Here is a 72089-nt window from a genome sequence, read left to right as displayed (position 1 = left end):
AAACGCAACTAGTCAAGTTAAATGCAATTGGAAAATGAATTGGCTATTTGAACATTTATTAGAAATAGCTTAAGATATGAAAATTGATCATTGGTACGTTCAATGGAGTTAATGAAAAGAGCATAAGGTGTCTATGCATTTGCAGGACCTTATTAGCAAGTTTCCTTTTGTGCATTCAAAAGTGACGAGCCTAGGACAACTGTTGCCTCATTACAAGGTTGAAATTATTGAGATACACCTTTTTACTAGGCATGGAAAGATTAAAGGCATGTCCCATTTTTAGATAAATTTTCATTGTAAGGATTCATGAGGAAAAGTTAACACCCATAAGATGTTATTCGAAAAGGAATAGAAGGGCACGAAAATGATCTATGGACTTGCAAGTGGCATGATTATTTGATGTAAGTCCTAGTAGGATGTAGGAAAGTTAGTGTCCAGATTATCAGGCATTTTTACCTTACCAAGGAAAGATAGGGTTATTGTGAACCATGTGATGCGTAGAAGCAGTAAATCGCATGCTTACACGTATTGGTGTAGTTGTAACTATTGTTCTCCATTAGATCTAGTTTATTACCTTTAGGAGAGGTTCATCCTTGTCGCAAGACAAGTATATTGAGTTGTCTAAGTCACCTAAACCACAAGAGATTCATATGGGCATGGTTCAGTCGATATGACAAATATCCCAAATGCTAACTAGTGTTTAGCGCGATAAGGATTCGACCTAGTTTTACACTTGTTGCCAAGTTAAAACCCGCAAACCCAAAGATCCTACACACATTCACGAGATGTCGAATCAATTGGATGCTCATGCATAAAATGATCTAAGGATTTATCCTAAGGATCATTCGTTCAAATGATGAAACTCCGACTGGGTTGGAAATTCCTAGGACCGTGGACCAATATAATTAGGAATGGGCTGGGTAAGAAGACACCCTAAACCCTGCTACTTGGCTGGAGGTAATTCCGTGACCAGAAAACGCCATCCAATGGGTGAAATGATCCCATGGAATAGATGCAACACATGTGCAAAAGTTGCAACATCGCATAGACTTGAGATTTGTCCACAAGAGAGTTTTGTCATGATGTTGGCAAGTTATTGCGCTAAGATAACTTACAAAAGGGATGAGTAATCATCCTGTTACTTCACCTTTCTTGAGGAATAATTGCCAAGAAAAAGGAGAGTTAGGTATTTGGCTGAAAGCAAATGACCAATCAATAAATTGAGGCGACATGGTTGCCAGGATTTGCTATTACCTAAGGTATTGATTAAGTTGGGTTAATAGGGTATGGCCCTAACCCAAGGATAAAAGGGTGAAGAAACAAACCCTTGGGGATCTTGCCAAAGTCGCAATTTGATCCCAGGTCGAATGCTCGATGCATTCGGAGAGAATGATTCACTTTTTTTTAACAGTTGGCCAAATAAAACGACCACTGGAATTGATTGTGCTTGTAATAGTGTAGAAAGCACTGTTTGCATTGTTTGCTCAATGAACTAAAGGATGAAAATATATCTAAAGCTTCAGGTTGAAGCCTGAAGGGAGAGGCAGCTTCAGTTACCCCCGACTGCCTGCCTGACCCTAACCAAGGGGGTTGTTAACCGCGCCGGGAACGTGGACCGAACCCGCCGTGAGAGGTCTCTCCGTTGAGTTCTACTTGGAGTAGGAGGACGCTTGGGTGCCAGAGGGGGCTCTGGCCATAAATCCCTCGCCTTCCGGGCCCTGCACAAGAGGCTAACGTGACTCGGGATTGGATCTCGAGGCCCGCATACTAGTCTACGGGCGGAAACTTGGATTAGTGATCCCTGGTGGATTACTGGATAGCCTTCGGGCGGATTATGAATACGCCTACAGGCGGGAACTCCTTGTATTTCAAAGATAAAAGGATAAAATGATAATAAAAAAGCTATTTGGCATTGTTTTCTTTATGTCCTGTGATAAGATTACGTGAAGGAACCGGTGCATAACAGGGTTAATCAAAGAAGCTGATTGTATACGTCAAACTAATGTGGTAGGTAATTACATAACTAAAACAAACTGAAGAAAGTGCGGAGGATGGACCATGGGTCCGTCCTATGGATGGGTGGTCCCGGTTAGCCGGGAACTTTTCTCAAAGTCTTCGACGAACAGAAGGATGATCAACATCACCGAAACAAGTAATGAGAACGATGACTTGGAATTACCGATTACCCGATTCACGCTGTTTTAGGGGAACGGAATGGGACTATGCCTTTTGGCAGAGAGGTCGAGCCTTGCATCCCTCTCGTTTCCCATTCTCCTTGAACCAAGTGCAGCGTGAATCCGCTTCGGACCTGGCGTTTCTGCGTAAAGTAGTTCGCTCGGGTCTGACGCTAGTTGTTGCTAGCTAACGACCAAACAGGAAAACCCAAATTCAGGTCGATCCTAAGTGGGAACGGCCAGGATACTTCCGCTACGTGGCAGACGCGGGAAGACCTAGACCGCAAGTCCCGTAACATTCCATGGGAGTGCCGGGCGGAGCCTTCTAGACATCCTTCCCGATGGACTGCTAAGACGTGTCCGGGATGATTCTAGTGGACACGTTACAGTTGGTATCAGAGCAAACGAACAAAGGACTTGTTTTTAGGAAATTTTAATAAGAAGAAGTAAAGCAAATGTTTTGTCCCAAACATTTCCTTACTTTGATTACTGTCTTCGAGAATTATGAAGCATGGAACAGGTTCTTAGTGTTCCGAGTCATGTTTATGACCGCGATGCATTCCACAAATTATCGACAAAGGGTTGAGATGATGAACATCTTAGACCGCATTTACAATCCATCGCCTGTGTACATGGAACAAAGATGGATGGGTGTTTCAGGGATCTATTACATAACTGCCTATCGACCTGCGTACCTTCAAATTAACTTGAAGAGAATCAAGTGGATGGAGGATTTGAAGATCGTAAAGCTGTTCATCTTTGTTGAGACTCACGCAAACGCGACTCTACAGGTTGGAGATCGAAGGGTTAACCAGAATAAGTATGTGTACGGAGAAGTAATTCAAAGAATCCCTGCCGACCGAATCAAGGTTTTGGGATGTCATGAGAAGAATGGATATCAAAGGAAAAGATACCCTAATCTTCCAATGAACTACCGATTCCTGAAGATCGATGACCCCAATCCGTACTACTACTCAGTTCCTGTAGCTGAATGCAACAACATCTTATTCTCCTCGAATTAATGTATTAACTTGTTCCATCGGCCCAAGAAATAATTATACCATGGAAGGGCTATGCTGATATGAATGGAATAAAACTTTTTCCCGATTGTCTTGACTGTGAATATTGATAAAAGTAGTAAAGTAAATTGGTCACTTGGCTGAAGGAATACGTGGACGTAGTTCTGAAGAGTTAACAGAACTCCCGCTTTAAAGAGAAGTAGATCATGAGATCAAGCTAGTAATAGGAGCTGCGCCAATTGCGAAGAGACCCTATAGAATGTCTATATCGGAAGCTATTGAGTTGAAGGAACAACTCAAGCAACTGTTAAACCAAGGCTACATCCGGCCTAGCAATTCACCATGGGGAGCTCCAGTCCTATTCCTAAAAAAGAAAGATGGGACACTTCGACTATGTATTGATTACCGTGGGTTGAATCAATCAACAGTCAAGAATAAGTATCCTATTCCTAGAATAGATGAGCTTCTTGATCGCCTTCAAGGTGCAAAGATCTTCTCCAAAATTGATCTCAGGTCAGGTTACTATCAAATCAGGATCAAGGATGAGGATATTCCAAAAACGGCCTTCAATACAAGATATGGGCACTTTGAATTCTTGGTTATGTCATTCGGGCTTACAAATGCACCTGCCACCTTCAATAGATTAATGCAGGATATTTTTAGACCATATCTTGATGACTTCGTGCTTGTCTTCTTCGATGACATTTTAGTCTATTCTAAACAGGAAGAAGATCATGAACCTCAACTACGGATTGTGTTGGAGACAATGAGGTCTCATAAGCTGTATGCAAAAATGAAGAAGTGTGCATTCTTCAAACGTCAGATTGAATATCTAGGATTCATAGTATCATCAGGAGGAATATCAGTAGATCTAGCCAAAGTCAGAGATGTGCTTGAATGGCCAATACCAGTATCTGTCAAAGAGATACGTAGTTTTCTTGGCTTGACAGGATGGTATAGGATCTTTATCAAAAACTATGCTTTGATTGCAGCACCTCTTACCGACTTATTAAAGAAGCAGACTTCTATTACATGGTCTACTCCCGAACAAAATAGCTTCGACCAATTGAAGCAATGTTTGGTATCAGCACCTATTCTGAAACTTCCGGATCTCAATAAGGAGTTCGAGGTAGTAACTGATGCCAGCATTCTTGCCTTGGGGTGTGTTCTTATACAGGAAGGTCATCCAGTAGCATATTCTTCAAGGAAATTGAAGAGTCACGAAAAGAATTATGCCACGCATGATCTGGAGTTATTAGCTGTCATCCATGCTCTAAAGCTTTGGAGACACTATCTGTTGGGAAATAAGTTCACTCTAGTAACCGATCATAAGAGCCTCAAATGGATTTTTATCCAAAACGAGCTCAACATGAGGCAACGTCGATGGATTGAAGTATTGGAGGAATATGATTTTTAAAACAAGTACCGACCTAGAAAGAAGAATGTAGTTGTTGATGCACTCAATCGCAAGGCATTCCTTAATTCATTAATCTTGCAAAATCTATCAATAGCTAGATCTCTAGCTACAGAGGTGTCCATGCCAAACGACCTAATATTTGAGCTAGCTAGAGAGGAAGGATGCCATGATCTAGCCTATCAAAGGATGCTAAGGGAAGTCTCTATCAAGGACCAGGAACAAAAGCTAGAGGCTAAGTATCGTGAATTCTCTGTCAGTAGTGGACTTGTCTACTATAGGACGAGAGTATGTATACGAGCAAGCCAGTTATTTAAATAGAAGATATTGTGCGAAGCTCATGATTTCACTTTCTCGGGACATCAAAGCTGCGAAGGATAGACAGAAGGCATACACGGATTTGAAGTGTCAAGATAGAATATTTGAGGAAGGAGACATGGTCTTCATCAACGTATGCCCAAAGAAGAGTTCTCTATCCTTAGGAGATTGCAGGAAGCTAAGTCCAAGGTATTGTGGACCATACAAAATCCTCAAGTGCTTAAGATCTAATGTTTATAGACTGCAACTCCCTGAAAACCTAAAGGTTCATAATGTATTCCATAACAGTCTATTGAAGAATGAAGTATGTACCTAATCCTAGTCATGTACTTGATGACCCACAAATTGTAATGCCTAGTCAAGGAGTCCCTGAACTAAGGCCGGACAAGATTTTAGATGCTAGGGTGAGACAACTGAGATCCAGAACCTTGAGAGAATGCCTCGTCCAGTGGAAAGATTATCCCAAGGAGGATGCTACCTGGATGGATGAAAGCTCTCCCAATCTTCAATATCCCCAGTTTACCTCGAGATGAGGACATCTCGATTCTTCTAAGAGGGAGAGAATGTAATATTTCCGCGTACCGCGTACCGTAAATATTAACTTACCGCACGCCGTGTAAACCCTGTGCAAGGGTATTCCCTACTTCGTAATTATTGGTAACCTCATCCACACCATGCACGCTCAAAAATGAGGCCTCCACGTCGAGAATTAAAGGCCGGGGTTGAAGACCGTAAAACCCGCGAGGAAACGACCCCTTGGGAAGGGCAAATGGGATAAATTCAAGGCAAATTTTTTTTAATTATTATCCCTTCCCCCAGCCGATGCATGGCTGGAGGAGAGGGAGTGTGGGGGAGGAATGGCCAAAGAGGAGAAGGTCAGTTTGCATGAGGAGGAGTCCTCCACGTGTGTGGAGGCCCCCTTTCCCCACCCCTCCCAAGACCTATATAAACACCCCCTAGCTAGAGGGTGCTGGGGGGGGGGGGGGGGTGCCGGACGTGAAGGGAGGGGCTGGTCGTGCTGGACGTAGGGCTACCGTGAAGGAAGGAGGAAAAGGGCGGCAGAAGGCTGTCGTGTGGCGGGAGGCTACCGTGAAGGAAGGGGTGAAGGGGAGGGAAAGTCACCGTGCTGGAAGAAGTTGCCGTCGCCGTGCTGGGGAGGTCGCCAGGCTGCCGTGAAGGAGGGGGAAGTTGCTGGCCGCTGGGGAGCCGCCGACAGGGTGCCGCCACCTCGCGTGAAACCACCAGGCCGCCGCTGTCCTCGCCTCGACCACACCCTTTCCTCCCATGATCATTGGACCCTCCCCTGACGTGGCCACGTGCTGCCAGAAGCTCTTAGAAGCTTCTCTAGGAAGCTTCTAAGGGGGCTTCTCAAAGCCCCCTTCTCGTGGAGTCCCTTTATAAGCCCATTTTTACCCCGGGATTCAATCCCCCTTTCCCAATGCATTCCCACATAGCCCATATTAGCCCGGTGTAAGGCCCCCCACTTCTCGTGGATTCCCAACACAAGTCCCTTCCCACGGATCACCCATAAGCCTTCTAGGCTCGGATTTAAAGCCCCGTCCCACTAGATCCTCCAAAAGCCCAATTTTTCCCCTCGGGTTTCAAAGAGGAAGCCTATAAGGCCTTCCTACCAAATTTTCCCACAAGGCCGGTCCTAGGATTTTAGGGAAGGAGAAGAAGAACCCTAAAGCCTCCATTCTTGCAAGGCCAATTTGCAAGAGCCCTTTCCGCGAACATCCTCGTAAGGTCCAATTGTTGAAACTCCATTCATAAAATCCCCATTTCCACAAACCAAGCTCCAACCCCGCAAGGCCTTCCATAAGGCCAATTTCCGCAAGCTGGTATTCCCAAGGATCCACAATTCGAAAGGGATCTCCTGCGTACCGGGGAGAAAAGAACAAGATCTTGAGGCTGCGTACCAGGGCGAGCAAATTCACCGATTGCGTAAGGGAAAAGGCAACCTGGAAGTCTGTAATTATGTCATGATGGGCCCTAAAAAGTCACAAGACGCGCCTGCAGAAGGATCTTCTCCTAGTATTTACGTGGATATTTCCCGGAGTCCACAAGTCCAGGTTTTATCTATTTGGATTCCACACAGAAGTATTGAATTAATCACGATAACTTCATGGATTAGGAAGCACTCATGCATGTCAAACGCAATTAGTCAAGTTAAATGCAATTGGAAAATGAATTGGCTATTTGAACATTTATTAGAAATAGCTTAAGATATGAAAATTGATCATTGGTACGTTCAATGGAGTTAATGAAAAGAGCATAAGGTGTCTATGCATTTGCAGGACCTTATTAGCAAGTTTCCTTTTGTGCATTCAAAAGTGACGAGCCTAGGACAACTGTTGCCTCATTACAAGGTTGAAATTATTGAGATACACCTTTTTACTAGGCGTGGAAAGATTAAAGGCATGTCCCATTTTTAGATAAATTTTCCTTGTAATGATTCATGAGGAAAAGTTAACACCCATAAGATGTTATTCGAAAAGGAATAGAAGGGCACGAAAATGATCTATGGACTTGCAAGTGGCATGATTATTTGATGTAAGTCCTAGTAGGACCTAGGAAAGTTAGTGTCCAGATTATCAGGCATTTTTACCTTACCAAGGAAAGATAGGGTTATTGTGAACCATGTGATGCGTAGAAGCAGTAAATCGCATGCTTACACGTATTGGTGTAGTTGTAACTATTGTTCTCCATTAGATCTAGTTTATTACCTTTAGGAGAGGTTCATCCTTGTCGCAAGACAAGTATATTGAGTTGTCTAAGTCACCTAAACCACAAGAGATTCATATGGGCATGGTTCAGTCGATATGACAAATATCCCAAATGCTAACTAGTGTTTAGCGCGATAAGGATTCGACCTAGTTTTACACTTGTTGCCAAGTTAAAACCCGCAAACCCAAAGATCCTACACACATTCACGAGATGTCGAATCAATTGGATGCTCATGCATAAAATGATCTAAGGATTTATCCTAAGGATCATTCGTTCAAATGATGAAACTCCGACTGGGTTGGAAATTCCTAGGACCGTGGACCAATATAATTAGGAATGGGCTGGGTAAGAAGACACCCTAAACCCTGCTACTTGGCTGGAGGTAATTCCGTGACCAGAAAACGCCATCCAATGGGTGAAATGATCCCATGGAATAGATGCATCACATGTGCAAAAGTTGCAACATCGCATAGACTTGAGATTTGTCCACAAGAGAGTTTTGTCATGATGTTGGCAAGTTATTGCGCTAAGATAACTTACAAAAGGGATGAGTAATCATCCTGTTACTTCACCTTTCTTGAGGAATAATTGCCAAGAAAAAGGAGAGTTAGGTATTTGGCTGAAAGCAAATGACCAATCAATAAATTGAGGCGACATGGTTGCCAGGATTTGCTATTACCTAAGGTATTGATTAAGTTGGGTTAATAGGGTATGGCCCTAACCCAAGGATAAAAGGGTGAAGAAACAAACCCTTGGGGATCTTGCCAAAGTCGCAATTTGATCCCAGGTCGAATGCTGGATGCATTCGGAGAGAATGATTCACTTTTTTTTAACAGTTGGCCAAATAAAACGACCACTGGAATTGATTGTGCTTGTAATAGTGTAGAAAGCAATGTTTGCATTGTTTGCTCAATGAACTAAAGGATGAAAATATATCTAAAGCTTCAGGTTGAAGCCTGAAGGGAGAGGCAGCTTCAGTTACCCCCGACTGCCTGCCTGACCCTAACCAAGGGGGTTGTTAACCACGCCGGGAACGTGGACCGAACCCGCCGTGAGAGGTCTCTCCGTTGAGTTCTACTTGGAGTAGGAGGACGCTTGGGTGCCAGAGGGGGCTCTGGCCATAAATCCCTCGCCTTCCGGGCCCTGCACAAGAGGCTAACGTGACTCGGGATTGGATCTCGAGGCCCGCATACTAGTCTACGGGCGGAAACTTGGATTAATGATCCCTGGTGGATTACTGGATAGCCTTCGGGCGGATTATGAATACGCCTACAGGCGGGAACTCCTTGTATTTCAAAGATAAAAGGATAAAATGATAATAAAAAAGCTATTTGGCATTGTTTTCTTTATGTCCTGTGATAAGATTACGTGAAGGAACCGGTGCATAACAGGGTTAATCAAAGAAGCTGATTGTATACGTCAAACTAATGTGGTAGGTAATTACATAACTAAAACAAACTGAAGAAAGTGCGGAGGATGGACCATGGGTCCGTCCTATGGATGGGTGGTCCCGGTTAGCCGGGAACTTTTCTCAAAGTCTTCGACGAACAGAAGGATGATCAACATCACCGAAACAAGTAATGAGAACGATGACTTGGAATTACCGATTACCCGATTCACGCTGTTTTAGGGGAACGGAATGGGACTATGCCTTTTGGCAGAGAGGTCGAGCCTTGCATCCCTCTCGTTTCCCATTCTCCTTGAACCAAGTGCAGCGTGAATCCGCTTCGGACCTGGCGTTTCTGCGTAAAGTAGTTCGCTCGGGTCTGACGCTAGTTGTTGCTAGCTAACGACCAAACAGGAAAACCCAAATTCAGGTCGATCCTAAGTGGGAACAGCCAGGATACTTCCGCTACGTGGCAGACGCGGGAAGACCTAGACCGCAAGTCCCGTAACATTCCATGGGAGTGCCGGGCGGAGCCTTCTAGACATCCTTCCCGATGGACTACTAAGACGTGTCCGGGATGATTCTAGTGGACACGTTACAGTTGGTATCAGAGCAAACCAACAAAGGACTTGTTTTTAGGAAATTTTAATAAGAAGAAGTAAAGCAAATGTTTTGTCCCAAACATTTCCTTACTTTGATTACTGTCTTCCAGAATTATGAAGCATGGAACAGGTTCTTAGTGTTCCGAGTCATGTTTATGACCGCGATGCATTCCACAAATTATCGACAAAGGGTTGAGATGATGAACATCTTAGACCGCATTTACAATCCATCGCCTGTGTACATGGAACAAAGATGGATGGGTGTTTCAGGGATCTATTACATAACTGCCTATCGACCTGCGTACCTTCAAATTAACTTGAAGAGAATCAAGTGGATGGAGGATTTGAAGATCGTAAAGCTGTTCATCTTTGTTGAGACTCACGCAAACGCGACTCTACAGGTTGGAGATCGAAGGGTTAACCAGAATAAGTATGTGTACGGAGAAGTAATTCAAAGAATCCCTGCCGACCGAATCAAGGTTTTGGGATGTCATGAGAAGAATGGATATCAAAGGAAAAGATACCCTAATCTTCCAATGAACTACCGATTCCTGAAGATCGATGACCCCAATCCGTACTACTACTCAGTTCCTGTAGCTGAATGCAACAACATCTTATTCTCCTCGAATTAATGTATTAACTTGTTCCATCGGCCCAAGAAATAATTATACCATGAAAGGGCTATGCTGATATGAATGGAATAAAACTTTTTCCCGATTGTCTTGACTGTGAATATTGATAAAAGTAGTAAAGTAAATTGGTCACTTGGCTGAAGGAATACGTGGACGTAGTTCTGAAGAGTTAACAGAACTCCCGCTTTAAAGAGAAGTAGATCATGAGATCAAGCTAGTAATAGGAGCTGCGCCAATTGCGAAGAGACCCTATAGAATGTCTATATCGGAAGCTATTGAGTTGAAGGAACAACTCAAGCAACTGTTAAACCAAGGCTACATCCGGCCTAGCAATTCACCATGGGGAGCTCCAGTCCTATTCCTAAAAAAGAAAGATGGGACACTTCGACTATGTATTGATTACCGTGGGTTGAATCAATCAACAGTCAAGAATAAGTATCCTATTCCTAGAATAGATGAGCTTCTTGATCGCCTTCAAGGTGCAAAGATCTTCTCCAAAATTGATCTCAGGTCAGGTTACTATCAAATCAGGATCAAGGATGAGGATATTCCAAAAACGGCCTTCAATACAAGATATGGGCACTTTGAATTCTTGGTTATGTCATTCGGGCTTACAAATGCACCTGCCACCTTCAATAGATTAATGCAGGATATTTTTAGACCATATCTTGATGACTTCGTGCTTGTCTTCTTCGATGACATTTTAGTCTATTCTAAACAGGAAGAAGATCATGAACCTCAACTACGGATTGTGTTGGAGACAATGAGGTCTCATAAGCTGTATGCAAAAATGAAGAAGTGTGCATTCTTCAAACGTCAGATTGAATATCTAGGATTCATAGTATCATCAGGAGGAATATCAGTAGATCTAGCCAAAGTCAGAGATGTGCTTGAATGGCCAATACCAGTATCTGTCAAAGAGATACGTAGTTTTCTTGGCTTGACAGGATGGTATAGGATCTTTATCAAAAACTATGCTTTGATTGCAGCACCTCTTACCGACTTATTAAAGAAGCAGACTTCTATTACATGGTCTACTCCCGAACAAAATAGCTTCGACCAATTGAAGCAATGTTTGGTATCAGCACCTATTCTGAAACTTCCGGATCTCAATAAGGAGTTCGAGGTAGTAACTGATGCCAGCATTCTTGCCTTGGGGTGTGTTCTTATACAGGAAGGTCATCCAGTAGCATATTCTTCAAGGAAATTGAAGAGTCACGAAAAGAATTATGCCACGCATGATCTGGAGTTATTAGCTGTCATCCATTCTCTAAAGCTTTGGAGACACTATCTGTTGGGAAATAAGTTCACTCTAGTAACCGATCATAAGAGCCTCAAATGGATTTTTACCCAAAACGAGCTCAACATGAGGCAACGTCGATGGATTGAAGTATTGGAGGAATATGATTTTTAAAACAAGTACCGACCTGGAAAGAAGAATGTAGTTGTTGATGCACTCAATCGCAAGGCATTCCTTAATTCATTAATCTTGCAAAATCTATCAATAGCTAGATCTCTAGCTACAGAGGTGTCCATGCCAAACGACCTAATATTTGAGCTAGCTAGAGAGGAAGGATGCCATGATCTAGCCTATCAAAGGATGCTAAGGGAAGTCTCTATCAAGGACCAGGAACAAAAGCTAGAGGCTAAGTATCGTGAATTCTCTGTCAGTAGTGGACTTGTCTACTATAGGACGAGAGTATGTATACGAGCAAGCCAGTTATTTAAATAGAAGATATTGTGCGAAGCTCATGATTTCACTTTCTCGGGACATCAAAGCTGCGAAGGATAGACAGAAGGCATACACGGATTTGAAGTGTCAAGATAGAATATTTGAGGAAGGAGACATGGTCTTCATCAACGTATGCCCAAAGAAGAGTTCTCTATCCTTAGGAGATTGCAGGAAGCTAAGTCCAAGGTATTGTGGACCATACAAAATCCTCAAGTGCTTAAGATCTAATGTTTATAGACTGCAACTCCCTGAAAACCTAAAGGTTCATAATGTATTCCATAACAGTCTATTGAAGAATGAAGTATGTACCTAATCCTAGTCATGTACTTGATGACCCACAAATTGTAATGCCTAGTCAAGGAGTCCCTGAACTAAGGCCGGACAAGATTTTAGATGCTAGGGTGAGACAACTGAGATCCAGAACCTTGAGAGAATGCCTCGTCCAGTGGAAAGATTATCCCAAGGAGGATGCTACCTGGATGGATGAAAGCTCTCCCAATCTTCAATATCCCCAGTTTACCTGGAGATGAGGACATCTCGATTCTTCTAAGAGGGAGAGAATGTAATATTTCCGCGTACCGCGTACCATAAATATTAACTTACCGCACGCCGTGTAAACCCTGTGCAAGGGTATTCCCTACTTCGTAATTATTGGTAACCTCATCCACACCATGCACGCTCAAAAATGAGTCCTCCACGTCGAGAATTAAAGGCCGGGGTTGAAGACCGTAAAAGCCGCGAGGAAACGACCGCTTGGGAAGGGCAAATGGGATAAATTCAAGGCAATTTTTTTTTAATTATTATCCCTTCCCCCAGCCGATGCATGGCTGGAGGAGAGGGAGTGTGGGGGAGGAATGGCCAAAGAGGAGAAGGTCAGTTTGCATGAGGAGGAGTCCTCCACATGTGTGGAGGCCCCCTTTCCCCACCCCTCCCAAGACCTATATAAACACCCCCTAGCTAGAGGGTGCTGGGGGGTGGGGGGGTGCCGGACGTGAAGGGAGGGGCTGGTCGTGCTGGACGTAGGGCTACCGTGAAGGAAGGAGGAAAAGGGCGGCAGAAGGCTGTCGTGTGGCGGGAGGCTACCGTGAAGGAAGGGGTGAAGGGGAGGGAAAGTCGCCGTGCTGGAAGAAGTTGCCGTCGCCGTGCTGGGGAGGTCGCCAGGCTGCCGTGAAGGAGGGGGAAGTTGCTGGCCGCTGGGGAGCCGCCGACAGGGTGCCGCCACCTCGCGTGAAACCACCAGGCCGCCGCTGTCCTCGCCTCGACCACACCCTTTCCTCCCATGATCATTGGACCCTCCCCTGACGTGGCCACGTGCTGCCAGAAGCTCTTAGAAGCTTCTCTAGGAAGCTTCTAAGGGGGCTTCTCAAAGCCCCCTTCCCGTGGAGTCCCTTTATAAGCCCATTTTTACCCCGGGATTCAATCCCCCTTTCCCAATGCATTCCCACACAGCCCATATTAGCCCGGTGTAAGTCCCCCCTTCTCGTGGATTCCCAACACAAGTCCCTTCCCACCGATCACCCATAAGCCTTCTAGGCTCGGATTTAAAGCCCCGTCCCACTAGATCCTCCAAAAGCCCAATTTTTCCCCTCGGGTTTCAAAGAGGAAGCCTATAAGGCCTTCCTACCAAATTTTCCCACAAGGCCGGTCCTAGGATTTTAGGGAAGGAGAAGAAGAACCCTAAAGCCTCCATTCTTGCAAGGCCAATTTGCAAGAGCCCTTTCCGCGAACATCCTCGTAAGGTCCAATTGTTGAAACTCCATTCATAAAATCCCCATTTCCACAAACCAAGCTCCAACCCCGCAAGGCCTTCCATAAGGCCAATTTCCGCAAGCTGGTATTCCCAAGGATCCACAATTCGAAAGGGATCTCCTGCGTACCGGGGAGAAAAGAACAAGATCTTGAGGCTGCGTACCAGGGCGAGCAAATTCACCGATTGCGTAAGGGAAAAGGCAACCTGGAAGTCCGTAATTATGTCATGATGGGCCCTAAAAAGTCACAAGACGCGCTTGCAGAAGGATCTTCTCCTAGTATTTACGTGGATATTTCCCGGAGTCCACAAGTCCAGGTTTTATCTATTTGGATTCCACACAGAAGTATTGAATTAATCACGATAACTTCATGGATTAGGAAGCACTCATGCATGTCAAACGCAACTAGTCAAGTTAAATGCAATTGGAAAATGAATTGGCTATTTGAACATTTATTAGAAATAGCTTAAGATATGAAAATTGATCATTGGTACGTTCAATGGAGTTAATGAAAAGAGCATAAGGTGTCTATGCATTTGCAGGACCTTATTAGCAAGTTTCCTTTTGTGCATTCAAAAGTGACGAGCCTAGGACAACTGTTGCCTCATTACAAGGTTGAAATTATTGAGATACACCTTTTTACTAGGCATGGAAAGATTAAAGGCATGTCCCATTTTTAGATAAATTTTCCTTGTAATGATTCATGAGGAAAAGTTAACACCCATAAGATGTTATTCGAAAAGGAATAGAAGGGCACGAAAATGATCTATGGACTTGCAAGTGGCATGATTATTTGATGTAAGTCCTAGTAGGACCTAGGAAAGTTAGTGTCCAGATTATCAGGCATTTTTACCTTACCAAGGAAAGATAGGGTTATTGTGAACCATGTGATGCGTAGAAGCAGTAAATCGCATGCTTACACGTATTGGTGTAGTTGTAACTATTGTTCTCCATTAGATCTAGTTTATTACCTTTAGGAGAGGTTCATCCTTGTCGCAAGACAAGTATATTGAGTTGTCTAAGTCACCTAAACCACAAGAGATTCATATGGGCATGGTTCAGTCGATATGACAAATATCCCAAATGCTAACTAGTGTTTAGCGCGATAAGGATTCGACCTAGTTTTACACTTGTTGCCAAGTTAAAACCCGCAAACCCAAAGATCCTACACACATTCACGAGATGTCGAATCAATTGGATGCTCATGCATAAAATGATCTAAGGATTTATCCTAAGGATCATTCGTTCAAATGATGAAACTCCGACTGGGTTGGAAATTCCTAGGACCGTGGACCAATATAATTAGGAATGGGCTGGGTAAGAAGACACCCTAAACCCTGCTACTTGGCTGGAGGTAATTCCGTGACCAGAAAACGCCATCCAATGGGTGAAATGATCCCATGGAATAGATGCAACACATGTGCAAAAGTTGCAACATCGCATAGACTTGAGATTTGTCCACAAGAGAGTTTTGTCATGATGTTGGCAAGTTATTGCGCTAAGATAACTTACAAAAGGGATGAGTAATCATCCTGTTACTTCACCTTTCTTGAGGAATAATTGCCAAGAAAAAGGAGAGTTAGGTATTTGGCTGAAAGCAAATGACCAATCAATAAATTGAGGCGACATGGTCGCCAGGATTTGCTATTACCTAAGGTATTGATTAAGTTGGGTTAATAGGGTATGGCCCTAACCCAAGGATAAAAGGGTGAAGAAACAAACCCTTGGGGATCTTGCCAAAGTCGCAATTTGATCCCAGGTCGAATGCTCGATGCATTCGGAGAGAATGATTCACTTTTTTTTAACAGTTGGCCAAATAAAACGACCACGGGAATTGATTGTGCTTGTAATAGTGTAGAAGGCACTGTTTGCATTGTTTGCTCAATGAACTAAAGGATGAAAATATATCTAAAGCTTCAGGTTGAAGCCTGAAGGGAGAGGCAGCTTCAGTTACCCCCGACTGCCTGCCTGACCCTAACCAAGGGGGTTGTTAACCGTGCCGGGAACGTGGACCGAACCCGCCGTGAGAGGTGTCTCCGTTGAGTTCTACTTGGAGCAGGAGGACGCTTGGGTGCCAGAGGGGGCTCTGGCCGTAAATCCCTCGCCTTCCGGGCCCTGCACAAGAGGCTAATGTGACTCGGGATTGGATCTCGAGGCCCGCATACTAGTCTACGGGCGGAAACTTGGATTAGTGATCCCTGGTGGATTACTGGATAGCCTTCGGGCGGATTATGAATACGCCTACAGGCGCGAACTCCTTGTATTTTAAAGATAAAAGGATAAAATGATAATAAAGAAGCTATTTGGCATTGTTTTCTTTATGTCCTGTGATAAGATTACGTGAAGGAATCGGTGCATAACAGGGTTAATCAAAGAAGCTGATTGTATACGTCAAACTAATGTGGTAGGTAATTACACAACTAAAACAAACTGAGGAAAGTGCGGAGGATGGACCATGGGTCCGTCCTAGGGATGGGTGGTCCCGGTTAGCCGAGAACTTTTCTCAAAGTCTTCGACGAACAGAAGGATGATCAACATCACCGAAACAAGTAATGAGAATGATGACTTGGAATTACCGATTACCCGATTCACGCTGTTTTAGGGGAACAGAATGGGACTATGCCTTTTGGCAGAGAGGTCGAGCCTTGCATCCCTCTCGTTTCCCATTCTCCTTGAACCAAGTGCAGCGTGAATCCGCTTCGGACCTGGCGTTTCTGCGTAAAGTAGTTCGCTCGGGTCTGACGCTAGTTGTTGCTAGCTAACGACCAAACAGGAAAACCCAAATTTAGGTCCATCCTAAGTGGGAACGGCCAGGATACTTCCGCTACGTGGCAAACGCGGGAAGACCTAGATCACAAGTCCCGTAACATTCCATGGGAGTGCCGGGCGGAGCCTTCTAGACATCCTTCCCGATGGACTGCTAAGACGTATCCGGGATGATTCTAGTGGACACGTTACAAATTAGCACAACTCCAGACCCCGTCTTGCAGAACCAGGTTCTCCTTGGCCTAGGGAAGAACTATTGATTTCATTCCGCCACATGAAATGATAAGTTTTTATAATATGTCACATAAAATGATAGACTTTCACTTAGTTTAGTGCATAATTTGTCAACTATAGTCCATGGTTTACTTCTGTGATTAAAATAAATACATGAAATGTTAGCTTCCATTCATAGGATGCAAGTGCACAGAAGCATAGAGGACTTGTCATCTATCTTGCATTCCACGCGGAAGATAGTTCTTGATCTTGCATACCACAAATAGGTTGTCTTATCCTATGATAGCCAATGATTATGTTTGGAGACTGCATGAAATGTTAGGGTAAAATTGCATTTAGAATACTAACAAGTTCTTAGACTTTCATGGATCGTGTACAAGGAAATATTTTTTTAAAAAAAAATCCATTATATGATTATTCTTTACCTATGTTAGGGCATAGAGGTGATAACTGAATTGAGTTTAAACTTTTATATACTCAAAACCTGCACTTTAGGAACAAGTACTCATTGCTAGATATGAAGAGATCAATTAAATATTATTTAGGATGTATTAATATATTAAACGCACCATGTGCATGCGAGATAAGTTTGATTAGAAAATTCTGCATAGCATGGCACTAAGAGAGGATGGAAAGAATGTATGACAAAGTCTTGCAATATACTGTGTTTTGAAGATTACTAAGTATGTTAAAAGACGTGCAAAGAATTGAGGGTTCACAACTTGGAACCCTAGAATAAAATCCAGGGGAAAGAGAGATTCAAAAGAAGTTGAGTGATTAAACACACGTGCTATGAGTTGTTCTTAATGATCTTGTCTTGGATTACTGGAAGTGGATACCCTCCTAGTTTAAGCTAGGATAGTAACCTGACTCCAAATGGAATGTTGATCAAGGCTTATGCTTGGTTGTCTTGAAAAGAATATTTCTAAGTGAATTTGGCTGGTTGCCTTGGTAAGAGGAGATCCTACTAAGGACAAGTGGTTTATAAGAAAAGTGATTGCTTGATGTAGAAAATGATATTTTCTTGATTGGAAATGAAAGGGATGTTTTCCTTAGTAATTGTTTGTAAGTTGAGTGCTTCAGCTGTGATTGATTCCCTAAAGGAATAATTAAGGAAGGATGGTGCTAGCTACCCCCCGCGAGCTGCTAAACCCTAACCCAGGGGGTTATGATTCCGCACCCGGAATGTGGACCGAACTCGCCGCGAGAGGTCTCTCTATGGAAATTACTTGGAGTAGGAGGATGCTTGGGTGCCAGTGGGGGCTCTAGCCGTAAATCCCAATGCCTCCGGGCCCTACACAAGTGTTCTCCGTGACTTGAGATGGGATCTCGAGGCCTTGATACTAGTTACAAGGTGGAATCTTGGGAGAATAAACCTTCCGGTTTTATTGCCGGGAGACGGAAGGATTTTTCTGCGGAGGCAGAAAGGAACACTTAATTCTCCTATATGGGTAGGAGACAAACATTAATCTGAAGATAAGTTAAGGAAGTGTTTGATCTTGTTTGATCTTATTTTCATGTCAGTGCCCTAAATTACGTAAAGGAACCTCTGATAATAGGGTTAATTAAGGAAGTTGTTTTCATGTATCAAATATAATGTGGTAGGTATTTAGATAACTAAAACAACCCCCAAGTGAAGCGTGGTGGATGTGACCAATGGGTCTATCCTACGGAAGGGTGGTCTCGGTTAGCCGAGAGGTTTCCTCAAAAGGAAATGTTAACGAGTAATGTTTGGGAAGGATGGGCAATGGCCTTAGACAATGTTGGTTAGAATCCTGATTCATACCGTTTTAGGGGACCGGAATGGGACTATGCCCTACGGGCAGAAAGGTGGAGCGATGCATCCCTCTCATTTCCCATTCTCTTTGAACCAAGTGCGGTATGAGTCTGATTCGATCCACTTGTATCTATGTAAAGTGGAGTAGCTATAGACTGAAGCTAGAAGGTTGTTAGGAAGACTCAACTACTAGGAACCCGGAATTTAGGTCGATCCTAGTGGGAACTGCCGGATAAGTTCTGTTGCAGGGCACACTCAAGAGACCCTAGTTGGCAAACCCCGTGTCATTCCTTGGGAGTGTCGGGCGGTGTCTTCTAGATTGATCTCTCGGTGGGCTGCTAAGACGTGTCTCGCAATTTGAGGGGCACGCACGTTACAGTTGGTATCAGAGAAAAACTTCTTAATGATGCATGATTGATTAATGTTCAAAATATAGACATAACCTAACTAACCTAAGTGGTATGGCTTGATTGTCAGGCACCTTCTGCACCTATGAATGCTGACATGCAAGAGAAGAAGTTCCTTCTCAAGCAAATTAGGCCACCCGAGTTTGATCAAGGGAAGGACTGTTCAAGTGGACGCCAAGATCTAGATTGAGTCCATGGAGGACTATTTTGAGGCAGCAAGTACTGCACCTGCTAACCAAGCCATGCTCGCCAAACTTAAACATATAGGCAAAGTGAGACTTTGGTGGAAACAATGGTGCAGAGACCAAGCGATCTCAGAGGGGATAGTCACTTGAAACAAGCTTAAGGAAGCTGTACGAGGGAGATATCTGCCACTTGCCTATCGCAAACAGAAGATGAATGAATTCTATGAATTAAAGCAGCTTGGACTATCCCTTGATGCATACTATTCAAAATTCGTCTCTCTCTTAAAGTACGCGCCAAAAATGGACATGACACAACAGGTGTCAAAGTTCTGTGCTAGGTTGAATCCACCCATAAACACTTGATTGGAATCAATGTGCCCAACGGATTGGTAAGACGCATTACTCCGAGAGAATCTAATCGTCCAAGAGCTTAAATCAGGCAACTATGATGTAGATTACTGATGGGATCAAGATAAGAGGTGCAACAAGTGTGGTGAGATAGGTCACATCCATAAAAGATGTCCCAACCACCGATGTTTCCACTTCAATGAACTAGGACACATCCAAACTGATTGTCCTAGGTTGCACCGTGAGAATCAGGAACATGCGGTCAAACGAAGCCGTCTAAACTCTGCTTTAGGCGCACATTATGAACCATATGATGATGAAGGCTTGGAGCATGTTGTAACCTTTGAGGATGACTAGATATCCTAAGAAGATTCTCTTGAGGTAATAAGTCTTGTACTTGGAATAAATCCTATTCAACCCTACGAGTTGTGACAAGTTGTAATTTTAAATTAAGAATTTGAGTAATCAGAGTAGCGCAGCGAAAGCATAATGGGCCCTAACCCACAGGCTCTAAGGCCCAGTAATGCTTGTCTCCCCATCGAGATGAGGACATCTCGATTCCTCTAAGGGGGAGAGGATGTAACGTCCCCGCGCCCCCATAGGAACTCACCCTCCCCCCTTTTAAAAAAAAAAATAGTTTGAAAATTTTTTAAATCTCTCCCTCTCCCCCCTGTTGTGTGCATGGCGGGGGGAGAGAGAGAGAGAGAGAGTATGTGTGTGTTATGTGGAAGATGGGGGGGCATGCAGCCCCCCAGGTGGTGGGTGGCACCGCCGTGCCACCTCCCCCCTCCACCTATAAACCTCTCCCTCCCCTCCTGTGTTGCAGGCCGTGGGCCTCCTCCAACTAGGTAGCAGTGCCCCTCTCCCCTGTCGTTGCGAAACGATTCTCCTTCCTCCTACTGCTCTACGGCAGATTAGGTCCCCCCTCCAACGGGCACAATAGAAAGCTCCCCCTCCCCTTTTATCATCAACTACAACGAACCCTCTTGCTGGCGATAAGAGTGATCCGCATGAAGGAGGAGAAAGAAGAGAATTAAAGGGAAGAGAAGAGAATTAAGGGAAAGAGAAAAGAAATAAGGGGAAGAGAAGGAGAGGAGGAGAAGAAGAAGGATGAGAGAGAAGAGAGAGAAGAGGAAGAGAAGAGAAGGAAGAGAACGGAAGAAGAGTGAGAGAAGAAGGGTGAGAGAGAAGAGAGAGAAGAGGAGGAGAAGAGAAGGAAGAGAAGGGAAGAAGAGTGAGAGTTTTTGGCTAGCTACTTACCATGGCCCCCAAGCACAAAGAAGGAGTGAAGACCGCGGGTGCTACCCAAATTGCTCAAGGGACAAGTACAGATGGAATTCATGGTGCAGTTGGAGCCGTTGGAATTGTGGCCATTAATGGAGCACTGGGTATAGCCAACGCAGGAATTAACACAACTCTAGACCCAGTCTTGCGGAACCAGGTTCTTCTTGGCCTAGGGAAGAACTATTGATTTCATTCTGCCACATGAAATGATAAGGTTTTCATAATATGTCACATAAAATGATAGACGTTCACTTAATTTAGTGCATGATTTGTCAACTATAGTCCATGGTTTACTTCCGTGATTAAAATAAATACATGAAATGTTAGCTTCCATTCATAGGATGCAACTGCACAGAAGCATAGAGGAGTTGACATCTATCTTGCATTCCACGCAGAAGATAGGTCTTGATCTTGCATACCACAAATAGGTTGTCTTATCCTATGATAGCCAATGTTTATGTTTGGAGACCGCATGAAATATTAGGGTAAATTTGCATTTAGAATAATAATACGTTCTTAAACTTTCATGGATCGCATACAAGGAAAGATTTTTTTTAAAAAATCCATTATATGATTATCTTTTACCTATGTTAGGGCATAGAGGTGATAACTGAATTAAGTTTAAACTTTTATATACTGAAGACCATGCACTTTAGGAACAAGTACTCATTGCCAGATATGAAGAGAGTTAAAGATTATTTAGGCTATACTAATATATTTAATACACCATGTGCATGCGAGATAAGTTTGATTAGAAAATTCTGCATAGCATCGCACTAAGAGAGGATGGAAAGAATGTATGACAAAGTCTTGCAATATATTGTGTTTTGAAGATTACCAAGTATGTTAAAAGAAGTGTGAAGAATTGAGGGTTCACAACTTGTAACCCTCGAATAAAACCCAGGGGAAAGAGAATTCAAAAGAAGTTGAGTGATTAAACACACGTGCTGTGAATTGTTCTTAATGATCTTGTCTTGGATTACTGGAAGTGGATACCCTCCTAGTTTAAGCTAGGATAGTAACCTCACTCCAAATGGAATGTTGATCAAGTCTTATGCTTGGTTGTCTTGAAAAGAATATTTCTAAGTGAATTTGGCTGGTTGCCTTGGTAAGAGGAGATCCTACTAAGGACAAGTGGTTTATAAGAAAAGTGATTGCTTGATGTAGAAAATAAAATTTTCTTGATTGGAAATGAAAGGGATGTTTTCCTTAGTAATTACTTGTAAGCTGGGTGCTTCAGCTATGATTGATTCCCTAAAGGAATAATTAATGGCGCTAGCTATCCCTCGCGAGCTGCCAAACCCTAACCAAGCGGGTTATGAATCCGTGCTGCGAATGTAAACCTAACCCACGGTGAGAGGTCTCTCCATGGAAATTAACTGGAGTAGGAGGACGCTTGGGTGCTAGTTGGTGCTCTTGCCATAAATCCGAATGCCTCCTGGCCCTACACAAGTGTTCTACATGACTCGAGATGGGATCTCGAGGCCTTGATACTAGTTACAAGGTGGAATCTTGGGAGGATAAACCTTCGGGTTTTATTGCCAGGAGAGGGAAGGATTCTTCTGCGGAGGCAGAAAGGAACACTGAATTCTCCTATATGGGTAGGAGACAAACATTAATCTGAAGATAAGTTACGGAAGTGTTTTATCTTGTTTTCGTGTCAATGCCCTAAATTACGTAAAGGAACCTCTGATTAATAGGATTAATTAAGGAAGTTATTTTTATGTGTCAAACATAATGTGATAGGTAATTAGATAACTAAAACAACCCCCAAGGGAAGTGTGGCGGATGTGACCAATGGGTCAATCCTATGGAAGGGTGGTCTCGGTTAGCCGAGAGCTCTCCTCAAAAGGAAATGTTAACGAGTAATGTTAGGGAAGGATGGGAAATGGCCTTAGACAATGTTGGTTCATATCTTGATTCATACCATTTTAGGGGACCGGAATGGGACTATGCCCTACGGGAAAAGAGGTCGAGCGGCGATGCATCCCTCTCGTTTCCCATTCTCTTTAAACCAAGTGTAGTATGAGTCTGCTTGGGTCCAGTTGTATCTACATAAAATGGAGCGGATGTAGACTGATGCTAGAAGGCTGTTAGGAAGACTCGACTGCTAGGAACCCGGAATTCAGGTTGATCCTAGTGGGAATGGCCGGATAAGTTCCGTTGCATGGCACACTCGAGAGACCCTAGTTGGCAAACCCCGTGTCATTCCTTGGGAGTGTCGGGCGGCATCTTCTAGATTGATCTCTCGATGGGCTGCTAAGACATGTCCCGCAGTTTGAGGGGCGGGCACGTTACAGTTGGTATCAGAGCAAAACTTCTTAATGATGCATGATTGATTAATGTTCAGAAGATAGACATAACCTAAATAAGGTAAGTGGTATGGCTTGACTAGCAGGCACCTTCTACACCTACGAATGCTGACATGCAAGAGAAGAAGTTCCTTCTCAAGCAAATTAGGCCACTCAAGTTTGATGGCAAGGGAAGGATTGTTCAAGTGGACGCCAAGATCCGGATTGAGTCCATGGAGGACTATTTTGAGGCAGCAAGTACTGCACCTGCTAACCAATCCATGCTTGCCAAGCTTAAACTTACAGGCGAAATGATACTTTGGTGGAAACAGTGGTGCAGAGACTAAGCGATCTGGGAGGGGACAGTCACTTGGAACAAGCTTAAGGAAGCTGTGCGAGGGAGGTATCTGCCACCTGCCTATCACACACAAAAGATGAATGAATTCTATGAATTAAAGCAGCTTGGCCTATCCCTTGATGCATACTATTCAAAATTTGTCTCTCTCTTAAAGTATGTGCCACAAATGGACATGACACAACCGGTGTCAAAGTTCTATGCTGGGTTGAATCCACCCATAAATACTCGATTGGAATTAATGCACCCAACGGATTTGCAAGAAGCATTATTCCAAGTGAAGCCATTTGTCCAAGAGCTTAAATTAGGCAACTATGATGTAGATGACTCACGGGATCAAGACAAGAGGTGCCACAAGTGCGGTGAGATAGGTCACATCCGTAAAATATGTCCCAACCGTCAATGTTTCCACTGCAATGAACTAGGACACATCCAAATAGATTGCCCTGAGTTGGACCCTGAGAATCAAGAACCTGTGGTCAAATGAAGCCGTCTAAACTCTTCTTTTGACGCACATTATGAACCATATGATGATGAAGGCTTGGAGCTTGTTGTAACCTTTGAGGATGACTAGATATCCTAAGAAGATCCTCTTGAGGTAATAAGTCTTGTACTTGGAGTAAATCGTATTCAACCCTACGAGTTGTGACAAATTGTTATTTTAAATTAAGAATTTGAGTAATCAGAGTAGTGTAGCGGAAGCATAATGGGCCCTAACCCACAAGCTTTAAGGCCCAGTAATGCTTGTCTCCCCATCGAGATGAGGACATCTCGATTCCTCTAAGGGGGAGAGGATGTAACGTCCCCGCACCCCCATAGGAACTCACCCTTCCACCCTTTTCTTAAAAATAAATAAATAAAATTTTGACAGTTTTTTTTAATCTCTACCTCTGCCCCCTGCCGTGTGCATGGCGGGGAGAGAGAGAGAGAGAGTATGTGTGTGTTATGTGGAAGATGGGGGGGATATGCAGCCCCCCCAGGTGGCGAGTGGCACCACCGTACCACCTCCCCCCTCCACCTATAAACCTCTTCCTCCCCTCCTTCATTGCAGGCCGCGGGCCTCCTCCGACTAGGTAGTAGTGCCCCTCCCCCTTGTCGTTGCGAAACGATTCCCCCCCCTTCCTACTGCTCTACGGCAGATCAGGCCCCCCCTCCAACGGGCGCAGTAGAAAGCTCCCCCTCCTCTTTTATCGTCAACTACAACGAACCCCCTGCTAGCGATAACAGTGTCGCCCCCCCCATGATCCGCGTGAAGGAGGAGAAAGAAGCGAATTAAGGGGAAGAGAAGAGAATTAAGGGAAAGAGAAGAGAATTAAGGGGTAGAGAAGGAGAGGAGGAGAAGAAGAAGGGTGAGAGAGAAGAGAGAGAAGAGGAGGAGAACAGAAGGAAGAGAAGGGAAGAAGAGTGAGAGAAGGAGAAGGGTGAGAGAGATGAGAGAGAAGAGGAGGAGAAGAGAAGGAAGAGAAGGGAAGAAGAGTGAGAGAAGGAGGAGAGGAGGAGAATAAGAAGGGTGGGAGAGAAGAGAGAGAAGAGGAGGAGAAGAGAAGGAAGAGAAGGGAAGAAGAGTGAGAGTTTTTGGCTAGCTACTTACCATGGCCCCCAAGCACAAAGAAGGAGTGAACACTACGGGAGCTACCCAAATTTCTCAAGGGACAAGTACAAATGGAATTCATGGTGCAGTTGGAGCCATTGGAATTGCAGCCATTAATGGAGCACCGGGTATGACCAACGCGGGAATTAGCATAACTCTAGACCCCATCTCGCAGAACCAGGTTCTCCTTGGCCTAGGGAAGAACTATTGATTTCATTCCGCCACATGAAATGAGAAGGCTTTCATAATATGTCACATAAAATGATAGACTTTCACTGAATTTAGTGCATGATTTGTCAACTATAGTCCATGGTTTACTTCCGTGATTAAAATAAATACATGAAATGTTAGCTTCCATTCATAGGATGCAACTGCACAGAACCATAGAGGACTTGTCATCTATCTTGCATTCCACATGGAAGATAAGTCTTGATCTTGCATACCACAAATAGGTTGTCTTATCCTATGATATCCAATGTTTATGCTTGGAGACCGCAGGAAATATTAGGGTAAAATTGCATTTAGAATACTAACAGGTTCTTAGACTTTCATGGATTGCATATAAGGAAAGATTTTTTTAAAAAATCCTTTATATGATTATCTTTTACCTATGTTAGGGCATAGAGGTAATAAGTGAATTGAGTTTAAACTTTTATATACTCAAGACCCTGCACTTTAGGAACAAGTACTCATTGCCAGATATGAAGAGAGTTAAAGATTAATTAGGCTGTACTAATATATTAAACGCACCGTGTGCATACGAGATAAGTTTGATTAGAAAATTCTGCATAGCATTGCACTAAGAGAGGATGGAAAGAATGTATGACAAAGTCTTGCAATATATTGTGTTTTGAAGATTACCAAGTATGTTAAAAGACATGCAAAGAATCGAGGATTCACAACTTGGAACCCTAGAATAAAATCCAGGGGAAAGAGAGATTCAAAAGAAGTTGAGTGATTAAACACACATGCTGTGAATTGTTCTTAATGATCTTGTCTTGGATTACTGGAAGTGGACACCCTCCTAGTTTAAGCTAGGATAGTGACCTCACTCCAATGGAATGTTTATCAAGGCTTATACTTGGTTGTCTTGAAAAGAATATTTCTAAGTGAATTTGGCTGGTTGCCTTGGTAAAAGGAGATCCTACTAAGGACAAGTGGTTTATAAGCAAAGTGATTGCTTGATGTAGAAAATGATATTTTTTTAATTGGAAATGAAAGGGATGTTTTCCTTAGTAATTGTTTGTAAGTTGGGTGCTTCAGCTATGATTGATTCCCTAAAGGAATAATTAAGGGAGGATGGTGCTAGCTACCCCCCGCGAGCTACCAAACCCTAACCGAGGGAGTTATGAATTCACACGAGAAATGTGGACCGAACCCGCCGCGAGAGGTCTCTTTGTGGAAATTACTTGGAGTAGGAGGATGCTTGGGTGTCAGTGGGAGCTTTGGCTATAAATCCCAATGCCTCTAGGCCCTACACAAGTGTTCTACGTGACTCGAGATGGGATCTTGAGGCCTTGATACTAGTTACAAGGCAGCATCTTGGGAGGATAAACCTTTGGGTTTTATTGCGAGGAGATGGAAGGATTTTTCTGCGGAGGCGGAAAGGAACACTTAATTCTCCTGTATGGGTAGGAGACAAATATTAATCTGAAGATAAGTTAAGGAAGTATTTGATCTTGTTTTCATGTCAATGCCCTAAATTACGTAAAGGAACCTTTGATTAACATGGTTAATTAAGGAAGTTGTTTTTATGTGTCAAACATAATGTGGTAGGTTGTAACGTGTCCACTAGAACCATTCAGGACACGTCTTAGCAGTCCATCGAAAAGGATGTCTAGAAAACTCCGCCCGGCACTCCCATGGAATGTTATGGGTTTTGCAATCTAGGTCTTCCCGAGTCTGCCACGTAGCGGAAGTATCCTGGCCGTTCCCACTTAGGATCGACCTGAATTCGGGTTTCCCTGTTTGGTCATTAGCTAGCAACAACTAGCGTCAGACCCGAGCGAACTACTTTACGCAGAAACGCCAAGTCCGAAGCGGATTCACGCTGCACTTGGTTCAAGGAGAATGGGAAACGAGAGGGATGCAAGGCTCGACCTCTCTGCCATAAGGCATAGTCCCATTCCGTTCCCCTAAAACAACGTAAATCGGGTAGGATGTAAGTCTAGGTCATCATCCTCGTTATTCGCTTTGATGCTGAAGAATAACCTGCTGCTCCTCGAAGACTTTGAGAAAAGTTCCCGGCTAACGGGGACCACCCATCCGTAGGACGGACCCATGATCCATCCTCCGCACTTTCCTCGGTTTGTTTTAGTTATGTAATTACCTACCACATTAGTTTGACATATAACAAACAGCTTCCTTGATTAACCCTGTTAAGCACTGGTTCCTTCACGTAATCTTATCACAGGACATAAAGAAAACAATGCCAAACAACTTCTTTGTTATCATTTTATCCTTTTATCTTTGAAATACAAGGAGTTCCCGCCTGTAGGCGTATTCATAATCCGCCCGAAGGCTATCCAGTAATCCACCAGGGATCACTAACCCAAGTTTCCGCCCGTAGACTAGTATGCGGGCCTCGAGATCCAATCCCGAGTCATGTTAGTCTCTTGTGCAGGGCCCGGAAGGCGAGGGATTTACAGCCAGAGCCCCCTCTGGCACCCAAGCGTCCTCCTGCTCCAAGTAGAACTCAACGGAAAGACCTCTCACGGCGGGTTCGGTCCACGTTCCCGGCGCGGTTAACAACCCCCTTGGTTAGGGTTAGGCAGGCAGTCGGGGGTAACTGAAGCTGCCTCTCCCTTCAGGCTTCAACCTGAAGTATTTAGATATGTTTTCCTCCTTTAGTTCATTGAGCAAACAATGCAAACAGTGCTTTCTAAACTGTTACAAGCACAATCAAATTCCAGTGGTCGTTTGGCTGGCAAACCGTTAAGGAGTGACTTCCTTTCCTCCGAATGCAACCCGCATTCGATCCGGAATCAATTGCAACTTGGCAAGATTCCTATCATTCTTGGGTTAGGGTCATACCCTACCCATACTTTAGGTTTGTTGTGGTAGGTTCCAGCGACCATGTCGCTTTAGTTTATTGTCTGGTCATTTGCAAATACCTAACTTTCCTTTCCCTTGGCAATTATTTCCCAAGGAAAGTGAGTAACAGGATGATTACTCATCCTCTTGTAAGTTAAATTCCTTCAATAACTTGCCAACCTCATTTCGAGAGATGACAAAAACTCTCTTGTGGACAAATCTCAAGTCTATACAATGTTGCAGCTTTTTGCACATGTATTGCATCTAATTTCACGGGATCATTCCACCCATTGCTTAGCGTTTTCCGGTCACGGAATTTACCTTCAGGTTTTTAGGGTATTCTCCAAACCATTCCTAGTTATGTGGCCCATGGTACTAAAGATAGGCAACTCCGTCGGGGTTCCATCATTTTGAACGAATGATCCTTAGGATAAAACCTTAGATCATTTTATGCATAAGCACCCAATTGACTCGACATTCCGAATGTGTGTAAGATCTTAGGGTTTGCGGTTCTAACTTGGCAACAAATGTAAAACTACGTCAATTCTTGCCGCATCAACCCTAGTTAGCACTTGGGATACTTATCATATCGACTGAACCATGCCCAAATGAATCCCTTGTGGTTTATGTGATTTAGACAACAGAGTATACTTGTCTTGCGACAAGGATGAACCTTTCCCAAAGGTGATAAACTAGATCAATAGTTACAACTACACCAATACGTGTAAACATGCGATTCACTGCTTCTACGCATCACATGGTTCACAATAACCCTATCCTTTCTTGGCAAAGTAAAAATAATGCCTGTTAATCTGAACACTAACTTTCCTAAGTCCTACTAGGATTTATGTCAAATAATCATGCCACTTGCAAGTCCATAGATCATTTTCGTGCCTTCTATTCCTTTTCGAATAACATCTTATGGGTGTTAACTTATTACAAGGAAGATTTATCCAAAAACGGGACATGCCATTAATCTTTCCATGCCTATTAAAAAGGTGTACCTCAATAATTTCAACCTTGTAATGAGGCAACAGATGTCCTAGGTTCGTCACTTTTGAATGCACAAAAGGAACTTACTAATAAAGTCCTGCGAATGCATAGACACCTTATGCTCTTTTCATTAACTCCATTGAACGTACCAATGATCAATTTCCATATCTTAGGCTATCTCTAATAAATGTTCAAATAGCCAATTCATTTTCCAATTGCACTTAACTTGACTAGTTGAATTCGAGCATGCATGAGTGCTTCCTAATCCGTGAAGTTATCGTGATTAATTCAATAGTTTTGTGTGGAATCCAAATAGATCAAACCTGGACTTGTGAATTCCGGGAAATGTCCACGTATGCTCGGGGTGAACCTTCCGCATCGCACCTTGTGATCTTTTTAGAGGCCATCGTGAATTCGATCTCCAGTTAGCCTTTGTGGGTTTCAACTTTTGGCCTTGGCTTGCAGTCTTATGACCTTGGTCCATCTCCCTTGTATGCGCAACTCTCTTTGATATATGGCTTCCTTGACCGAAGTTCCGACTTGCGGAATTTGCCTTGGGAAGGCCTTAGGGTTCTTATGAGGTCCCTTTGACAATGGAGATTTGAGAGCTTTAATCCACCTTGAAATTCTGGGTTTAGGAAGGATTTTGTGGGCCCTTAAAGCAACCCCCTTCAATGGGCTTATGAGGAATTCGAGTGGGAAGGGCCTTTATGGGCTTCCTCTCTTATTCTTCAAAATCCCGGCCCAGGGATGACTGGGTGGAAGGGATTTTGTAGCCCCTCTTCTTTAAGTCTCGCGATAGACTTGTTGGTGATAGGTGAGAAGGCTCGTCGCCTCCTTCTCTTCAAAGTCCCGGGGTTGTGGATGGACTTGTGGGGGAAAGGTAGTGGGAAGGGGCTATTGTCACCTCCTTTTCTTCAAATCCCGGGATAAAAATGGACTTATAAAGGCTCCACGGGAAGGGGGCTTAGAGAGGCCCCCTTAGAAGCTTCCTAGAGAAGCTTCTTAGGAAGCTTCTCCAGCACGTGGCCACGTTGGCAGAGGGGGGGGGGAGTAGTGATTCGACGTGGCGGCGGACTGGGCAGTCAGGCGGCAGCTATGGCAGACGGCGGCTGGCGGCTCCCTTCACGTGGCGACGGACCTAGTCTCCTCCAGCTCCTCCCACCCTCTCGTCCAGCACCCTCCTTCCCACGGCGCGTCCTCTCCTTCCACAGCGACGGCAGCACTCTGCTTCCCCCTTCTTCGGCAGCCTCCTCACAGTCCTTCCGTCACCATCGCCTCCTCACGGCCCTCCATCACCGTCGCCCTCACTTCACGGCAGCCTTCCCACGGTCCTTTTTTCACCCCTCCCCCCCCAAGAGGGGGGTTCTGATAGCCCAAGGGGGGTGAGGGGTCTTCCCCACGTGTCAGTTGCATGGCCTCTCCCCCACGTCCTCATGCTTCCCTAGCCCATCCCTTTCCCCCAGCCACACATCGGCTGGGGAGAATAATAAAAAAAAATTTGCTATAATTTCACCTTTATCCCCTTATCCTCCTCCCAAGAGGCTGTTTTCCCGCGGCTATGCCGGTTTGAATCCCCGACCCTATTTTCGCAAGGTGGAGTGTCTCCATTTCCCGCGTATGGCTGCTGGCACTGGTGATAATCTTTGCACGAGTTTACGATGAGAGCGGGAAGTTAATATTTACGGTAGGCAGTACGCGGAAATATTACATAGGTAATTAGATAACTAAAACAACCCCCGAGGGAAGCGTGGTGGATGTGACCAATGGGTCTATCCTACAGAACGGTGGTGTCGGTTAGCGGAGAGCTTTCCTCAAAAGGAAATGTTAACGAGTAATGTTAGGGAAGGACGGGCAATGGCCTTAGACAATGTTGGTTAGAATCTTGATTCATACCGTTTTAGGGGACCAGAATGGGACTATGCCCTACGGGAAGAGAGGTGGAGCGATGCATCCCTCTCATTTTCCATTCTCTTTGAACCAAGTGCGGTATGAGTCTGCTTGGGTCTAGTTGTATCTACGTAAAGTGGAGCGGTTGTAGACTGACGCTAGAAGGCTATTAGGAAGACTCGACTGCTAGGAACCTGGAATTCAGGTCGATCCTAGTGGGAACGGCCGGATAAGTTCCGTGGCAGGGCAGACTCGAGAGACCCTAGCTGGCAAACCCCATGTCATTCCTTTGAGTGTCGGGCGGTGTCTTCTAGATTGATCTCTTGATTGGCTGCTAAGACGTGTCCTGCAATTTGAGGGGTGGGCACATTATAGGATGTCCACAAGTCCAACATGTTAGTCGCTCTTGGTTAGTGGGTCCCCTCCTTGACCTCTATCTATTCCCCTACCTAAAGCTACAAGTGGCACTTGTCTCTAAAATCCTTCAATATAGGATTATCCTCCTCATCATAGGAGAGATAGTGGTTCACATACTTTTCATCCTCTAATGGCTCCTCTACAAAGTGTATTGGAGCATTGCTTGGTGGATGGGTCACTATGAGTGACAAAGACAGTAGTGAGATATGAAGAGACATTGTAGTGGCTCTGGTGCCTCTTCGACAAGACATACCTCTTGGAAGGTGTATCCATGACCTAAGAAGGATTATTGAGAGTCATTATTGAGTATTCTAGTGAGGAGATGATGTACTATTGAGAGAGAGAGCCAGAGATAGCCAATTCTATCAAAACGGTGTATCTTTCTATGAGAGATTGAGAAAGAAAACTATGAAGACATTGAAGATGAATACTATGTGACTGATTTCCATTAAAAAATGGTATTATCTTTTATATTCTTTGTTCTATTCATGGATTCTATGAAGATGTTGAAGATTATGGTTGATTTTATCAAATCCGTGGGAGATATCTACTATGATGCTACGTGAAGAATTGTTGTTTTCTTTGTTTTAGTCATCGAAAGAATGAAATAAAAGATTATTGATATTACAAGATAGACTTTCTTGCAGTAGAATCCCCTTTTCCTTGGCTTTTCTCTTGGGGCTCCATGTTTTTGGAGCGCAGCCAAGGAAACTTGCCAGCAACAAGCATCAAAAGAGGCTGAAAATGAAGGAAATGGTTTTGCCAAGGAGAGGAGAATTCAATGGATGTTTGCAAAGTTCCTTCTTCCATGGAAGAGTTGGAGATTCTTATTGCCAAAGCCACTTTCCACAATAAGTTTATCCCACAATGGCGAAAAAATATTACCAACATGATGCAAGCTCTATGTGGTGGACTATTTCCTCTTCCTGTTGAAGCAACAGAGATGTGCATCTTGGTAGCAAATTGTTTGGAAAAAAAATAAAGAGCAGAAGCAAAGAGAATGATTATCCATGAAGATTTGGTATTCATTGAGAAGTTTCAAGACATCATTAAGTGTAAGATCGTGAAGAAGCTTCAGAAGTCGTGGTCTGTGTGGAGGTTCACGAAAACAAGAAGAAAAAGAGTTTGTTCGTGGATGCTCAACAGTAAGATACGTGGGATGCTTGGTGTACTAACAATCTTCTATTTGTCCAATTAACAACCCACTGGAAGTTGGTAGACAGAGTGTTTTTCACAACATACACTGTTGAAACCCTCAAAAGTTGGCATTATTATAATGATGGCACAACAACGATCCTAAGAAGAATGAGTTTTGATACTTTCAAAACGGAATATCTCCCCCTCTGTAGTGGTTTGAAAGCCAAATTTAGAGATGTTGAAAAGAAGGAAGTAGAAGAGATGTTAGCTAGAGAATCCCCCAAAGATTGAAGCCCTCTCTGATTCTATTCTGTCGAGTACAGAGCAATTGGTTGGAGCCAACCCCCTGATGAATGACACAATCAAGATGAAAACGTTAGAACGAGTCCAGAGATATGTGAGCAGAGAGAAGGCAAGAATCAAGGCGAAGAACGAGAAGCCTCCTTTGATGCCCTAAAAGCACTCTTTATAGAAGTCCCCATGGTGACTCAAGATCCCCTTCTTCCTAGTCAGATTCATCCTGAAAATATCGATGACAGGCCAGAAAATGTAGTCCCATTGCCAATTTTTAAGGGAGAGTACAATGAAGACCCTGATCTTGATATAGCAAAATTTATGGTAGCATGTGTGGCATGTGTGGCTAACAAAGCCAGAACCCCTGAGCATTGGTTAGCGATATTCCCTGCACTTTCAAAGGCACGACATTTCAATGGTATGAGAGACAAGCAGCAGGAACTTTTGGCACATGGGACAACTTGAAGTTGGCCTTCCTCACTAAATTCAGGCATGAAGGTTTTGAAGAGCAAATGCAAGAGGAGTTCATGAATTCAGTCCTCTGGAGAAAGAGTAGAAGCTTATGTCTCACGAATGGAATCCATCTTAAAGAGATGGACTAACCATCATTTGGATGAAGGCATTTAGAAAGGAGTGTTCCTTAGAGGCCTACAACCAGAAGTTCACAAGTTTGTGGAATTGAGAAGACCAGTCAATCTACAAGCTGCAGTGGAAGGTACAAGATTGTATGACGAAGTTGAAGCAAGGTTGTCAATGACTCCAGGAAGAGGAGTCTTACCTCCTCCCATGCTAGGAATGGTATATCCACCAAATGCAATCCTAGGGACAGTTCCCTACCCCTATCCCTAGATGCAAACAATGCCGCAATATAATGCACCTAATCCACTATGATCGCCACATATGATAGTGCCTCAAATGATGGTTCAACCACAACAACAGTGGCCTTAAACAATTCCTTCAATGACGACTCAACAACAGTAGAACCCTACCAATTGGAATCAAAAACTCCAAGTCTCAATAGGAGCTCTGAATCAGAACCAGAACAGAGGACCCACTCGATTGACCCAACCAGTGTATGCAATAATTACAGAAGCTTCACAAAATCCTACTACAAGTACTTCAGGAGGTGAAAATCTGAAGGACTACTTCTCCAACTCAATTGCAAGTATCAAGAAAGAGCTTATGGATGTGTTTACAGAGCAGCTACAGACGTTGAAAGGTGAATATCGACAATATATCCACTCTTGTGGGAGCTGGAAGAGATGTGATGCGTTCTAATACATGGTGCGAAAAGTGTCATCAAATAGGACATTTAGCCACTGAATGTACCCGAAAACCAACCATTCCTGGAGCCTTCTATTCCTACTATTTGAGGGAGAACCATAGAGAGGATATTTTCTCTTTGAAAGAGATGCACGAACGAAGATAGAAAGATGAAAATGCAAGATTCAACTTGCTAGAATCCAAAATGACAACATAGGATATTGGACCAAAGCCTAGGGAGTTTGGTCCTAATTTCGGTCCAAGGAGATTTCCCTCTCAAAGTTACAGAGGACGACAGTCTGCTGACGGTGGTTAGAGATTAGAAGTGGAATGTTATAGGTATGAAGAAAAGGGTCATATCTCCCCGAATTGTCCAAACCCTAGACGATCTGTGGTTTACAAGCCCTTATGTAGCCAATGCAAAGGAGAAGGCCACACTGCAAAGGACTGTCCAAGTCCATCCCCTATCAAGTCCAATGCCACTGATAGCTAATAGAAGGCACAAGAGCCTGCCTCCAATTTGGTAGAGTTGGAAGTTGCTACTATCACGCATGCCAAGAAGAAGGAACCAGTTGTTTAGAACAAAAATAATTCTCCTGATAAGACTGTGAAGTTCAACCTGCCAACAGAGGGACAGAGAAGTACAAGACAGAATAGTGCAGTACATAGCACTGTAGTGCCATAGAGAGTCACAGAGACCATCCCAGAAACAAGGCCAGAGGTCGAGGAGATGGACGATATAGAAGCACATCCAAAAACACAAGAAATGCCGATATTGCCATTGCTAGAAGAAAAAGGAAAGATGAAAATGGGTGTAGCCCCATTTCCTAGCAGGTTAAAGAAGCCCCTAGATCCTATCAAAGAATATGACTTGGTAAAAGACCTAGACACTTTTAAACTAAACATTCCGACCCAGCTCTCGAAAGAAATTCAAAAGCATCTTGACAAGAAGACGTGGACTAAGGATAGCTCCTTCAATAGCGACCAAGACCAATAAGGCCCCAGATCCTTAAAGGAAGTAGATGTGGCTAACACCTTCCTAGATCCTGGAACCCCAGAGATTAGTTTATGGATAGAAGGATGCTTTATTTCAGATGCATTGATTGATGGAGGCTCATCAGTAAACATAATGATGGATGTGACAATGATAACCTTAGGGTTGCAAGGAATTCAACCTACACAGTGGCTTATCAGATTGGCAGACAAAGCAGAATTAAACCATTGGGCATCCTCCCATATGTAAAAACAACCATTGCAGGAAGAGACTATTGGCTGACATATTTGGTGGTGAAACCAAGTTCTTATAGGACCTCATACCCTCTGCTATTGGGAAGATCTTGGCTTTTTGAAGCAAGAGCTAGGATGGGGACTGGTTCAAAGGAACCCTAACCCTAGGCAGAGGATCCAACAAAGTGGCGTTGAAGTTGTATGGATCACAAAAAGGCAATGGATCCACATCCATCGAAGTCATAATTGACTCCTCCAATGAAGTAACAGATGGTACATCAGGAGACAAAGATGTTGTTAAACAGATCTTTCCCAAGAAAATAGAGGCACAGTCCCTAACAGTGGGCACTATAAGCCAACTATCAAGGGAAGAAAAGTCCTTGTCCATGGGAGAATACCTCTTGCCTCAAATAGAATCGACTTCTGAAATCACCTCTGATAGTGAAATAGAAGCATGGATGTACTGTTCTCCCTGTTACATGGCAATCGTAGAGATAGTAGTAGGGACGGAGCCGGAGACAGAAGCAGAAGCAGAAATAGACACAGAGGCAGAGGATCTATTCTTCTTTTATAGAGCCTCTACAGAAGCACAAAGACAGAACCTCTAGAGGAAGAGGATGAAAATGATGAGGAAGAAAATGAAGCAGGATATGAAAGTACAGAAGAAGAATTTCCTTCGATAGTAGATGATCTTGTTGATGGCCCTACAAAGACCTTAGAGGCCGAAGATATCAGGGTCTTGGATGGAATGACCATGGTTCCATTTGGGTTGACCAATGGACCACAAAGTATGCAGAATCTACATTAGTAATGGATCAAAGGCATAAAAATTAAGTTCACCAATGGCTCCTCTCGCCCTGACCATTCAGTCTAGAGAAAAGATAATGATGATGTCCCCTGCCAACAGAAGCCAAAGCTTTCAAAGCCCTGGCTTCTAAAAGGTCCATGCTATGTGACATTCCTAGACGCATCCTCTGAAGATGAATCCCTAAGTCCAAAAGAAATCACCACTCACACAAAAGCAAACAAAGCACTGATACCCTTCCAGAAATCCAACAGAAAAATGAGTCATCTGTTCAGAAGGAGGACATTGGTTCTAGTGGAACATCAGACGATGACACTACTCCCTTGAAAGAGTCAGACCTCTATCCAGAAGCAATTCGTGGGACATTTATCCGTGAAGTGGAAGGTGAAAGACGAGTAATGTTCTTGGATACTGACGGTATTTAACGTCACTTAAAAGTGGGCCTCAATCTTCCAGAAGAAGAATTAGTGGTCCTGCGAGACCTACTCAAAGAGAACTTAGACGTGTTTGCTTGGTCATATAAAGATCTAAAGGAGATTGATCCCACAGTATGCCAACATCACATTGACCTAGAGCCTGATGCCAAACCTATAAGGCAAAGATAAGGGCGTATGAATCCTAATTATTCTACTCTAGTGAAGGCTGAATTATTGAAACTTCTTGAAGTCAAGTTCATTTATCCCATGGCTAACAGTGAATGGGTTTCGCCCATTGTGATTGTACCCAAGAAGAACAGAAAACTTCGAATATGTGTAGACTTTTGAAAGCTGAACTCGAAGACGAAGAAGGATCATTTCCCTATCCCTTTTACAGACCAACTGTTGGACACAGTGGTAGGCCATGAGCTCTATTCCCTCTTGGATGGATTCAGTGGATATAACCAAGTCCAAATTGCAGAGGAGGACCAACCCAAAACAACCTTCACCAAAGAATGGGGGACCTATGCCTATAGAGTGATGCCATTTGGGCTCTGTAATGCTCATGCCATCTTCCAACGAGTAATGATGGCTGCTTTCCAGAATCATTTGCATGATTTCATTGAGGTGTATCTTGATGACTTCTATGTCTATAGCTTAATCCATGAGTACTGGGGACACCTAGAGCAATGTTTTGACAGATGCTGAGAGTATGGGATTTCTCTCAACCCTGACAAATGTGTCTTTGGCATCTCATCAGGAGTTCTTTTGGGCCATATTTTCTCTGCACAAGGGATTGCAATAGACCTGACGAAGATTGAGAAGATTGCCACCTTGACAACACCAATAAACCTCAAGAAATTGAGAGGATTTATTGGCCATGTGGGCTACTACAGAAGATTTATTGCACATTTTGCAACCAAGCTAGCCCCTCTGCACAAGCTCCTAAGGAAAGATGAGGATTTTCTTTGGATTGATGACTGTGAAGGAGCCTTTAATACCCTAAAACAGTGCATTATCCAAGCATGTATCTTGCAGCCTCCTGATTGGACGAAGGAGTTTCATGTGCACACAGATGCATCAGTTGAAGGGCTAGGTGTTGTCCTATGTCAAAAGGGCCCCTCTAAATTAGATCAACCAATATATTATGCAAGTTGAAAGGTCACTGATAGGGAACATAACTACACAGTGGACAGAGGTTGAGTGCTTAGCAATGGTGCTTGCATAGAGAAGTTTAGACACTATCTATTGTCAATGCATTTCAAGTTCTACGTGGATCATGAAGCCTTGTCCTTCCTTATGAACAAAGCATATGTTAAAGGATGACTGATGAGATGGTTGCTCCTATTTCAGGAGTTTGATTTTGAAGTGGTCACTAAGCCTGGCTATTCCCATGTCCTAGTCAATCATCTATCATGGATCCCTCAAACTGCAGAAGAGGAACACGATGATCCAGACCTTCCTGATGCTTCCTTGTTTCTAGTTGAAACAGTTACTCCCTGGTATGCAGACATAGCCAACCTTCTGGAAAATCAACAGTATCCTCCTGGCATCTCAAGCCGTGAGAAGAAGAAGCTTTTGTTAGAATCAGCCCCCTACACCTTGCTAGGCGGTGCACTGTACAAGAGAGGCAAAGATGAAGTGCTGCAAAGATGTATTGCAAGGGATGAAATCGGCATAGTATTGAAAGAATGTCATGACGAACCATGTGGTGGACACTTTGCAAGAGAAGCAACAGCCAGAAAGGCTCTATTAGCAGGATATTGGTGCCTGACCCTCCACAAGGATGCACATGACTACTGTAAAAGATGTGATGCTTGTCAGCAAATGGGAAAACCCACCAAAACAATTGCCATGCCACTACAACCTATTCTTCCCCTAAAGCCATTCGAGAAGTGGGGGACTGATTTTGTGGGTCCCATTGATCCACCCACCAGACAAAAGCAGAACAGATACATCTTAATATGTACGAATTATGTCACAAAGTGGTATGAAGCTAAAGCCTTGAAACGGGATGATGTTAACAGTGTAGCTGTGTTCATGTGCAAAAATATTACCACCCATTTTGGCAGTCCCCTCGAGCTCGTAAGTGACAGAAGTACTCATTTCCACTACAAGATATAGGCCTTATACTGATGTTAAAAGTGACAAAAATGCAAATAACAAAATTTTTCCTCGTCGTCGCAAAAAGCGTCGTTATTGGCGATGCCATAGAATAGTCGGTATCAACATTGCTATCAACATCGGTATTGGCATCGATATCAACGTCGCATATCGGCGTCAATATACTGATGCCAATATTGATGCTGATAGCGATGGTTTAAGACGCAAATAATGACGCCAATAATGACGCGAGCAATAAAATTTGCAACGCTAATAGCGATGGTAACAGGAAAAAAAAATTTTGTGGATAGCATTGTGTGCTTTATTAGAGCCATACAAAATAGTTTCTGCACTGTGTACAATGCGCTTGCAAACAAAAACAAAGTATACTGAAATCATAACACTGATACATGAAATAAATACATGATCGCATAATAAGCGATTGGTACAATCATGACAAGATATCAGTGATACATAGAAAATGTCTACATAGATCAGGCGACCAAAAAATAAAGGTGTGTGAGCTCTAAGGATCCAAGGGCGAGCTACATATCCTCGCCCTCCGAAAGCTCGTCCCACCACAAAGGGGCATCGAACGGACTCTGCAAAAAAAAGAAACAAGAACACATCAGTCCACCATACAATAATGCATTCTAATTAAACATGGTAACTACGGATAAGAAAGATGAGTGACTTACAGGGCTGCCGCGTCTATACAATCGGTCGATCAATGAAGTGAGACCGTGCCTCTCTGCATATCGAGTCTCAAGGCCGATCGGATCGCGATTTGTAATGGAGTGCTGCAAAGAAAACAAAATGCTAACTGTTAGAAAGATGATTGTCAGTACAAAGGATATTGCAAAAAAATAAACAAGCAAAACAAAAGAAAAACTTACAAAGTCCTCCAAATATGTCCTGTAGCCGCCACTCCCAAGATGATGGACCACTCCGACCTCGAGTCGTGCCCTCGTCGCCTCGCGCTGACTCCAACGTCCTGGAGAATCTATAGCCTCCTCCCTTAGTCGGTGCCAATCGTTCGTATCTAACCACTCGAGCTTTGCAGCCCCACTCTTGATTTTCTTGCGTGCGTCGGATCGTCCATGCGACATATATGCATGCATGCAATCCATCATCCAGTCTGTAGAAAATCTATCTACTGAGGCTGGAACCGGAAACTCGTCATGCAAGGATATTACTATGTAGTCCTTACTTCCCTCCAGTATGTTCTTCCAATGATCTAAGACGTTGTGTCGAAAAACTTATTGGCACAACTCTCTCATGCGAGCCATCACCCTCCTCCCCTCATCATTCATGATAATGGCTCCTGACCTATCATCGACTAGATATGCATATCCCCCTGAGGTCTGCCTAAGATGGGTCCTCTCTTATCTGTGTCCATACTTCTGGGAATATCCATGAGACCCTTGTGCATCCGGTGTACCGACCAGGGTAATATCTCTCGGAGTGGCACCCATAGGGATGCCACATGCTAACGGCTAAGCAAAAGCCAGAGTAACTAGAGTAGACATCCCCACAGGTATGACAAATCCTGGAGGTGATGCAACTCCAGCTGAATGACGAGACGGAGACACCTCATCCGTGCCTCCACAACATCCACCTGAGCTTGAGCCACGCTCCCTGGAACTGCCACAAGAGCGAGGAGTCACACCTGTATCCCATGTTGACCGTGGGCTCATTGCATCCGTATCTCTATAGCATCCCCTTGACCCTGAAGCACTCCCTCCCTCTGGCCCAAGTTTGGAGCGTCGAGCTCGTCTACTCGAAGCTAAAGCATTCGATCGCGTTGAAGTAGATCTAGCAGAGCGCCTTGACAAAGACCGAGACAGCTTATGGTCTGCTATATCTCTGAATCTGGTGATCTGGTCTGGAGACATGCGTGTGAAGATATCCTGTAACTCCTCATCGCTCATCCCTCGACTCATCTTGAAAATGTCACCTGTACAAAAAAAAAAGATGTTAGAATAATCAATTTAAATCATACAAAGCACGGTAATATAAATCCTAAAAAAAAGATCTCACTTAAAATACATATCTTATGTATCCTTATAAGTGATTAGTCAATGAATTGAGTAAGTGGATGCTCCAAGTATGAAGAATCGTATGGTCCCATGTCAATCTCCTGACACAACTCTGCATATACTGGAAGGTCGATAGACATGTCACCACAAAAGGATGAGTTCACCTCGTTCTCAAAGAATTCTTGGACCCCTTTATTTCCATCATTGTTAGCCGATGCTGGCTCCAAGCTTTCGGTGGCCTCCACCCCTTGCAATATTGACCCCTCTATTTGCATATTGTCTTCATCTATGCTCGGAACATCGCTTTGATCATATACTCTCGCACTTCCGGGAGTTGAAGGTATAACATACCACCATCAAGGTTGTCAGGGGTTTGGATAGAAGATTACCTATTCACAAACATGTACAAGAGAGTTTAAACCATTGTGACATGTACCATGTCATAATACAATCAACAAACAAATGAGTCCATGCACCTATTCACAATGAGCCAGCAACACAAAGGTGTTGCGCAAATCCGTCCATTTTTTTTCGGAATCTATTTCGAGAAATCCAGATGGACCTCATCGAATTGTTACTCCAGCTCCTCCAAGTATCACTTTGAACCACTGTACATCGAATAGTATCATGGAGAAGCTACGGTAATCCACCATAACAATACTTTGCAAGTTTCCAAAATACTCCATCTTATCCACAACCGTATTTGGATCCGTTGCTTGTCGCCGGCTCTCTTGCTCGAATCTTGCCATGATACCACAGTCCATTGTGGAGCGCATTTTGTCAATACGCTCCACGCAAAAATGCCGTCCGTGTGACCACGCTGCACTATATATTTTGTACTCTATATTAAAACACTCAAATTAGATGTCACATATAAAATTTAGATACGGCAAATCCTAAACACCTCATCACCTTTGGACTACATCCCCTCAAGAATTCCCACTCTTCCATTGAGACCTCTGTCCCTTCGCGAGACGCTACGGTCAAATCTCCATGCAACCATCGTGTTGACATGAACCGCGGCATCTCCTCCATGTCCTCGGGATATCGAATCAGTCAATGATATGTACTACGTCAGAATTCATTTCACGCTTCCTCTCGATCTTGCCTAGCGATCTAGTACTTGGCGAGCCACGTCTCCATAGAGGCATGGTGCAACATACAAAAGCGATTCACCTTCTCCTCCATTGAGGCATCCATTCTTTTTTCTATCCCATTTCCAACCACCACATCTCCAATTAGTCTATCATTGTCCTTCAACGACCATAGCATTTCGTTATCTGGATCCATCATTGGTAGCCATTGTGAAATATGCACTAGCGCCTCAGACACCAACCAACCTTCAGCCATGCTACCTTCTGGCCGAGCTCTTTGTCACACAAATCCTTTCGGTGGGGGGAGAGAGAGAGAGAGAGAGTATGTGTGTGTTATGTGGAAAATGGGGGGGCATGCAGCCCCCCAGGTGGTGGGTGGCACCGCCATGCCACCTCCCCCCTCCACCTATAAACCTCTCCCTCCCCTCCTGTGTTGCAGGCTGTGGGCCTCCTCCAACTAGGTAGCAGTGCGCCTCTCCCCTGTCGTTGCGAAACGATTCTCCTCCCTCCTACTGCTCTACGGCAGATTAGGCCCCCCCTCCAACGGGCGCAATAGAAAGCTCCCCCTCCCCTTTTATCATCAACTACAACGAACCCTCTTGCTGGCGATAAGAGTGATCCGCATGAAGGAGGAGAAAGAAGAGAATTAAAGGGAAGAGAAGAGAATTAAGGGAAAGAGAAAAGAAATAAGGGGAAGAGAAGGAGAGGAGGAGAAGAAGAAGGATGAGAGAGAAGAGGAGGAGAAGAGAAGGAAGAGAAGGGAAGAAGAGTGAGAGAAGAAGGGTGAGAGAAGAGAGAGAAGAGGAGGAGAAGAGAAGGAAGAGAAGGGAAGAAGAGTGAGAGTTTTTGGCTAGCTACTTACCATGGCCCCCAAGCACAAAGAAGGAGTGAAGACCGCGGGTGCTACCCAAATTGCTCAAGGGACAAGTACAGATGGAATTCATGGTGCAGTTGGAGCCGTTGGAATTGTGGCCATTAATGGAGCACTGGGTATAGCCAACGCAGGAATTAACACAACTCTAGACCCAGTCTTGCGGAACCAGGTTCTTCTTGGCCTAGGGAAGAACTATTGATTTCATTCTGCCACATGAAATGATAAGGTTTTCATAATATGTCACATAAAATGATAGACGTTCACTTAATTTAGTGCATGATTTGTCAACTATAGTCCATGGTTTACTTCCGTGATTAAAATAAATACATGAAATGTTAGCTTCCATTCATAGGATGCAACTGCACAGAAGCATAGAGGAGTTGACATCTATCTTGCATTCCACGCAGAAGATAGGTCTTGATCTTGCATACCACAAATAGGTTGTCTTATCCTATGATAGCCAATGTTTATGTTTGGAGACCGCATGAAATATTAGGGTAAATTTGCATTTAGAATAATAATACGTTCTTAAACTTTCATGGATCGCATACAAGGAAATATTTTTTTAAAAAAATCCATTATATGATTATCTTTTACCTATGTTAGGGCATAGAGGTGATAACTGAATTAAGTTTAAACTTTTATATACTGAAGACCCTGCACTTTAGGAACAAGTACTCATTACCAGATATGAAGAGAGTTAAAGATTATTTAGGCTATACTAATATATTTAATACACCATGTGCATGCGAGATAAGTTTGATTAGAAAATTCTGCATAGCATCGCACTAAGAGAGGATGGAAAGAATGTATGACAAAGTCTTGCAATATATTGTGTTTTGAAGATTACCAAGTATGCTAAAAGAAGTGTGAAGAATTGAGGGTTCACAACTTGTAACCCTCGAATAAAACCCAGGGGAAAGAGAATTCAAAAGAAGTTGAGTGATTAAACACACCTGCTGTGAATTGTTCTTAATGATCTTGTCTTGGATTACTGGAAGTGGATACCCTCCTAGTTTAAGCTAGGATAGTAACCTCACTCCAAATGGAATGTTGATCAAGTCTTATGCTTGGTTGTCTTGAAAAGAATATTTCTAAGTGAATTTGGCTGGTTGCCTTGGTAAGAGGAGATCCTACTAAGGACAAGTGGTTTATAAGAAAAGTGATTGCTTGATGTAGAAAATAAAATTTTCTTGATTGGAAATGAAAGGGATGTTTTCCTTAGTAATTACTTGTAAGCTGGGTGCTTCAGCTATGATTGATTCCCTAAAGGAATAATTAATGGCGCTAGCTATCCCTCGCGAGCTGCCAAACCCTAACCAAGCGGGTTATGAATCCGTGCTGCGAATGTAAACCTAACCCACGGTGAGAGGTCTCTCCGTGGAAATTAAGTGGAGTAGGAGGACGCTTGGGTGCTAGTTGGTGCTCTTGCTGTAAATCCGAATGCCTCCTGGCCCTACACAAGTGTTCTACATGACTCGAGATGGGATCTCGAGGCCTTGATACTAGTTACAAGGTGGAATCTTGGGAGGATAAACCTTCGGGTTTTATTGCCAGGAGACCGAAGGATTTTTCTGCGAAGGCAGAAAGGAACACTGAATTCTCCTGTATGGGTAGGAGACAAACATTAATCTGAAGATAAGTTAAGGAAGTGTTTTATCTTGTTTTCGTGTCAATGCCCTAAATTACGTAAAGGAACCTCTGATTAATAGGATTAATTAAGGAAGTTATTTTTATGTGTCAAACATAATGTGATAGGTAATTAGATAACTAAAACAACCCCCAAGGGAAGTGTGGCGGATGTGACCAATGGGTCAATCCTATGGAAGGGTGGTCTCGGTTAGCCGAGAGCTCTCCTCAAAAGGAAATGTTAACGAGTAATGTTAGGGAAGGACGGGAAATGGCCTTAGACAATGTTGGTTAATATCTTGATTCATACCATTTTAGGGGACCGGAATGGGACTATGCCCTACGAGAAAAGAGGTCGAGGGGTGATGCATCCCTCTCGTCTCCCATTCTCTTTAAACCAAGTGTAGTATGAGTCTGCTTGGGTCCAGTTGTATCTACGTAAAATGGAGCGGATGTAGACTGATGCTAGAAGGCTGTTAGGAAGACTCGACTACTAGGAACCCGGAATTCAGGTTGATCCTAGTGGGAATGGCCGGATAAGTTCCGTTGCATGGCACACTCGAGAGACCCTAGTTGGCAAACCCCGTGTCATTCCTTGGGAGTGTCGGGCGGCATCTTCTAGATTGATCTCTCCATGGGCTGCTAAGACATGTCCCGCAGTTTGGGGGGCGGGCACGTTACAGTTGGTATCAGAGCAAAACTTCTTAATGATGCATGATTGATTAATGTTCAGAAGATAGACATAACCTAAATAAGGTAAGTGGTATGGCTTGACTAGCAGGCACCTTCTGCACCTACGAATGCTGACATGCAAGAGAAGAAGTTCCTTCTCAAGCAAATTAGGCCACTCGAGTTTGATGGCAAGGGAAGGATTGTTCAAGTGGACGCCAAGATCCGGATTGAGTCCATGGAGGACTATTTTGAGGCAGCAAGTACTGCACCTGCTAACCAATCCATGCTCGCCAAGCTTAAACTTACAGGCGAAGTGATACTTTGGTGGAAACAGTGGTGGAGAGACTAAGCGATCTGGGAGGGGACAGTCACTTGGAACAAGCTTAAGGAAGTTGTGCGAGGGAGGTATCTACCACCTGCCTATCGCACACAAAAGATGAATGAATTCTATGAATTAAAGCAGCTTGGCCTATCCCTTGATGCATACTATTCAAAATTTGTCTCTCTCTTAAAGTATGTGCCACAAATGGACATGACACAACCGGTGTCAAAGTTCTATGCTGGGTTGAATCCACCCATAAATACTCGATTGGAATTAATGCACCCAACGGATTTGCAAGAAGCATTATTCCAAGTGAAGCCATTTGTCCAAGAGCTTAAATTAGGCAACTATGATGTAGATGACTCACGGGATCAAGACAAGAGGTGCCACAAGTGCGGTGAGATAGGTCACATCCGTAAAATATGTCCCAACCGTCAATGTTTCCACTGCAATGAACTAGGACACATCCAAATAGATTGCCCTGAGTTGGACCCTGAGAATTAAGAACCTGTGGTCAAATGAAGCCGTCTAAACTCTTCTTTTAACGCACATTATGAACCATATGATGATGAAGGCTTGGAGCCTGTTGTAACCTTTGAGGATGACTAGATATCCTAAGAAGATCCTCTTGAGGTAATAAGTCTTGTACTTGGAGTAAATCCTATTCAACCCTACGAGTTGTGACAAATTGTTATTTTAAATTAAGAATTTGAGTAATCAGAGTAGTGTAGCGGAAGCATAATGGGCCCTAACCCACAGGCTCCAAGGCCCAGTAATGCTTGTCTCCCCATCGAGATGAGGACATCTCGATTCCTCTAAGGGGGAGAGGATGTAACGTCCCCGCACCCCCATAGGAACTCACCCTTCCACCCTTTTCTTAAAAATAAATAAATAAAATTTTGACAGTTTTTTTTAATCTCTACCTCTCCCCCTGCGTGGCGAGTGGCACCACCGTACCACCTCCCCCCTCCACCTATAAACCTCTTCCTCCCCTCCTTCATTGCAGGCCGCGGGCCTCCTCTGACTAGGTAGTAGTGCCCCTGCCCCTTGTCGTTGCGAAACGATTCCCCCCCCTTCCTACTGCTCTACGGCAGATCAGGCCCCCCCTCCAACGGGCGCAGCAGAAAGCTCCCCCTCCTCTTTTATCGTCAACTACAACGAACCCCCCTGCTAGCGATAACAGTGTTGCCCCCCCATGATCCGCGTGAAGGAGGAGAAAGAAGCGAACTAAGGGGAAGAGAAGAGAATTAAGGGAAAGAGAAGAGAATTAAGGGGTAGAGAAGGAGAGGAGGAGAAGAAGAAGGGTGAGAGAGAAGAGAGAGAAGAGGAGGAGAACAGAAGGAAGAGAAGGGAAAAAGAGTGAGAGAAGGAGAAGGGTGAGAGAGAAGAGAGAGAAGAGGAGGAGAAGAGAAGGAAGAGAAGGGAAGAAGAGTGAGAGAAGGAGGAGAGGAGGAGAATAAGAAGGGTGGGAGAGAAGAGAGAGAAGAGGAGGAGAAGAGAAGGAAGAGAAGGGAAGAAGAGTGAGAGTTTTTGGCTAGCTACTTACCATGGCCCCCAAGCACAAAGAAGGAGTGAAGACCGCGGGTGCTACCCAAATTGCTCAAGGGACAAGTACAGATGGAATTCATGGTGCAGTTGGAGCCGTTGGAATTGTGGCCATTAATGGAGCACTGGGTATAGCCAACGCAGGAATTAACACAACTCTAGACCCAGTCTTGCGGAACCAGGTTCTTCTTGGCCTAGGGAAGAACTATTGATTTCATTCTGCCACATGAAATGATAAGGTTTTCATAATATGTCACATAAAATGATAGACGTTCACTTAATTTAGTGCATGATTTGTCAACTATAGTCCATGGTTTACTTCCGTGATTAAAATAAATACATGAAATGTTAGCTTCCATTCATAGGATGCAACTGCACAGAAGCATAGAGGAGTTGACATCTATCTTGCATTCCACGCAGAAGATAGGTCTTGATCTTGCATACCACAAATAGGTTGTCTTATCCTATGATAGCCAATGTTTATGTTTGGAGACCGCATGAAATATTAGGGTAAATTTGCATTTAGAATACTAACAGGTTCTTAGACTTTCATGGATTGCATATAAGGAAAGATTTTTTTAAAAAATCCTTTATATGATTATCTTTTACCTATGTTAGGGCATAGAGGTAATAAGTGAATTGAGTTTAAACTTTTATATACTCAAGACCCTGCACTTTAGGAACAAGTACTCATTGCCAGATATGAAGAGAGTTAAAGATTAATTAGACTGTACTAATATATTAAACGCACCGTGTGCATACGAGATAAGTTTGATTAGAAAATTCTGCATAGCATTGCACTAAGAGAGGATGGAAAGAATGTATGACAAAGTCTTGCAATATATTCTGATTTGAAGATTACCAAGTATGTTAAAAGACATGCAAAGAATCAAGGATTCACAACTTGGAACCCTAGAATAAAATCCAGGGGAAAGAGAGATTCAAAAGAAGTTGAGTGATTAAACACACGTGCTGTGAATTGTTCTTAATGATCTTGTCTTGGATTACTGGAAGTGGACACCCTCCTAGTTTAAGCTAGGATAGTGACCTCACTCCAATGGAATGTTTATCAAGGCTTATACTTGGTTGTCTTGAAAAGAATATTTCTAAGTGAATTTGGCTGGTTGCCTTGGTAAAAGGAGATCCTACTAAGGACAAGTGGTTTATAAGCAAAGTGATTGCTTGATGTAGAAAATGATATTTTTTTAATTGGAAATGAAAGGGATGTTTTCCTTAGTAATTGTTTGTAAGTTGGGTGCTTCAGCTATGATTGATTCCCTAAAGGAATAATTAAGGGAGGATGGTGCTAGCTACCCCCCGCGAGCTACCAAACCCTAACCAAGGGAGTTATGAATTCACACGAGAAATGTGGACCGAACCCGCCGCGAGAGGTCTCTTCGTGGAAATTACTTGGAGTAGGAGGATGCTTGGGTGTCAGTGGGAGCTTTGGCTATAAATCCCAATGCCTCTAGGCCCTACACAAGTGTTCTACGTGACTCGAGATGGGATCTCGAGGCCTTGATACTAGTTACAAGGCAGCATCTTGGGAGGATAAACCTTTGGGTTTTATTGCGAGGAGATGGAAGGATTTTTCTGCGGAGGCAGAAAGGAACACTTAATTCTCCTGTATGGGTAGGAGACAAATATTAATCTGAAGATAAGTTAAGGAAGTATTTGATCTTGTTTTCATGTCAATGCCCTAAATTACATAAAGGAACCTCTGATTAACATGGTTAATTAAGGAAGTTGTTTTTATGTGTCAAACATAATGTGGTAGGTAATTAGATAACTAAAACAACCCCCGAGGGAAGCGTGGTGGATGTGATCAATGGGTCTATCCTACAGAACGGTGGTGTTGGTTAGCGGAGAGCTTTCCTCAAAAGGAAATGTTAACGAGTAATGTTAGGGAAGGACGGGCAATGGCCTTAGACAATGTTGGTTAGAATCTTGATTCATACCGTTTTAGGGGACCAGAATGGGACTATGCCCTACGGGAAGAGAGGTGGAGCGATGCATCCCTCTCATTTTCCATTCTCTTTGAACCAAGTGCGGTATGAGTCTGCTTGGGTCTAGTTGTATCTACGTAAAGTGGAGCGGTTGTAGACTGACGCTAGAAGGCTATTAGGAAGACTCGACTGCTAGGAACCTGGAATTCAGGTCGATCCTAGTGGGAACGGCCGGATAAGTTCCGTGGCAGGGCAGACTCGAGAGACCCTAGCTGGCAAACCCCATGTCATTCCTTTGAGTGTCGGGCGGTGTCTTCTAGATTGATCTCTTGATTGGCTGCTAAGACGTGTCCTGCAATTTGAGGGGTCGGCACATTATAGGATGTCCACAAGTCCAACATGTTAGTCGCTCTTGGTTAGTGGGTCCCCTCCTTGACCTCTATCTATTCCCCTACCTAAAGCCATAAGTGGCACTTGTCTCTAAAATCCTTCAATATAGGATTATCCTCCTCATCATAGGAGAGATAGTGGTTCACATACTTTTCATCCTCTAATGGCTCCTCTACAAAGTGTATTGGAGCATTGCTTGGTGGATGGGTCACTATGAGTGACAAAGACAGTAGTGAGATATGAAGAGACATTGTAGTGGCTCTGGTGCCTCTTCGACAAGACATACCTCTTGGAAGGTGTATCCATGACCTAAGAAGGATTATTGAGAGTCATTATTGAGTATTCTAGTGAGGAGATGATGTACTATTGAGAGAGAGAGCCAGAGATAGCCAATTCTATCAAAACGGTGTATCTTTCTATGAGAGATTGAGAAAGAAAACTATGAAGACATTGAAGATGAATACTATGTGACTGATTTCCATTAAAAAATGGTATTATCTTTTATATTCTTTGTTCTATTCATGGATTCTATGAAGATGTTGAAGATTATGGTTGATTTTATCAAATCCGTGGGAGATATCTACTATGATGCTACGTGAAGAATTGTTGTTTTCTTTGTTTTAGTCATCGAAAGAATGAAATAAAAGATTATTGATATTACAAGATAGACTTTCTTGCAGTAGAATCCCCTTTTCCTTGGTTTTTCTCTTGGGGCTCCATGTTTTTGGAGCGCAGCCAAGGAAACTTGCCAGCAACAAGCATCAAAAGAGGCTGAAAATGAAGGAAATGGTTTTGCCAAGGAGAGGAGAATTCAATGGATGTTTGCAAAGTTCCTTCTTCCATGGAAGAGTTGGAGATTCTTATTGCCAAAGCCACTTTCCACAATAAGTTTATCCCACAATGGCGAAAAAATATTACCATCATGATGCAAGCTCTATGTGGTGGACTATTTCCTCTTCCTGTTGAAGCAACAGAGATGTGCATCTTGGTAGCAAATTGTTTAAAAAAAAAATAAAGAGCAGAAGCAAAGAGAATGATTATCCATGAAGATTTGGTATTCATTGAGAAGTTTCAAGACATCATTAAGTGTAAGATCGTGAAGAAGCTTCAGAAGTCGTGGTCTGTGTGGAGGTTCACGAAAACAAGAAGAAAAAGAGTTTGTTCGTGGATGCTCAACAGTAAGATACGTGGGATGCTTGGTGCACTAACAATCTTCTATTTGTCCAATTAACAACCCACTGGAAGTTGGTAGACAGAGTGTTTTTCACAACATACACTGTTGAAACCCTCAAAAGTTGGCATTATTATAATGATGGCACAACAACGATCCTAAGAAGAATGAGTTTTGATACTTTCAAAACGGAATATCTCCCCCTCTGTAGTGGTTTGAAAGCCAAATTTAGAGATGTTGAAAAGAAGGAAGTAGAAGAGATGTTGGCTAGAGAATCCCCCAAAGATTGAAGCCCTCTCTGATTCTATTCTGTCGAGTACAGAGCAATTGGTTGGAGCCAACCCCCTGATGAATGACACAATCAAGATGGAAACGTTAGAACGAGTCCAGAGGTATGTGAGCAGAGAGAAGCCAAGAATCAAGGCGAAGAACGAGAAGCCTCCTTTGATGCCCTAAAAGCACTCTTTATAGAAGTCCCCATGGTGACTCAAGATCCCCTTCTTCCTAGTCAGATTCATCCTGAAAATATCGATGACAGGCCAGAAAATGTAGTCCCATTGCCAATTTTTAAGGGAGAGTACAATGAAGACCCTGATCTTCATATAGCAGAATTTATGGTAGCATGTGTGGCATGTGTGGCTAACAAAGCCAGAACCCCTGAGCATTGGTTAGCGATATTCCCTGCACTTTCAAAGGCACGACATTTCAATGGTATGAGAGACAAGCAGCAGGAACTTTTGGCACATGGGACAACTTGAAGTTGGCCTTCCTCACTAAATTCAGGCATGAAGGTTTTGAAGAGCAAATGCAAGAGGAGTTCATGAATTCAGTCCTCTGGAGAAAGAGTAGAAGCTTATGTCTCACGAATGGAATCCATCTTAAAGAGATGGACTAACCATCATTTGGATGAAGGCATTTAGAAAGGAGTGTTCCTTAGAGGCCTACAACCAGAAGTTCACAAGTTTGTGGAATTGAGAAGACCAGTCAATCTACAAGCTGCAGTGGAAGGTACAAGATTGTATGACGAAGTTGAAGCAAGGTTGTCAATGACTCCAAGAAGAGGAGTCTTACCTCCTCCCATGCTAGGAATGGTATATCCACCAAATGCAATCCTAGGGACAGTTCCCTACCCCTATCCCTAGATGCAAACAATGCCGCAATATAATGCACCTAATCCACTATGATCGCCACATATGATAGTGCCTCAAATGATGGTTCAACCACAACAACAGTGGCATTAAACAATTCCTTCAATGACGACTCAACAACAGTAGAACCCTACCAATTGGAATCAAAAACTCCAAGTCTCAATAGGAGCTCTGAATCAGAACCAGAACAGAGGACCCACTCGATTGACCCAACCAGTGTATGCAATAATTACAGAAGCTTCACAAAATCCTACTACAAGTACTTCAGGAGGTGAAAATCTGAAGGACTACTTCTCCAACTCAATTGCAAGTATCAAGAAAGAGCTTATGGATGTGTTTACAGAGCAGCTACAGACGTTGAAAGGTGAATATCGACAATATATCCACTCTTGTGGGAGCTGGAAGAGATGTGATGCGTTCTAATACATGGTGCGAAAAGTGTCATCAAATAGGACATTTAGCCACTGAATGTACCCAAAAACCAACCATTCCTGGAGCCTTCTATTCCTACTATTTGAGGGAGAACCATAGATAGGATATTTTCTCTTTGAAAGAGATGCACGAACGAAGATAGAAAGATGAAAATGCAAGATTCAACTTGCTAGAATCCAAAATGACAACATAGGATATTGGACCAAAGCCTAGGGAGTTTGGTCCTAATTTCGGTCCAAGGAGATTTCCCTCTCAAAGTTACAGAGGACGACAGTCTGCTGACGGTGGTTAGAGATTAGAAGTGGAATGTTATAGGTATGGAGAAAAGGGTCATATCTCCCCGAATTGTCCAAACCCTAGACGATCTGTGGTTTACAAGCCCTTATGTAGCCAATGCAAAGGAGAAGGCCACACTGCAAAGGACTGTCCAAGTCCATCCCCTATCAAGTCCAATGCCACTGATAGCCAATAGAAGGCACAAGAGCCTGCCTCCAATTTGGTAGAGTTGGAAGTTGCTACTATCACGCATGCCAAGAAGAAGGAACCAGTTGTTTAGAACAAAAATAATTCTCCTGATAAGACTGTGAAGTTCAACCTGCCAACAGAGGGACAGAGAAGTACAAGACAGAATAGTGCAGTACATAGCACTGTAGTGCCATAGAGAGTCACAGAGACCATCCTAGAAACAAGGCCAGAGGTCTAGGAGATGGACGATATAGAAGCACATCCAAAAACACAAGAAATGCCAATATTGCCATTGCTAGAAGAAAAAGGAAAGATGAAAATGGGTGTAGCCCCATTTCCTAGCAAGTTAAAGAAGCCCCTAGATCCTATCAAAGAATATGACTTGGTAAAAGACCTAGACACTTTTAAACTAAACTTAACATTCCGACCCAGCTCTCGAAAGAAATTCAAAAGCATCTTGACAAGAAGACGTGGACTAAGGATAGCTCCTTCAATAGCGACCAAGACCAATAAGGCCCCAGATCCTTAAAGGAAGTAGATGTGGCTAACACCTTCCTAGATCCTGGAACCCCAAAGATTAGTTTATGGATAGAAGGATGCTTTATTTCAGATGCATTGATTGATGGAGGCTCATCAGTAAACATAATGATGGATGTGACAATGATAACCTTAGGGTTGCAAGGAATTCAACCTACACAGTGGCTTATCAGATTGGCAGACAAAGCAGAATTAAACCATTGGGCATCCTCCCATATGTAAAAACAACCATTGCAGGAAGAGACTATTGGCTGACATATTTGGTGGTGAAACCAAGTTCTTATAGGACCTCATACCCTCTGCTATTGGGAAGATCTTGGCTTTTTGAAGCAAGAGCTAGGATGGGGACTGGTTCAAAGGAACCCTAACCCTAGGCAGAGGATCCAACAAAGTGGCGTTGAAGTTGTATGGATCACAAAAAGGCAATGGATCCACATCCATCGAAGTCATAATTGACTCCTCCAATGAAGTAACAGATGGTACATCAGGAGACAAAGATGTTGTTAAACAGATCTTTCCCAAGAAAATAGAGGCACAGTCCCTAACAGTGGGCACTATAAGCCAACTATCAAGGGAAGAAAAGTCCTTGTCCATGGGAGAATACCTCTTGCCTCAAATAGAATCGACTTCTGAAATCACCTCTGATAGTGAAATAGAAGCATGGATGTACTATTCTCCCTGTTACATGGCAATCGTAGAGATAGTAGCAGGGACGGAGCCGGAGACAGAAGCAGAAGCAGAAATAGACACAGAGGCAGAGGATCTATTCTTCTTTTATAGAGCCTCTACAGAAGCACAAAGACAGAACCTCCATAGGAAGAGGATGAAAATGATGAGGAAGAAAATGAAGCAGGATATGAAAGTACAGAAGAAGAATTTCCTTCGATAGCAGATGATCTTGTTGATGGCCCTACAAAGACCTTAGAGGCCGAAGATATCAGGGTCTTGGATGGAATGACCATGGTTCCATTTGGGTTGACCAATGGACCACAAAGTATGCAGAATCTACATTAGTAATGGATCAAAGGCATAAAAATTAAGTTCACCAATGGCTCCTCTCGCCCTGACCATTCAGTCTAGAGAAAAGATAATGATGATGTCCCCTGCCAACAGAAGCCAAAGCTTTCAAAGCCCTGGCTTCTAAAAGGTCCGTGCTATGTGACATTCCTAGACGCATCCTCTGAAGATGAATCCCTAAGTCCAAAAGAAATCACCACTCACACAAAAGCAAACAAAGCACTGATACCCTTCCAGAAATCCAACAGACAAATGAGTCATCTGTTCAGAAGGAGGACATTGGTTCTAGTGGAACATCAGACGATGACACTACTCCCTTGAAAGAGTCAGACCTCTATCCAGAAGCAATTCGTGGGACATTTATCCGTGAAGTGGAAGGTGAAAGACGAGTAATGTTCTTGGATACTGACGGTATTGAACGTCACTTAAAAGTGGGCCTCAATCTTCCAGAAGAAGAATTAGTGGTCCTGCGAGACCTACTCAAAGAGAACTTAGACGTGTTTGCTTGGTCATATAAAGATCTAAAGGAGATTGATCCCACAGTATGCCAACATCACATTGACCTAGAGCCTGATGCCAAACCTATAAGGCAAAGATAAGGGCGTATGAATCCTAATTATTCTACTCTAGTGAAGGCTGAATTATTGAAACTTCTTGAAGTCAAGTTCATTTATCCCATGGCTAACAGTGAATGGGTTTCGCCCATTGTGATTGTACCCAAGAAGAACAGAAAACTTCGAATATGTGTAGACTTTTGAAAACTGAACTCGAAGACGAAGAATGATCATTTCCCTATCCCTTTTACAAACCAACTGTTGGACACAGTGGTAGGCCATGAGCTCTATTCCCTCTTGGATGGATTCAGTGGATATAACCAAGTCCAAATTGCAGAGGAGGTCCAACCCAAAACAACCTTCACCAAAGAATGGGGGACCTATGCCTATAGAGTGATGCCATTTGGGCTCTGTAATGCTCATGCCATCTTCCAACGAGTAATGATGGCTGCTTTCCAGAATCATTTGCATGATTTCATTGAGGTGTATCTTGATGACTTCTATGTCTATAGCTTAATCCATGAGTACTGGGGACACCTAGAGCAATGTTTTGACAGATGCTGAGAGTATGGGATTTCTCTCAACCCTGACAAATGTGTCTTTGGCATCTCATCAGGAGTTCTTTTGGGCCATATTTTCTCTGCACAAGGGATTGCAATAGACCTGACGAAGATTGAGAAGATTGCCACCTTGACAACACCAATAAACCTCAAGAAATTGAGAGGATTTATTGGCCATGTGGACTACTACAGAAGATTTATTGCACATTTTGCAACCAAGCTAGCCCCTCTGCACAAGCTCCTAAGGAAAGATGAGGATTTTCTTTGGATTGATGACTGTGAAGGAGCCTTTAATACCCTAAAACAGTGCATTATCCAAGCATGTATCTTGCAGCCTCCTGATTGGACGAAGGAGTTTCATGTGCACACAGATGCATCAGTTGAAGGGCTAGGTGTTGTCCTATGTCAAAAGGCCCCCTCTAAATTAGATCAACCAATATATTATGCAAGTTGAAAGGTCACTGATAGGGAACATAACTACACAGTGGACAGAGGTTGAGTGCTTAGCAATGGTGCTTGCATAGAGAAGTTTAGACACTATCTATTGTCAATGCATTTCAAGTTCTACGTGGATCATGAAGCCTTGTCCTTCCTTATGAACAAAGCATATGTTAAAGGATGACTGATGAGATGGTTGCTCCTATTTCAGGAGTTTGATTTTGAAGTGGTCACTAAGCCTGGCTATTCCCATGTCCTAGTCAATCATCTATCATGGATCCCTCAAACTGCAGAAGAGGAACACGATGATCCAGACCTTCCTGATGCTTCCTTGTTTCTAGTTGAAATAGTTACTCCCTGGTATGCAGACATAGCCAACCTTCTGGAAAATCAACAGTATCCTCCTGGCATCTCAAGCCGTGAGAAGAAGAAGCTTTTGTTAGAATCAGCCCCCTACACCTTGCTAGGCGGTGCACTGTACAAGAGAGGCAAAGATGAAGTGCTGCAAAGATGTATTGCAAGGGATGAAATCGGCATAGTATTGAAAGAATGTCATGACGAACCATGTGGTGGACACTTTGCAAGAGAAGCAACAGCCAGAAAGGCTCTATTAGCAGGATATTGGTGCCTGACCCTCCACAAGGATGCACATGACTACTGTAAAAGATGTGATGCTTGTCAGCAAATGGGAAAACCCACCAAAACAATTGCCATGCCACTGCAACCTATTCTTTCCCTAAAGCCATTCGAGAAGTGGGGGACTGATTTTGTGGGTCCCATTGATCCACCCACCAGACAAAAGCAGAACAGATACATCTTAATATGTACGAATTATGTCACAAAGTGGTATGAAGCTAAAGCCTTGAAACGGGATGATGGTAACAGTGTAGCTGTGTTCATGTGCAAAAATATTACCACCCATTTTGGCAGTCCCCTCGAGCTCGTAAGTGACAGAAGTACTCATTTCCACTACAAGATATAGGCCTTATACCGATGTTAAAAGTGACAAAAATGCAAATAACAAAATTTTTCCTCGTCGTCGCAAAAAGCGTCGTTATTGGCGATGCCATAGAATAGTCGGTATCAACATTGCTATCAACGTCGGTATTGGCATCGATATCAACGTCGCATATCGGCGTCAATATACTGATGCCAATACTGATGCTGATAGCGATGGTTTAAGACGCAAATAATGACGCCAATAATGACGCGAGCAATAAAATTTGCAACGCTAATAGCGATGGTAACAGGAAAAAAAAAATTTGTGGATAGCATTGTGTGCTTTATTAGAGCCATACAAAATAGTTTCTGCACTGTGTACAATGCGCTTGCAAACAAAAACAAAGTATACTGAAATCATAACACTGATACATGAAATAAATACATGATCGCATAATAAGCAATTGGTACAATCATGACAAGATATCAGTGATACATAGAAAATGTCTACATAGATCAGGCGACCAAAAAATAAAGGTGTGTGAGCTCTAAGCATCCAAGGGCGAGCTACATATCCTCGCCCTCCGAAAGCTTGTCCCACCACAAAGGGGCATCGAACGGACTCTGCAAAAAAAAGAAACAAGAACACATCAGTCCACCATACAATAATGCATTCTAATTAAACATGGTAACTACGGATAAGAAAGATGAGTGACTTACAGGGCTGCCACGTCTATACAATCGGTCGATCAATGAAGTGAGACCGTGCCTCTCTGCATATCGAGTCTCAAGGCCGATCGGATCGCGATTTGTAATGGAGTGCTGCAAAGAAAACAAAATGCTAACTGTTAGAAAGATGATTGTCAGTACAAAGGATATTGCAAAAAAATAAACAAGCAAAACAAAAGAAAAACTTACAAAGTCCTCCAAATATGTCCTGTAGCCGCCACTCCCAAGATGATGGACCACTCCGACCTCGAGTCGTGCCCTCGTCGCCTCGCGCTGACTCCAACATCCTGGAGAATCTATAGCCTCCTCCCTTAGTCGGTGCCAATCGTTTGTATCTAACCACTCGAGCTTTGCAGCCCCACTCTTGATTTTCTTGCGTGTGTCGGATCGCCCATGGGACATATATGCACGCATGCAATCCATCATCCAGTCTGTAGAAAATCTATCTACTGAGGCTGGAACCGGAAACTCGTCATGCAAGGATATTACTATGTAGTCCTTACTTCTCTCCAGTATGTTCTTCCAATGATCTAAGACGTTGTGTCGAAAAACTTATTGGCACAACTCTCTCATGCGAGCCATCACCCTCCTCCCCTCATCATTCATGATAATGGCTCCTGACCTATCATCGACTAGATATGCATATCCCCCTGAGGTCTGCCTAAGATGGGTCCTCTCTTATCTGTGTCCATACTTCTGGGAATATCCATGAGACCCTTGTGCATCCGGTGTACCGACCAGGGTAATATCTCTCGGAGTGGCACCCATAGGGGTGCCACATGCTAACGGCTAAGCAAAAGCCAGAGTAACTAGAGTAGACATCCCCACAGGTATGACAAATCCTGGAGGTGATGCAACTCCAGCTGAATGACGAGACGAAGACACCGCATCCGTGCCTCCACAACATCCACCTGAGCTTGAGCCACGCTCCCTGGAACTGCCACAAGAGCGAGGAGTCGCACCTGTATCCCATGTTGACCGTGGGCTCATTGCATCCGTATCTCTATAGCATCCCCTTGACCCTGAAGCACTCCCTCCCTCTGGTCCAAGTTTGGAGCGTCGAGCTCGTCTACTCGAAGCTAAAGCATTCGATCGCGTTGAAGTAGATCTAGCAGAGTGCCTTAACAAAGACCGAGACAGCTTATGGTCTGCTATATCTCTGAATCTCGTGATCTGGTCTGGAGACATGTGTGTGAAGATATCCTGTAACTCCTCATCGCTCATCCCTCGACTCATCTTGAAAATGTCACCTGTACAAAAAAAAAAGATGTTAGAATAATCAATTTAAATCTTACAAAGCACGGTAATATAAATCCTAAAAAAAAGATCTCACTTAAAATACATATCTTATGTATCCTTATAAGTGATTAGTCAATGAATTGAGTGAGTGGATGCTCCAAGTATGAAGAATCGTATGGTCCCATGTCAATCTCCTGACACAACTCTGCATATACTGGAAGGTCGATAGACATGTCACCACAAAAGGATGAGTTCACCTCGTTCTCAAAGAATTCTTGGATCCCTGTATTTCCATCATTGTTAGCCGATGCTGGCTCCAAGCTTTCGGTGGCCTCCACCCCTTGCAATATTGACCCCTCTATTTGCATATTGTCTTCATCTATGCTCGGAACATCGCTTTGATCATATACTCTCGCACTTCGGGGAGTTGAAGGTATAACATACCACCATCAAGGTTGTCAGGGGTTTGGATAGAAGATTACCTATTCACAAACATGTACAAGAGAGTTTAAACCATTGTGACATGTACCATGTCATAATACAATCAACAAACAAATGAGTCCATGCACCTATTCACAATGGGCCAGCAACACAAAGGTGTTGCGCACAAATCCGTCCATTTTTTTTCGGAATCTATTTCGAGAAATCCAGATGGACCTCATCGAACTGTTACTCCAGCTCCTCCAAGTATCACTTTGAACCACTGTACATCGAATAGTATCATGGAGAAGCTACGGTAATCCACCATAACAATACTTTGCAAGTTTCCAAAATACTCCATCTTATCCACAACCGTATTTGCATCCGTTGCTCGTCGCCGGCTCTCTTGCTCGAATCTTGCCATGATACCACAGTCCATTGTGGAGTGCATTTTGTCGATACGCTCCACGCAAAAATGCCGTCCGTGTGACCACGCTGCACTATATATTTTGTACTCTATATTAAAACACTCAAATTAGATGTCACATATAAAATTTAGATACGGAAAATCCTAAACACCTCATCACCTTTGGACTACATCCCCTCAAGAATTCCCACTCTTCCATTGAGACCTCTGTCCCTTCGCGAGACGCTACGGTCAAATCTCCATGCAACCATCGTGTTGACATGAACCGCGGCATCTCCTCCATGTCCTCGGGATATCGAATCAGTCAATGATATGTACTACGTCAGAATTCATTTCACGCTTCCTCTCGATCTTGCCTAGCGATCTAGTACTTGGCGAGTCACGTCTCCATAGAGGCATGGTGCAACATACAAAAGCGATTCACCTTCTCCTCCATTGAGGCATCCATTCTTTTTTCTATCCCATTTCCAACCACCACATCTCCAATCAGTCTATCATTGTCCTTCAACGACCATAGCATTTCGTTATCTGGATCCATCATTGGTAGCCATTGTGAAACATGCACTAGCGCCTCAGACACCAACCAACCTTCAGCCATGCTACCTTCTGGCCGAGCTCTTTGTCACACAAAGCCTTTCGGGGTTTTCATGAAGCACTCCAAGAAGAACATCCATCGCGTATGGACAGGTCTAGCAATCTCCACTTCATCTACAAGATGCACAAGAAGGTGGATTTGTATCGTGAGCATGCTGGTGAGCAGGTATTTCTCAAAGAGACACACTGTCTCCATACCTCCCCGCCTCACGAATTCAATAAAGGACGTCTTAATCTCCTTCTGTGAGATCCATTACACCAAATTTGATAACCTGTAAATGGCCCCGCATGTTTCTGGAGTAAGACATCCTGCGATCGTGATCGGTAGTACAAACTGCCACAAATGAGAAAGCATTATGAATAATGACTACACTCCAAATAGAAAAATGTGCACGCCAATTACAATCCATTCGTAGTACAAACCTGACATATCTTATGCCAGTCATGAGATTTTAGCCCTGATAATTGGTTGTCTTTAGAAAATGTAGACCTGAGAGAACGCATCATACCCATCGGAGTGCGGATAGACTTGAGCACAGAGGCCTATTCACTTGAGCACTCTCTGAATCCCAGAAAGTCATGCATCGTCCACATGACAATGGCTCGAATATTAGCTGACCCCGCTGACTATCGCGCATGCTCATATCTTGCATGATGACCCCCACCTCCCACAAAATCTTAAGCTCATCGACTAATGGAGGAAGATACACGTCCATATTTTTGACTTTGTAGCAGCTGGGGATGAGTAAGCTAAGGATGAGATGTCCTTTCTTCGTAGAAATCCATGGAGGGATATTGTAGTTGACAAGGACTATAGGCCACACACTGTAAGAAGTTGAGCGCAGACTGAATGGGTTCACACCATCCATTGTGCAAGACCGAGCCGAAGATTCCTTGGCTCTCGGGCAAAGCTTGGGAAGGTAGAGTCAATGTGGCTCCATGCACGTAAATCTGCTGATATTCGTTGAACTCCATCCGTGGACCTATTCTGCGCATGCCACGTTGTCAAGCTCGCCATGCCAGACATATGAAACATGTGGTTTATGCGGGGGATAAGCGAAAAGTGTCTGAGAACTTTTTGAGGGATGGTTTGCCCTTGCAAGTCCTATCAATACCTGTGAGCACCACACTTTGGACATGTCTCCATAGTCTCATATTCTCCTCGAAACAGTATGCAATCGTTGATACATGCATGGATGTTGTTGTAGTCCATGCCAAGCTTTCGTAAAACATATCATGCATCATCATGAGACTCAAGCATGGTAATTGCATGTGGTAATATATGATATTTCAATAACCTGAAAAAAATCATAAACACCTTGAAAAAGCACAAATGTTTTTAATAATAGTGCCGAAAAAAAAATCAATGAAGCGTATGTACAAGGTACCTGAATAACTCTGTCACACTCGTATCGCTCCACCCGTATTTTGCTTGCAAACTTAAGAGTGCAAGCAGTGTCTTCAGACGAGATACTCGAAACCCATCATATAATGGTATGGATGCTTCCTCTCTAAGTGGATCAGAAGTCTTGACATCCATGGGAATCAATGCATCGATCATTGCCTCTATCTCAGGCTCCAATATTGTAGGTAGGTCTGGAAGGTTGCCTGTCTTCTCTGGCATTGACGATATAGATTGGCCTTGCAAGTGGTGGATTGGCTCATGCAGTCCATCCATCGCACATCCACGAACTCTTCTTATTGGCCGCAAAGGGTGCACTCCTCCTTGGGACGAGACATCACCTCTCTGGATAGAAAATTTGCCAGCGAGATCCAATCTTATTCTATATGGTATTCAATTAGCTTGCGAGTACAATGCATGATTGATATTAACTTTTCTTACCGTTTACTGAAAATTCGCAATCGCCTGATCAATGATCTCAGATTGAAACTCGCCAAATCGTCATACGTGTTCTATAGACAATTGACGTTTTCATCTAATTGCCAGCTTGCATTGAGAGCAAGGACATGGGACATGTTGATTAAGATACCCCTCGCGATCTTGAACAATAGGACCTTCATCGTTTTCCATTTTGTCTACGTTACAATAAACAATTTGTTTTTGTTATCATTCTTTTTTTTCTTAAATTTTTATCCTCTCCTTCCATCTCTCTCTTTTTTTTTTCTTTCTTAAATTGTTATCCTCTCCTTCCATCTCTCTCTCTTTTTCTACGTTACGACTACAACCAGGACCATGACCACGACCACAACCACAACCACGACGATGACCATGACCACGACGATGACTACGACCACAACCACGACCACGACCATGACCATGACCATGACCATGACCACGATGATGACTACGACTACGACTACGACCACGGCCACGGCCACGTCCAAGACCACAACCATGACTATGACTACGATGACCACAACCACGACCCACGACCATGACCATGACTACGACGACCACGACCACGACTACGACCATGACCATGACCACGACCGACCATGACCATGACTACGATAACCACGACCACAACTATGACCATGACCATGACCATAACCATAACCACGACCATGACTACGACTACGACCACGACCATGACTATGACCACGACCACGACCACGACCACGACCACGACCACGACCACGACCACCATGACTATGGGTAGGTTGCACTCACTAAGAATAGGATTGGCGATTCACCTCATCTTCTCTCCATCATGAATAGAATTATCCTTTACCATTTACAACTCACCCATCTTCTCTCCACACTATTGCACACTACGATCTCTATGAGGGCATGAGATTGGGATCTCCACAGATACCAAAGCATGATCTCTAGCTTGATGGTTACATATATACTACTACTACCATTGAATAAACCTTAAAATAGTTATTATGCTCAAATATATACTTGTTAGAGCATAAATTTGTTCCTAAGACTATTCTAAGGAAGAAAGAGGGTTAATGATAAAAGAGTGCCCTTCCTTGCAAGTGATTTTATATTAAATTTATTAATTAAAATTGATAGTTGAAGATGAGTTTCCTAAGAGATATTGTGGTAATGTTGTTTTAGTTTTGCGAAGCATATATATGAATGATGCTGTTTTAGTTTTCTATATTTGTCTTTTTAAGAAGAGATTGACTTTTATGGAATATCCAAAGTTATTTTTGGGATTACGTTATTAAAAATTAATGTTTTTCATGCTGATGGGCTGATTGCCTTTGTTGTATATTTGCGTGGTGGAGGCTAGGACAAGCCCCATGTATGAGAGGTCTCTTTGCAAGAAGAACATTATGCTAGGAGGCACAAGTGTGCTAGGGCTCTCTAGCCATATATCCCTTAGGTTTGTTGAGGATCAGCCTAACCCCTATGAGCCTAGGATGAGCTTATTGTAAGGTCCTATTTACTTTTCTCTCTTTCTCTCCCTCTCTCATTTCCTCTCCCTCCCTCAACCTAACCCTCTCTTTCTCTCTTTCCCTATTAGGTTTAATGATTTTTCTCTCTTTTTCTCTCTCCTCTCTATCTCATATTTCTTTTTCTCTCTCCTCTTCATCTCTCATTTCCCTTTCTCTCTTTCTCTCCCCCTCTCATTTCCTCTCCCTCCCTCACCCTGACCCTCTCTTTCTCTCTTTCTTTACTAGGTTTAATGATTTTTGTCTCTTTTTCTCTCTCCTCTCTCTCTCATTTTTTTCTCTCCTCTCCCTCTCTCATTTCCCTTTCTCTCTTTCTCTCCATCTCTCATTTCCTCTCCCTCCCTCACCCTGACCCTCTCTTTCTCTCTTTCCCTATTAGGTTTAATGATTTTTCTCTTTTTCTCTCTCCTCTCTCTCTCTCATTTCTTTTTCTCTCTCCTCTCCCTCTCTCATTTTCCTTTCTCTCTTTCTCTCCCTCTCTCATTTCCTCTCCCTCCCTAACCTTGACCCTCTCTTTCTCTCGTTCTCTATTAGATTTAATGATTTTTTTCTCTTTTTCTCTCCTCTCTCTCTCTCATTTTTTCTCTCTCCTATCCCTCTCTCATTTCCTCTCCCTCCCTCACCCTGACCCTCTCTTTCTCTCTTTCCCCATTAGGTTTAATAATTTCTCTCTCTTTTTCTCTCTCCTCTCTCTCTCTCTCTCATTTTTCTCTCTCCTCTCCCTCTCTCATTTCCTCTCCCTCCCTCTCCCTCCCCCTCTCCCTCTCTCTCTCATTTCCTCTCTCTCCCTCTCTCGTTTCCACTCCCTCCCTCTCCCTCCTCCCCTCTCTCTCTCCCTCCCTCTCCCTCTCTCATTTCCTCCCCCTCCCTCTCCCATTTCCTTCCTCTCTTTCTCTCTCTCTCTCCCTCCCTCTCCCTCTCTCATTTCCTCCCTCTCCCTCTCCTCTCTCATTTCCTCTCCCTCTCTCAATATACACAAATTATACAAAAAAAATAAAAAAGAGAGAGAATACACTCTCCCTCCCTCATTCTCTCATTTCATCCCCCTCTCTCTTCCATTTCCTCCCTCTTCCTCTCCCTCTCTTTCTCTCTCTCTCTCCCTCCTCTCCCTCTCTCATTCCCTCCCTCTCCCTCTCCCTCTCCCTCTCTTTCTCTCTCTCCCCCTCCCTCCCCCTCCCTATCCCATTTCCTCCCTCTCCCTCTCTTTGTCTCTCATTTCCTCTCCCTCTCTCAATATATATACACAAATTATATAAAAAAAAGTAAAAGAGAGAGAGAATGCACTCTCTCTCCCTCTCCCTCTCCCTCTCTTTCTCTTTCTCTCCCTCCCTCTCCCTCTCTCATTTCCTCCCCCTCCCTCTCCCTCTCCCCCTCTTTTTCTCTCATTTCCTCTCCCTCTCTCAATATACACAAATTAAACCCTAAACAAGTAAAAGAGAGAGAGAATGGACTCACCGTAAAGATTTGCAGGAGGGTTTGGCAGCTCCTCTTCGCGACGGCGGCTCCTCCTCTCCTTCGTGAACGGCGGTGGCGGCGGCAAGCCTTCTTCCTCTCCCTCTCTCACCCTCTATGAAAAATGGTCACTCTCTCTCTCTCGCTCTCCCTCTCGAAATGTTTTACGAATGTACGAAATGAAACACGCTCGGGTTTCGGCCCGCTTTTTTTTCTCTATGGGGCGTCGCTATTTTCATCGCCATTAGCATCGCATTTGTAATGCTAATAGCAACGCAAATAGTGATGTCGTTGTTCCTATGTCACTACCTGCCATCGCTATTCCTGTGTTTCCTTGTAGTGTTCCTTAAAAAAATCATGGAGGAGCTAACAAAGTTGTATAAGATTTGCCATCACAAGTCCACTCCTTACTACCCCAGAGCCAATGGGCAACTTGAAGTCACCAATCACATCCTTTGCTCGATCTTGACAAGAACGATTGCCACACATCGTCGTGACTGGGAGGATCGAATTTCACAGGCCCCCTGGGCATACAAAACCTCCAATAAGGCAGCTACAGGACAGACCCCTTTACAGCTGGTGTATGGTACAGAAAACGTCTTCCCTGTTGAACTGGAATGGCCCTCTTTATGAGTGGCAGTTAGGAATGCTAGGGAGATAATGAGTCACTTCAATGCTACCTCCTGCACTTGGAATGTTTGGATGAGATTCGGAGGATGGCTCTACATTGCATGGAAACCACTCAAGTGCGATGCAAGGCCTATCATGACAGTTTCATCAAGCACAAGGAGTTCAAAGAAGGTGATCTTGTCCTAGCCAATGATTCAAGATTTGGCAAGTTTCCTGGCAAGCTTCAACAATGGTGGATGGGCCCGTACAAGGTACTTGCTGTTAGTCCTAATGGCTCTGTTCAGGTGCAGACCATTGATGCCTCTGATGATCCTTTTCTGATCAATGGCTATCGTCTGAAGAAGTACTTCCCTCCTTGGGAATCTTGACTATCACAATCAACCTACCCTCTCTCTTTTGGACATCGCACTGTCATTCTCTTCGTGCTTCTGATAGCCCTTATGACTCTCCTCATGAGGCAGTCTCATTCTACTATCCCCTCATAGATACCTCTCAACCCTACCTTGTTCTCTTCTCGTCTGATCCAACAACGGTGGCGAGGTTGGTCTTGACACATGGTATTTCTACCATTCTCTTTATTAACAAAAAAAAGACCAAAAAATTTTGTTATGGGAGAAAAGGAAGAAATTCCCTGTCAGAACAGGTCTCGTTCCAAGAAAAGGTGGAAACACCCTTGGGACGGGAAGCTAACTGGGGAAAAGGTGGTAACACCCTACAGTTCAAGATAGCTGATTCATCAGTAGCACCTTTCTAGCAAGTAATTTAAAGCCACCTCCCTTGGTGCGCTGTCTCTGTAATATCAGTCTATCTGCCCTTCTTAACAGACCACCTTTCTTACAAATAATTGAAGTACGAGACTTATTAGCTACCTCCCTGGGTACGCCTTGTCTTCAATATCTTGATGACAACAACAACCGGCATGATCTTCATCACCAGCCCCTTGAGTGATGTGAGCTTTCATCCTAACAGGATGGGGACGTGCGTATGGGGGCTTCAGAGAGTGAGATAGAGGGCGAGGTGAGTGACCAGTCTTTCCCTTCAAATCAAATGAGAGGTGAGATGTATGAACGGAGTGTTGCACACACGGGTTGGGCCTCTCAATACACAACGCACGATCTATTTCTATGCACTGCAACATAAGGCTCCCTGGCCCTCCTTCTTGCACTATATGTTGGCACAAGGCGGGATGCACTGTTACACCATCTAATGTGCACAAGGCATACAACATCTACACAAGTGACAGTGAGGATTACATCAATGGGTTTGAGGAATGGGCTGCTCTCTGTATCTTTCAACAAAGCGTGAGATAGAGGGTGGGTTGAGTGTAATGGGTGTTTCTTCAATCAATTATTGAGAGACGAGGATTGAGGGATGTTATGACAATTGGCATCATGTACATTTCTGTTTCCATCTGCCCCCATGGGATTGGTCTTTGCCATCAGAGCAAGACACATCACTCTTTTCTGTACACGGTAGTGCAAGGCTCCCTAGCCTTCCTGCTTGCATCTATGCTAGATGGGGTTGGATGCATTGATGCACCATCAATTGTGCACCCTAGCATACTCCCTCTGCACCACCCCCTTGTCGATTCCTAAATCAGGTATGAGATTGGTGTTTCTATCAATATTAACTCAAGTGATGTAAGTTATGGGGTGAGTGACTGTTCTCTCATTCCATTTGAGTGCCCATGAGTTGAGTGACTATCCTTCGTCAATGACACCTACCCCGATGGGCTTTATCAACCAAGTACCTCCTTGGGTGCTGCTGCATGGTCCTTGCCATGCTGGGCTGAACGCTAGAGCGAGCCGTGGTACCTCCTGCAGCTAACTGCAACCCTTCTGTAGCAGTGACGGTTCCTTCGATCATACGTGAAACATGCCAAGTCTTTCTAACCTTCTCATTATGATTGCAAGTGTACGTCATGTTTTAAGTGTAGGGACGCTAAAGTCCAGTTGGTCGACGAGTCCTAGGATATGTTGCTGCATCTAACCCTGCAAATAACCCTGTCCGTTAAGGTTTTAAGTGTGGGGACGCGTCTCTACGTGTCTATGATGCATACCCCCTACCTATGCCTTACTTTAAATCTTGCATGTATGCCATGATCTGATTTTACCCTAATGGGGTCCCTTTCCCACCCACCCGTCCTTGTTCAACCCACCCTTGGGGCCGTTCCTTCTCTTTTTTCCTTTATCCTTTGTTGTGACGTTTTTCCATGTGAACACATCCTACATTCATTGAAACCCACATCCCACATTACAGGCCTATTCATCCCTTTGCCCTGACTATGCTTCAACCCCTGTTCCGGTTGACGGTTCTTGCATTATACTTTTTGATGCATTTCCCGTACATTAGCTGATTTTCCATGTGAATGCACATTTATTGCTTTCGAACAACAATCTGACACGACAGCCTTGTCCTCCATCTTGCCCCCTACAATTTTTCCTTTTTTGCTCCCTATCCTTCCGATGCACAGTTCATCCGCTATTAATTTTTGCACGTTTTCGGGCCATTTTAGTGCATATTTTTCACATTTTTCCATATGAACATACCCTATTTTCACCGAAATTCCAGTTTCATTTGACTTCTGTGTCCCGCTTTTCCACCCTCTTTCGACTGTTGGATTTTCCATTATTAATTTTTCAATATATTTTTTGTATCATTTTTGGTATTTTTCGCATGTGAATCCCTTCTAACTTCACCGGAAGTGCATCTTGACATGATGGCCCTATGCATCCACTTCCCGTGGACATTTTCTCTTTTTACTGTCCTTCATTTCACTGCTCGGTTCTTTCTGTATTCATTTTTTAGCCCATTGTCAGGTTCTTTTTTGGGTTTTTCCCATGCGACCGTGTTCTTTCTCAGTCGGCGGTACCATGTTTTTCTGTGATAGGTTTGTCGGGGGACGCATTCTTTGGCACACTTTTCCTTCTTTCCGCCCTGCATTCCAGTGAGCGGATTTTCCAATATTCATTCGTGTATGTGTTTTTGGAGCCGTTTTTGTGTTTTTCCCATGTGAACACCCTGATTTTGCCTCGGCATCCATGTCGCAGTTTTCTGACATCTTCCCCCCGTCTCCTGGCACATTTTTCATTTTTACAATCTTTCAATCCGGTGTATGGTCACCTGACAATCTCGAGCGTCGACTCCTGTAGGAGCATCATCCAAAGGAGCTTATGACTCATGTCACTTCGGATCCATACCTCTAAAAAAGGCAGATGCATGACCTCTTCATGGCACTTTCCATATCAAGTTTAGGACTATAGCAACCCCATGGTGGCTGATCCTGAAGTTCTAAAATGGTGAAGATTATGCAGGGTAGCACAAGTATGAAGGCACTAGTTTAGCTCACTCCACATATACTTAAGCTGATGTCACGTTGACGCAGCCACGCTTTGGGGACTTGATCGGAAAGCCCCATTCAATATAGGTTTCATAGACTATTGCAAAAAAAAAAAAGAAGAAGCTTATCATCTTCTAACATGTTGAATGGGGATAAACTAGTAGGAAGGACGTGGGTTGACACATTTTGTGTCCCCTTCGACATCCTCAAGCTAGTATATGATGGAAGTCTCATGGATGCTAGGTTTTCAAACAAACAAATGAGACTTGAGCTCAAGCACGTCTTTGGATTTGATGGGATTTTATATGTGGTGATGATCATGTTGGTCTCCCCATGTTACTTTGCAAAGAGTCCACAACCCCTCCGTAGGCATACGCAAAGGGATTGCTTTTGTTTCCTATTTCATATATCATTACATTCCCATCATAGAGGAATTTGCTTACATGGTGCTATTCTTTTTCTCATAGTTCTTGATGATATGCCTTTTCTAACTCGATGGAATATGACTCCTATGCAACTCCATGTGACTTGTCTTTGTTTGGCGCTCTTGAGACATCAAATGATACTTTGATAGAGTCACGAGTCCCTATTCCTTTGTTGAGCTACCTTTCACAGTGTGACTTGTATAAAGAGTCCATTTCAATATTTAGATGGCTTCAAAAGTGGAAGTATCCAAAATTTTCGCTACTTTTATGCTTAAGTCCCCCATATTTGATAGACGCTCAGTTAATAAAGAGTTTGTTTGTCCTACATTGCTATCTTTGCACTCAAACACCAAATATTTTTGTGAAAACAACAACAAACACAACAAGCAACACACAAAAAAAAAAACAAAACACACACCAACCAAACACCCAAACCACACAAGGGACACCCAAACCAAAAACAAACAAATCATAATACTAACTTATTTTTAAATTTTTTAAAAAGCCTAAAAACCACCAAGAAAACCCAAAAAGAAGCCACCCCACAAAAAAAACACAAGAAAACAAAAACGAAAAACCCAAACAAAAAAAGAAAAAAAACAACAAAAAAATGAGAAAAAAAGCAAAACAACACCCACATGACCAATACCTGTTTTTTAAACAACAAAAACAAAACACCAAACCCAACCACCCTCACTAAACTAAAATCAAAGCACAAAAATAAAAATACAAGAGAAAAAAGACCATTAAAAATAAATAATAAAACAACTACTTACCTGTCGACACCCTCCTCCTCATGCGTGCCATCGTCATCATCCCTCCCACCATCTCCTCTCCCTCTCGCCTCCTCGTGCGTCTGCTCTTGTCTGCATCACCATCCTCCGTGCCCTGCCATCTCCTCTCCCTCTCACCTCCTCCTCCACTTGCTCTCCTCGCCATCACCATCATCCCTCCCGTCATCTCCTCTCCCTCTCCCCTCCTCCTTTGCATCACCATCCTCCTCGCCCCGCCATCTCCTCTCCCTCTCGCCTCCACCTATGCCTACTCTCCTTGCCATCGCCATCATCCCTCCCGCCATCTCCTCTCCCTTTCGCCTCCTCCTCTGCATCACCATCCTCCTTGCCCCGCCATCTCCTCTCCCTCTCGCCTCCTCCTCTTCATCACCATCCTCCCCGCCCTGCCATCTCCTCTCCCTCTTGCCTCCTCCTCTGCATCGACTCCTCTTCCTCCTTTGCATCACCGCCATCTCCTGTGCCCCACCGCTTCCGCCACCTTTGCCCCACCGCTTCTGCCACCTCTCGTCCCACCGCTTCCTCCTCCTCCTCTCGTCGCCTCCTCCTTCCTTCTCCCACACCTCCTCCAACCACTAACTACCCTGGTTAACTAACCTAACTAACCTAACCCTAGTTTAACTAACCTATCCCTAGTTACACTAACCTACCCTAGTTACACTAATCTATCCTAGTTACACTAACCTAACCTCAGTTCACCCCCCTTCTAGTCCCCTTTCCCATCATCCCCACCCGCCGTCACCCCCATTTCTTATGGGTCCCTACACCACTCTACCCCCACCCTCCACACGCAGGTCTCTTGCTGCCCGGTGGTTCCGTGTGTGTGTGTTTGCATGGGTGCCATGGCTTATTCGCATGATCGGGAGTTGCGAACAAGTGTTCGCGCGCGAGGACGCGTGTTTGGTCTTATCCGTGCAATGGTGCGTGCCGTCTTCGAGCACACACAGCTCTTCATACATAGCCCAGATATCTCCTTTGATTTTCCACAAACCTGCGAAAAATACTTAAAAATACCTAAAAATACTTAAAAATATTTTAAAATCATAAAAATTCAATTAAAAATAAAAATTTATTGAAATTTTCCTTACTAAAATGGGTAATTTTTTGGTTGATCTTGTTGATTATAATACAGAGAATTAATCACAAAAAATTAACAAAATTTGCAATCCTATTTAAAATTCACTAAACATTGAGAACAATTCATTAAAAATCCCTAAAAATTAAAATTAAATTCAACAAAATGACAAAAATTTCTATCAATGCATTTGAATACTTTTGGAATATTTTCTAAGCTGGCAAAAGCCTTGGCACATGATCATCCTATTATTTTTGGGCCCAAACCATAAAGTTTTAATCTAAATTCATTTTAAATTCCAAAAATAAGTTGCCAAATTAAAAAAAAATTAAAAAATATACAAATCTATTGTTGAAGCCTGATGGTTTCATTCTCAATTAGGTTTGATTGATACCCTAATAAATCAAACATTTAAAAATATATATATACATAAACAAAAAAGAAAAAGAAAAAAACACACCTTAACTATAATTTTTTTAAAAATAAATAATAATATGACCCAAACATTAATCAACATTACCTAAACCAAATGTGATCCCACTAACATTTCCTTGATATTTATTTTGTTATTTTTTAAAATAATAAGGTGTTTTATTCTTTTCAGTGAGTGGTTTTTACTTTTTTGTTGGATTCCTTGCATTTGGGACTACTCAGTGCGCCCTCAGTCTCTTGTATACACACCCCTACCATGTATATATTTTTCGTGCTTTATTTATTTTGGTTATCCCTTAACCACAGTTAATTATTAAAATGAACTTTATTCACCCACTTTTTTACGCACACTCGTGCCAAACACACATTTTTCTAATAAATTAATATCAACATGCCGTTCACTTTGCACGTGCTACATGCGCTTCAGAGACACTTTAATTTTAAATAAAAACGAACCAACCATCACAAAAATGCACGCGTTGAAAAAGAATAGCGCTTCAGACACATTAAATTTTCAATCAATGAATATGCATTTAGAGACCCAAGTCTGGGGATCGCAGTCCAGGTTTCGTTAAAAGGACCGTTTCACATTAATGAATTGTAACTAACAATTAAAAAATGAACCGCCATTTTCTTATTAAGATTTACAACCTAATAAATTTTTAACCATTGTTAATAATTTATTAAAATGAACCCTTCACTAAAATCATTCCTCTCCCTGCACTTTTTTTTAATTTTTAATAAATACACTTCATGGGATGGGTATGTATAGTCCTTTAAGCTGCCATTGTTTATCAAAGTTCTGGTTATGTCCTGATTAGGTTT

At 43.4% G+C, this 72089-nt stretch overlaps 1 protein-coding gene across 1 annotated transcript; it reads right to left on the bottom strand.

Moving 5' to 3' along the window:
• Nucleotides 1-38967: 38967 nt before the first annotated feature.
• Nucleotides 38968-64749, bottom strand: LOC148037972 (uncharacterized). Its single transcript, XM_087677378.1, has 4 exons — nt 64575-64749; nt 39466-39707; nt 39268-39369; nt 38968-39171 (listed from the first exon to the last, which is right to left on the bottom strand). Exons 2-4 carry the CDS (start codon nt 39700-39702, stop codon nt 39115-39117), a joined length of 396 nt encoding a protein of 131 aa, XP_087533504.1. The 5' UTR covers nt 39703-39707; nt 64575-64749; the 3' UTR covers nt 38968-39114.
• Nucleotides 64750-72089: the final 7340 nt, after the last annotated feature.

Source organism: Lygodium microphyllum, chromosome 4 (assembly GCF_053477565.2).
Source record: "Lygodium microphyllum isolate KBCC chromosome 4, Lygodium_microphyllum_v1.1.10, whole genome shotgun sequence".
Taxonomy (NCBI): Eukaryota; Viridiplantae; Streptophyta; class Polypodiopsida; order Schizaeales; family Lygodiaceae; genus Lygodium; species Lygodium microphyllum.
This window is presented reverse-complemented; position numbering and strand designations above follow the sequence as displayed.

Bases quoted from the DNA above. Each gene is read 5' to 3' on its own strand.
- LOC148037972 (XM_087677378.1), bottom strand. From the start codon at position 39,702: ATGATGGATTGCATGCATGCATATATGTCGCATGGACGATCCGACGCA. The intron at 39,370-39,465 runs GTAAGTTTTTCT...TTTTCTTTGCAG, and splicing joins GGACATATTTGGAGGACTTT to CACTCCATTACAAATCGCGA. The intron at 39,172-39,267 runs GTAAGTCACTCA...TTTTTTTTGCAG, and splicing joins TGTATAGACGCGGCAGCCCT to AGTCCGTTCGATGCCCCTTT.